The 63,862-nt window shown below is 48.9% G+C and overlaps 4 protein-coding genes across 7 annotated transcripts; 2 read left to right on the top strand and 2 right to left on the bottom strand.

The window, feature by feature from the left end:
• The first annotated feature begins 2,612 nt into the window (after positions 1-2,612).
• On the top strand, positions 2,613-8,043 carry LOC107318483 (dual oxidase maturation factor 1-like). Of its 2 annotated transcripts, XM_015872336.2 has the most exons (7): positions 2,613-2,839; positions 3,270-3,423; positions 4,178-4,235; positions 4,927-5,061; positions 5,195-5,408; positions 6,065-6,279; positions 6,915-8,043. In XM_015872336.2, exons 2-7 carry the CDS (start codon positions 3,277-3,279, stop codon positions 7,127-7,129), a joined length of 984 nt encoding a protein of 327 aa, XP_015727822.1. In that variant the 5' UTR covers positions 2,613-2,839; positions 3,270-3,276; the 3' UTR covers positions 7,130-8,043. The 2 variants fall into 2 exon arrangements, with proteins under 2 accessions (XP_015727822.1, XP_032302724.1); XM_032446833.1 differs by lacking the exon at positions 3,270-3,423 and having other exon boundaries at positions 2,615-2,839; positions 4,178-5,061.
• Positions 8,044-9,118: 1,075 nt separating this feature from the next.
• On the bottom strand, positions 9,119-17,581 carry LOC107318485 (dual oxidase maturation factor 1). The gene is made up of 7 exons (XM_015872337.2): positions 17,502-17,581; positions 14,737-15,062; positions 14,540-14,597; positions 11,936-12,070; positions 11,546-11,759; positions 10,806-11,020; positions 9,119-10,351 (listed from the first exon to the last, which is right to left on the bottom strand). Exons 2-7 carry the CDS (start codon positions 14,881-14,883, stop codon positions 10,146-10,148), a joined length of 975 nt encoding a protein of 324 aa, XP_015727823.1. The 5' UTR covers positions 14,884-15,062; positions 17,502-17,581; the 3' UTR covers positions 9,119-10,145.
• DUOX2 (dual oxidase 2) lies at positions 12,222-38,826 on the top strand. 2 transcript variants are annotated; one of them, XM_015872314.2, is made up of 34 exons: positions 12,222-12,432; positions 21,294-21,385; positions 21,996-22,079; positions 22,511-22,675; positions 23,522-23,709; positions 24,679-24,880; positions 25,342-25,508; positions 25,581-25,641; positions 25,747-25,843; positions 25,977-26,064; positions 26,756-26,855; positions 27,567-27,730; positions 27,948-28,111; positions 28,299-28,417; positions 29,132-29,269; positions 29,371-29,484; positions 30,314-30,516; positions 30,631-30,816; positions 31,176-31,401; positions 31,868-31,961; positions 32,190-32,365; positions 32,527-32,593; positions 32,910-33,002; positions 33,845-34,023; positions 34,745-34,975; positions 35,162-35,261; positions 35,388-35,437; positions 35,518-35,645; positions 35,823-35,976; positions 36,561-36,793; positions 37,152-37,310; positions 37,472-37,627; positions 37,709-37,837; positions 38,084-38,826. In XM_015872314.2, exons 2-34 carry the CDS (start codon positions 21,322-21,324, stop codon positions 38,204-38,206), a joined length of 4,602 nt encoding a protein of 1,533 aa, XP_015727800.1. In that variant the 5' UTR covers positions 12,222-12,432; positions 21,294-21,321; the 3' UTR covers positions 38,207-38,826. The 2 variants fall into 2 exon arrangements, with proteins under 2 accessions (XP_015727800.1, XP_015727798.1); XM_015872312.2 differs by lacking the exon at positions 12,222-12,432 and adding an exon at positions 17,529-17,640 and having other exon boundaries at positions 38,084-38,825.
• Positions 38,827-39,218: 392 nt separating this feature from the next.
• Positions 39,219-52,564, bottom strand: SORD (sorbitol dehydrogenase). 2 transcript variants are annotated; one of them, XM_015872333.2, is made up of 11 exons: positions 52,429-52,531; positions 50,733-50,847; positions 50,471-50,606; positions 49,971-50,004; positions 49,169-49,333; positions 47,510-47,669; positions 45,590-45,708; positions 45,090-45,155; positions 41,327-41,502; positions 40,410-40,531; positions 39,219-40,043 (listed from the first exon to the last, which is right to left on the bottom strand). In XM_015872333.2, exons 2-11 carry the CDS (start codon positions 50,774-50,776, stop codon positions 39,878-39,880), a joined length of 1,188 nt encoding a protein of 395 aa, XP_015727819.1. In that variant the 5' UTR covers positions 50,777-50,847; positions 52,429-52,531; the 3' UTR covers positions 39,219-39,877. The 2 variants fall into 2 exon arrangements, with proteins under 2 accessions (XP_015727819.1, XP_015727820.1); XM_015872334.2 differs by lacking the exons at positions 50,471-50,606; positions 50,733-50,847 and having other exon boundaries at positions 52,429-52,564.
• Positions 52,565-63,862: the final 11,298 nt, after the last annotated feature.

Consider the following 63,862-nt stretch of genomic DNA (forward strand, 5'->3'; position numbering starts at 1 on the left):
TGATGATCAGGTGACGATGTAGAGAGAGCAGAGGTCTGACACGACGTCACTTCCATTTTTTATGTGCTCATGACACACTTAACCTCCATATGGTGGTAAGAATCAAGAAGGGTAATAAAATATTCAGGGATGAATTGGTGCTTCAAGCTTGTTTATAAAACACTGTGGGTAGGATAAATGTGATGTAGCAGATGAGAACTGCTTTGTACAGCACTGGGAACAGCTCCACTGTTGCCTTCATTCAGCTGCTGCTGACCCCACCACCTGATGCTGAGACCTTACTGGGAGCTGTAGAGCTGGCCAAGTTACTGCTTAATTGATGCTTTTTATAACATGTATGTCTTTTATAAAATGTATTTATCCCACTTCTACAACAACGAGGTATTTTCCCAGTGCAGGAAGCCAATCAAAGCAATAGTTCAGAACTGCTTCTTCCTCAAGCAACGGGCAGAGGCACATAGAGTAAGATCCCTCCTGAAAGTGAATTGAGGACATTCCTTTCTCTTGATAAGGAGTCAAACAAAACTCCCAGTGGAGCAGCCCTCAGGACTTTCCACAGCTTTGGAGAGAGATGTGTGTTTCCCTATTACATCACGTGCTATTGGCCTTCATCAGAAGAGAGACCTTCATCCAAGGTTGGGTAGCACAGCTCTGTGCGTTAATTTCAAGGATGATGTGGAGATGTTAGACACAGGACCTCTATGGAGAAATGGGCATTGCTTTAATCAGGCCTCTAAAATCAGGGATGAAGAGAGAAAGCTTATCTCTAAATTGCAGCCTGGGACTGTTAATTATCATGCAGTACATAATTAACAAGACCTAGAAAAGCTTGAGAAGAGTCAACTCCCTCTTCTGATGTCAAACTGAATCCCTGGAAGGGACTCTCCAAGCTGAGACAGTAAAATCTATTTCAAGGCAACCCTTTACTCAATATGAGCGCTGTTTGCAGCTCCTATGGGGTAAGACATAGAGTCTGTGGGTAAGAATAGAGATGGCGGACTTTCTGGCACGCACCTCTAAAGGTCCCATTGGTCGCCTATTCCTCTTCTACATAGCTTAATGACCCTTGGAAGGAGAAGAGTGCTGGATACTCAACACAATTTCTGGATGAAGTATTCCTGATAGCATAGTTGAAGTCCCTCCTGTTTCAGTTCTCACTAGGAGGATTGTGGCACCCTATGGCAATACTACTCAGTGATAGCCTTCTCCTTTCCTATCCCACCCCTCACACAACTTGCTAACCTTGATGCTTTCCTCAATTCATGTTCAGTGCTCTTTGGAGCAAAGTAATTGTTCAGGAAGACTTTGGTGCAGTGGTTGACTTTTCCCAGGCCGAGGACACACACCTGAGCATTTGTACCTGCTCTGCTACTGGCCCTGCACAGGATAATGCTTTGGCTTCCAGAGTTTTGCACTAAGATGAACAATCAAACAACCCAACTTGGCTTGATTTACTGTTGACATTCTGGGCATTCCCAGCTCGTGGGCCAGTAGGAAATGAGCCTAGTTTATCAGACTCCTGAATGTGGAATGTAATCACAGAGATAAAGTGAAGCCCTCAAGTAATGTATTTAATTGAGGCATTTCTCCTCTCCCTGGCCAATGACCCAAACCAGGCAGTGGGCAGACCTGGCAGGAGCTGCGAATGGTGGAAGAGGTGGGTGTTTACTCAAAGCTGCTCCCTATGTCTTCAGGATTGACCCCTCCAGAAGTGGGTCGAGAGGGATATGACCTGTAGGATGACACAAGTTGCGGGTATGATCGCTCTGTTCCTCAAACCAGGCTACTGGACAGTTCTGGGATAAATCTGCTGAGGATGGAGGCCCGTCAGGAACTGAGCCAGGCAGCAGTCACAGGGAGGGGAGAGAAGTCATGCTGTGCCCTATTCTCTCAGCCAAACTTGTTTTACAGGTCTCACATACTGAGATGTCAGGTCTTTTCCCCCATCTTTGGATCTACAGTGTCTTTGGATCCCCATCAATTTCAGTGCCCTGTGGCAGATGCACTTTTTCTCATCTGGTGAGCACCCCATGGTGGGAAAATCTCATTAGGGTTTCACATGGGCTGGACAATGGGAAGCCTTTTCCTCTGCCACCCAGACCTTTTCCAGTGACAGGATGTTGGGTGGGGGGACATTGGTTGTCTCCACCTCAAAGAGCCCTAGCTTAATGCCAGATCTATGCTCAAGAACACAACTGAGGGGCAATGGGAACAACCAGTGGGGCAGAGGGACTCCTGAACACTTAACTACATCGTTGGCACCAAGGGGATGGATGTAAATTCCTATTGGAGGTCTTCTGGGCTCTGCTGATCCCCTGTCCTACTTCTATGTCACTGTCACCTTGCCTAGTAACCAAGGGTTTGGATGGGACCTTACTGGGAAAATTCCCCTGGAGATGGACTCTGGTGGATGGTCAATGGTGGTGGGCATTCGAGCCAGGGTGCTCTACTGGATCATGCATTTTATGGGCACAATGGCACTTATGGGGACTTTGAAGATCTTTGCTGCCTTCCCAGGGAGCTTGGCAGCCCTGCTGTCTTCCTGCCATTAAAATAAATAAATTAAATAAAATAAAAGAAGGCAAAGCCTCTCAGGACCTCTCACTTCTGCAGCTTCATGACATGCCACGCCATCCCTTCTCCCCTTGCATTCTGCCTGTCCTGGGGTTGGCAGCAGTGTTGGAGGAGGCGGGACACATCGTACAAGTTCAGGAAGAAACACGCCAGGCTGGCTGCTCTCCCATCGCCCTGGAGGTAGCGTGGGAAAGTAAAGGCAGCAGCTCAGAGCAGGCGCTGGCCCAGGGTATCGGTGGGTGCTCCGTCACTGGCCACAGCAGAGGTAGGTACTGCATTGGGTGCGGGGGTTTCTGCTAGACTGGTCACTCACAGACAGGGGTGTTGTTGGGCAGCATCTTGGCCAAATCGAACCTGAGGGCATGCTGAGGCATCGCAACAGAGATACCTGCGGTTTGGACATTGGGCAGAAGGGAGGGCTCCCAGGGGCCCTTCAGCTCGCAGTGGTGATGCTAATAGAGAGGGATCGAGGCGCTTGCCCCTGTACAGACACAGAGGGAGGGATAGCCATTCAGAAGAACTGGCACAAACCACTGAACCCCCTCCCTGGAGGTGTGCACTGGGGGTGGTGCCCAACACCCTGGGACAGGAGATGGCTCTGTGGGGCAGACTGGGGCAGAGGAAGTACAGGCAGATGACGTATCCATCAGTAGTGTGCTCCTGGGGGCTCTCAGTACTGACTTCCATCCCTGAAGCAACAGGATGACCCTTTGGGATGGCTCCTTCCCCTTCTACCCTGGCATCAATGCTTGCTTCCCCTTCGATACCACCTGGGCCATCATTGCCTCCGTCTTTCTCTCTGCACTGGTCACTTCCATCATCATCCTGCCAGGAATCCGGGGAAAAGGGGTAAGTGGAGGAACTCAGCCCTGTGTTGGGTAGAGCCTGACTGCCACCTCCTTCCCTGCATCTACAGCAGGCCTGTGGACTAAATGTGTCTATGGAGCAGGGACCTGATAATGGCTGGGGCTGAGGGATCTCAGACACAGGGATGAGCTGCAGCCTCTGGGGAGGCCAGACTTCACCATCCCAAATTTACAGTCGGCTCAGATCTGAGCTTGGCAAGCTCTTGGCTAGATTAGCCTGAATGATTTCACTGGGTGAGGCACAAAGGGCAGCTCCACCTTTCTGAATCCCCAAAAAAACAGATGGTATGAAGTGTGCATGCCTCAGCACCACTCACTGAGCCCCCTGGGGATGCCTGGCAAACTCACCTAGCCCCAACACCACCACTCTGCCAGGAGTGCCAGGATGCCAGGAGCCTGCTGGAGAGACATTTCCCACATAAGGTTTGGATAAGTGTGGAAACTTCAACTCAGGACTATTAAAAGGAGTGTCTATATTATTCCCAGAAAGGGGATGGGCAAAGTTTTCTCAGATGGGTCGGTCTGACCTTCTTGCTCTGCCTCAGCCTCCATGCTGGCCATAACACAGAAATGATGCCCAAGCCACAGTATAGTCCTTCCCCTGTCCTACTCACCTGTGGAGCCCATGGCGTTGCTCCCCAAGTGCAGGAGGGGTCTATTGCTGGTGGGATTTAATAAAAGCCAAGTGCCCTGTCACAAAATCCAAGTGTGTTTCCAACTCTGCTTTCCACTTGCAGAGGCTCTTCTGGCTCCTGCGGGTGGTGACAAGCCTCTTCATTGGAGCAGTGGTCCTCAGTGAGTATGGGGGTCTCAGTGTGTTCAGAGACAGATGGGAAGGTGCAAGGACGGACAAGGAGAGCATGGAGGAGTAAGGTGGGAAGATGAACAGAACAGCTGAGTCCATCTTGCAAGATGAGCTCACAGGGAAGGCCAAACCTCTTCTGTGCCCAGGATCTGAGCCCAGCAGGACAATCATAGAATCACAGAACATCCCAAGTTGGAAGGGACATGCAAGGGTCATCTAGTCCAACTCCCAGCTCCACACAGGAACTACCTGAAATTCAAATCTTATATCTAAAGGCTTCTTGGATTAGCAAAGATAGGAACCACAGACACTAAGACACTTCCCTTCCAAAAGTTGGTGGACCAAATCTGGTTTCCTATCTGCCAGGAGACCCAGACAAACTGGCTGCAGTTAGAGGAAGATCGGTGCCTGGATGGCACTCACACACAAGCCATTGCCTCTAGGGCTGGGGACTGAGCTGAGCATGTGGAGAAAGAATCCCCAATGGGGCTTCTGGGGAAGTGGGTAGGTGTTCGGGGAGGTTTGTGGACCATGCTTCTCTGCTCATAATCCTGCTTATAAACCAGGCCTTGCCTTTGGAATGTTGTTTGTGCCATGGCGACACTCATAGTATGTCTTTCCAGTGTACATTGTCCCTAAGATGTCTGGCCACCAGGACAAAGCTATCCCTCATCTTTACAGCCATGCAGTTCACGAGGGACTGGGAGAGTGGCTGGGTGACAGCAAACACCTCCTACAAATCCTTCAGCCATGTCATGGTGAATGCAGATATTGGGCTGCACATCGGCCTGGCAGGGGTGAACATCACACTGGTGGGTGAGTGTGTATTGCAACCCAAAGGGACTGGACACAAGTTTGGCCACTGTCCACCCAGGCAGTGGGCATGTGTACTGAGAAACCTTGGAGTTGCCTTCAAGGCTGGGAGACCTTAGTCCTCTTCCTCTGGCAGGAAACCCGGTGAATCAGGTCAACGAGACCATCAACTACAATGAGCACTTTGCCTGGAGCTTCGATGCAGACTACGACCACAGCTATAGTGAAGGCCTGGAGAAGGGACTGCCCAGCCCCATCCTCTACGTGGCGGAGAAGTTCACCACACACAGCCCCTGCAACGTGCACAGGCAGTATCGCATCTCCAGCTGCTATGCATCCATTATGCTGTGGTAAGCTGGAGCAAGAGGTAAGTTCTGCTCAGCTGTAGGTGGAAAGGTGTCTGAGCATCTCTAAAAGTCTCAGAAGTCATGGGAAAAATGCTGCAGAGAAGAGTGGTTTGGCATTCCTCACAGGTGTGTCAGTAGCCAGGCCCAGCCCACGGCTCCTTCACACTCAAGAAAAATAACTGGCCATGCCCAAAAATCCCTGTCGTCGAGAAGCTGGTTATCTCAAGGCAAGGATGTTGATTTAAAATGATTCTGCCTCATCGTTCTTGGATTCAGAACAATTTCTTATACTCACCTCCCCAGAAAGCTAAACCCAAGCACTATGCAGCTGGGCTCACTCCAGCTGCTGAATCAGATGTGGGCAGGGCTCATGGTATGAATCTTCTGACAGAGGTCTCCTTGGCTGTCCTTTTCCCCTTGAATAGACAGGAAACACCTGGGGCTGGCCAGTTATGAAGGACCACAGGGTCAGAGAAAGATACAATCTGATGGGGGCCTCTGGAGGTCTCCACTTGAGCCCCCTGCCCAGAATGAACATATCAGAGTCTCACGTAGTTCAGTGCTGAATGTCCCCGGGTATGAAGCACTCTCTTCACCACTGCAGGAACTGACATGCCCACATACAATGCTATCAGCTCAGTTTTGTGATCCTTTCCTAGGATGGCCTTATGCACCTGGCTCATTTCTATCCTGCTCTTCTCCATGCCCGTCCTCCTTTATGGCGGCTACATGCTCCTGCTCACTGCCGTGCTGATGCTTTTCTCACTGCTCTTCTTCATCACGGTGAGGAACATCCCAAAGTGCCCCATCCAGTTTGGGCCAGCCTCCCTGAAAACAGATTACGGCAAATCTTTTTGGCTGACATTCACAACAGGTGAGTGTTTAACTGGGGTTTTTGGTCTCCATTCCTGCAGTAATAATCTCAATGGTACTTCATCCACACTCATATGAGTGACCAAAATCATCTCTGTCCTGAGACATAAATCAGGAAAAGACTTGGCCTAGAAGAACCTTCTGGAATCTCTCATGAAGCAGAGTCAATGTCAAGGCCTCAGCAGGTTTTCCAGAGCCTTGTTCAGGTTTCTAGTTGATGTCCCCATGCATCAACCCTCTGCCTTTCAGGACAATGGATGATCTTCTTCACCTCTCAGGGTCTGTCGCGCAGCTTTTCCACTCACTGGCATAAGGTGGCAATTAGGTCCCTTTGAAGGCTTCTCCTTTCCCGGCAAAACAAACTTACCTCCTCCAACAATTCCCCATACATGGTGGGCTTTAGACTTAACTGTCTGGGCCCTCTGCCACAGCTTTTTGTACGGGAGAGCCTAGTTGTGTCCAGATGTGGAGCTGCTGTAGGAAACTGGGAACAGAAATAATCCTTTCACTTGACCTTACATGTGATGCCACATCCCATTGGCCTCTATCCCCTCTAGTCTTTGTCCCTAGGTCTGTGGCTGGATGGGCCCGGAGTGCACTTGGGGCCAATGCATCTCTCCATGCTGTGTATTTCAGGGCTGCTCTGCCTGCTTCTGGGGCTGGGTGTGATTGTTCTCAACTCCGTGCACCCACAGAAATTGAAGCTTGTCTTCAACCTGGACAAGGGAATGAGAGAAGAAGTAGATGGGTGGGACAAGTCCCACCTGCCAGCAGAGTCCAGCTCCTCTGAGCAGGATGTACTGATGGTGTCCCTGGATGAGCTCTGTGAGGTGACAGCCACTAAACTGTAAGACAAAAACAACATAGTCTTGGAGGTCTCCTTGATATGGAAGCGAAACCAAAAGAAACTGGAGAGGAATCAAATCTATATAATAAACATATAAGTATGAACCAAAGGAGAAGCAACCCCTACACACATCCCAATAGCACACTCACCCAAAAGGTCTGCAAGAAGCCCACTCTGCCCAACAGTGCTCTTCCCAACAACAGGTAGAGAAGAATGAGCAGAGCTATGGGCACTAAAATACCCTCATATTCAGCATCTGCTCTTGGTCTGGAGTGAAGGAGGGGTTGGCAAGGAATCCCACAAATTAGCAGGATGTTGTTTGTACCAAACTTTGGAAATTTCTTCTGTGTTGGAAGCGCCAAACCTTGGAGGCATCCTAAATGTTGGAGGTACCAAGTCTTGCAGAATTCTTGCATGTCAGAGACACCAAACCCTAGAGACCTCCTGGATATCAGAAATACTAAATCTTGGAGGCTCCCTGGATGTCAAAGATACATATCAGATGTCAAATGCAGAAACATCAGTGATGATCACAAAATGTGACTTACCAAGACTCTTATGGCCTTCTGCAAGGAAGACAATCTGTTTTGGTGGGTGGGAAGGAAGGAATGGAAGTGCATTCCCAGTGCCCCAGTCAGTGTCTGTAAACAATTTGCAGGAGGAGGGTACCTAGAAGGTTTGGTTTCATGCTGCTTACTTGCCCACTTGTTATGGGGTGTGCAAAGATGTAATCCTACAGACCCTCAATGGACGTGGCCAACCACTCCTGGCTGCTGGCAGCTAGCAGGTACCTTGGTCATGCAGGATGTGTATTTCAGGTTTGCATCCCTTTAACTCTGTGCAGACTTTGCAACACCATTTCTCTGTTTTGTACTCACTTACTGTCCCTTCCGTCTCAATAAAGTAATCTGGACCCAGTTCTTTCTCTTGTATGTCAGTAAAAGAATCCCTCTGAGTGCTGATAGGCTGGGGATATGCTGATCCTTTGACATGATCACAGGAAAGGGAAGAAGTGACCCCACATTGTGGCCCCACGTGGGACATTTGACAGTGGCTAATTAGTTCAGGGCAATAGGGACAAATGGTAAGTAGAGTATCAGAGAATCCCCAAGCAAATAATCAAGTAGGATATGAGAAGGTTTGAGTGACCCTGAACATGAGGAGGTCTTGTTGAGTGCAATCCCCAGACCAGCACGGGGAAGGCCATTGTGCAGAGCCCTTGGGGATGGGGTACTTAGGCATGGCAACTTGTCCCATCCCTCTCTAGATGGAAAGTCCTTTGACAAGGACCTCAAGGCATTTAGAAATAGGTCAGAAGGGAGCTCCTTGGGTTTTCAAAACCTCAGCTAGGACATTCCCTATGGCACCTATTAGGAGATGCTTCAGCCTAAAGATCTGAGGTGAAACAAGAAGCCTTTTAAACATAGAATAGAATTTCAGCCCTTGTAAACCTCTGCCTTTACCAGTATGTCTCCACTTGCAGCCCATCCTGCCAGCAGGGCAGCGGGCAACTCTGGTACCTGCTAGGTGGTGTGATGGCTGCATGTCCCAGGGCACCGCATGCCTTCAGGCATGAAGACCATGATCCTCCCAGAGCCCCAGGGATACTTTGTGGTGTTTACTCCATATGCTGGCACAGACTGTCTGGCCAGATTCCCTGTGTCCAACAGGCCAGGTCTGCGTAGTGTGGGACCAGAAAAACCTGGGCTTTGATGGCAATTACTTCATGTCTCATTGTCCAACAGCATCTTGGCTCAGCCAGGAAACTGGGATCTGCAGTGGGTGGAAGAGGCAGAACCTGCAGCAGTACAGCCCAGGAGCCACACAACACCAAAGTTTATCAAAGGCATCTTTAACCATGCTGAATCTCATCCTTTCTGGGGGTGCCTCCATCAGGACAGCCATCCCATGGAAGGATGCTAGTGGTGGGTACTCACAGGCATTTGCCTGCAGACAAGCCCCACATCTCCTACTGAAGAAACCAGCCACAAAATGTTTCCAAGAAGTAGTTTTCAGTAAAAAATCATTAAAACCAATAATTCTTGCCAGCAACAAATCACTCCAAAGCGACACAGATATCACATGACAGGAGAAAGTAACCTAATGAAGCAGTAAGAGTCCTTCTTCAGCATCCAGAGATGACTACCTCCTTGCACATGCCAACGGAAGTCTCACAGGGCCGGTGGGTTCAGTGCCAGAGCTCATCTTTTGTTTGCAATCATGTAACTTGATGCACTCAGTTTCTTACCTTGATACAGGCAGGCTGGGGCTGACTCAGGGCTGCATTTTGTGATAAGCCCAGCCAGTCCAAGTGTGCTCCACCTGGATGGAGCCCATCCAAGAGAATGGGTGTAATTACACTCTCCTCTCTCCCATCTTCCCAATGGCATCTTTTTGGTCCGTGTTGGGCTACTATTCTTATCTAATAAAACCCAAGTCTGAAAGTGAAAACAATCACATCACCACATTCCCACTGGCAAGCTCCTTAGAATGTTTGCTCAGTCTTTAATTCTGTAACTATCTTTTATACCCTGGCTCACACAGCATCCATCCTGGGGGAGTTTGGACCTGTGCCTGGCTTTACTAGGAACATCTAGAGGTCTACACTAGATGTCAGTGCTTGGGAAATACTGTGTTTGGTTGCTGGCTGTTGGAGTAGTGGGCACCCTCAAAGACAAATCTTACCAGTATGGGAAATCTCACCCACTGGTATGGGAACTGGCCATCAGAAACTCCCTGCACCAAGCTGTGGCAGGGCATAGAGCAGGAACAGGAGTTATTCCTCAGACAAGGATCTCCAGGTGAGTTTGCAGCTCAGGTTGCAGGTCTGAGCTATACTGCCTGTAGCCTGCAGAGGACAATCAGGGATTGCATAGGCAGTTCTGAGCAAGTCCTCATCCTAACATGGACTTGTGCACTCTTCCAAGGCAACTAGGTGGATAGATGAGTCTCAGAAGACATCAAGAAGTGTCTGTGCTCTGCACTCTTAGGCCCGCTTTCAGGTAACAAGTAGGAAAACTCTACTTTCTGATGTCATGAAGGGTAAGTTCGGAGGGTTGAGGAGGAGACAGTGTACTGTTCATGAACCGAAGGTTGACATACACTTCAGTCATCTCTTGATAGTCCTCTGCTTTGTCTTCACGGAGATCAAAGAAAGTTTTCAGTAGGTGAGAGTTGAAGTAGTGCAGTGCAACAACAGTGATTCCAGCCACAAAACAGATCAAGCCTGGAAAACAAAATGCTCTCCATGAGCAATCCTGTAAACATCAGTACATTTCCCAGCCCATATCCCTACTTCAATGGCACCCAACCAAGGGACACCTTCTCTTAAAGAAGATGGCCTTCCACTCCATGAGGTGGTTTCAGCTGCTTGTGCTGACCACCACAAAATCCCAGAACTTAAGTCTTAAAACCCAGACAATTGATCCCCAATTCTTTGCACTGCTGCAACTCAGGAGCTAAAAATCTCTTCACCACCGTCAAGACAGTGATGCTTCTCCCAGTTCTGCCAGCCCTCTGTGTAACTCTGCTGGGAGCTGTTGCATCAAGACACAGGGTAAGCCTAAACTGGGCTGCAATCTCAAGCTCCCTCACTTCCACTGGAGAGGAGAAAGCCCTGGGGTTCTTGCACACCCAGAGGGCACATGGTGGTGGGACCTAATGTAGCTTGATGTACTTACCTACTGCTAGTGTGAGCCAGAAAGATCCCCCATAGCCTATCTGCAGGGATGTGGTCCCAAATTGGATTGGGCACACAAGGGAGTTCCTCACAGTGGAGAAGGAGAGCAGTGCAAAAATCATAAAGGCCCCTGTGACCAGGATCATGTAGCCTCCATAGACTATGACGGGTGTGGAGAAGAGCATATTGGAGATGAGCCAAGTGCAAAAGGCCACCCTAGAGACAAGAGAAGACCAATGAACTATATGTACAAGTGCCACTGACTAGGATGCTCTACCTAAGGACTTCCAGGAGGGAGATCTGGGGTTTTGGTTGCACTGCATGAGGTCAAGAAGCTCTGTGGGCAGGCTGGGGTGATCCCTGGTCTCCCAGACTGAGCTGGGAGATATGTAATGCTCACACTGCCATGTCCAGAAAGCAAAAGCACAGATAGCATATCTACACCACCTCATCTCCCTAAGTGCAGTGCAGGGTAGACCACAGAGAGCAGCACATGGGACTGAGACACCTGTAGAAGTAGGTATGAGCTGTTTGCAGTATCTCTGAACTTGGTAGGTTACAAGGGAAGCCTTCAGCTGTGGTCCAGGAGCTTCTTGCACTGGGCCAGTAGTCTGAAAGCAGACCGCAGAGAGCCCCCTCCACACACATGGCTCTCCTTATAGCAACTTGCAATTGCCACCCACCACTCACCACCCTGACAGTCCTAGGAACAAGGCCACATCATTGCAGAGAAGGGCTCACCAGAGACTGGCTGATGTGTAGTGGCTGGAGATGCGGTACTGCCTGTGCACGTTGCAGGGGCTGTGTGTGGTGAACTTCTCCGCCACGTAGAGGATGGGGCTAGGCAGTCCCTTCTCCAGGCCTCCGCTATAGCTGTGGTCGTAGTCTGCATCGAAGCTCCAGGCAAAGTGCTCGTTGTAGTTGATGGTCTCATTGACCTGATTCACTGGGTTTCCTGCCAGAGGAAGAGGATTAAGGTCCTGCTGTGGCCCAGTAGAATGGGTACTGACAGCCAAGAGGTTGCCCAAGATCGTCTAGTAAAACCAAGGCTATCAAAAAAGCTCTCGGAGACCTCCTATGGCCGTGGTCTCAACAGAGCTGTGATTGAAGAGAAAGGGAAATAGCACTCACCCACCAGTGTGATGTTTACCCCTGCCAGGCCGATGTGCAGCCCGATGTCCACATTGACCATGGCGTGGCTGAAGGATTTGTAGGAGGTGTTTGCTGTCACCCAGCCGCTCTCCCAGTCCCCCGTGAACTGGACAACTGCCAGAAAGAGTTCCATTAGGGTTAAAGAGGGTTTGCTCCAGGGCTTTACTAAGCTCAGGGCAAGCACAAGCTGCTGCACTCCCACTGCAGCACTGCAAGGGAGTGTAAGAAGGGCAGGAGAGATGACTCAGCCAAAACGACATGCCACAACCAGCCTCCCACGCCCTGGCACAGCTCTTGTCCTCTCGCTCAGCATCCACTCCCTCGGTCCTGCAGGCGGGGAGAGCTGATCCCCACAACCTGAACCCACTTTGACCATCCTCTTCGGCACTTCCCCACACGCTCCCCACCATGGCAAGCACCGCATCCCTGGGGGACCAGGCTCAGAAATGAGCTCATTCCTCAGCCTCAGCAGCAGGGTGAGTTTCACTGCCATTATTAAGCTCTCTGATCACGCTGTTAGTGAATAATAAAAAGTCACTGGAGTTTTTGTCAAATAGAAATGGTGGAGAGGGGTGGTCAGTGCTGCCATTTCATCTGGGAGAGAAGGAACAACTGGAATCCTTTCCTATGTTTTTATGTGTTTTAAGTTTCTTTTCTGAAACACTTTCACTTTGCGATGGACTTAATTTTCTAGCAGTTATAATTAAGGGTGAGGACTGAACCTCAGGCTGCACAAGACCTTTCAAACCTGCCTGAGGGTAAGCTGGGTCAACTTGTGAGAGCACTGATCCAGCAGCAGCTCTGTATCTTGGCTGCAGCACTGAGTGTGCCTTGCTGCCTCTGGACAGAAATCCTGACTCTGGCTTTAAAACAATCAATTCTTCGTGCGTGCCCAAGCAGCACCTGGCTGCATCCCTGTCCAGAGAGCAGCGCTGGATGGCTCTCCAGGGCTGAGCGATGGCTGAACTGGTTCAGGCTGTGGAGCAAGCTGCTGTCCCCACCCCTCCACCAGCTGCAGCCCAGCATTTCTGGGAGCATCTCCCAGAGCCTGGACATTTCCAAGCAGAGGGTCACTGCAGGCAGACCAGGCCCTGCAACCCACATGTCAGAAAGCAGAGTGCTGTGGCCACTCACATTCTGGCTATGTTCTTCTATCCTCGAGTTGACCTAGGGCATATTTAGGTTGTGCCTCATCGTCTTGCTCCAAGAAGCTTTTTGCTATCTGCCCCGGCCTTTAATGCCTTTCCTTGGAGGGCTCCTGGACAGTTACCTTGATTTAGGGTCATGTTGCACTTCTCACCCATCATCCTCCCTCCCCTCCCTTCAGCTGCTGCTCATACACCCCACAGCTCTGTCCAAATCTGAGATGCCCACAGTCTGGACCCTGCTGCTTCCAAGTATCAGTCCCATTAATTACAGAAGATTTCTTGCTCTCTGCCCAATCAAATTCTCTCCTGCCTTGCTCCTTAGAAAGCCTCTACCCCCTACTTCCATCCTGACTCTATTTTGTTTTCTCTTGCTCACTCTACATCACTGCAAGGCTCCAAATTTTCTGGTTGCAGTCCAAGCTCCTTATCCACGCTCTTCTTGGCACTAGGCTGTGCAGCTGGAGGAACATGGAGCTCCTCAGTGACATTAGAACAGCCAAAGACTCAGAAGTGCACACGAGCACACCAAGTGCTCACAGCCCCTGTGCTGGGGTCAGTATTGGGACCAGCCCTGTTTTACATCTTTATTGGTGATTTGGGTGATGGGACTGAGTGCACCCTCAGTAAGTCTGCAGATGACACCAAGTTGGGAGGAAGTGCTGATCTGCATGAGAGCAGGAAGGCCCTACAGAGGGATCCAGACAGGCTGCATTGATGGGCTGAGGCCAATGGGATGAGCTTCAACACGACCAAGGGCCTGATCCTGTGTTTGGCCATAACAACCCCAAGCATTGCTACAGGTCTGGGGCAGAGTGGGTGGCAATCTGTGAGAGGAAAAGGATCCAGGGCTATTGTTCAGCACTCAGCTGAACTTGAGCCAGCAGCATGCCCAGGTAGCCAAGAAGTCCATCAGCATTCTGGCTTGTGTCAGAAACAGTGCAGCCAGCAAGAGCATGAAGGTGACCATCTCCTATAGTCAGCACTGTTGAGACTGCACCTCCAGAGCTGTGCTCAGTGTTGGGCCCCTCACTGTCAGCAAGACACAGAGGCCCTGGAATGTGTCCAGAGAAGGGCAACAGAGCTGTGAGAGCAGTGCTGCACTGTACCATGCTGCCCAGGGAGGTGGTGGAGTCACCATCCCTGGAGGTGTTCAAGAACCATGGAGATATGACAGTGAGGGACATGGTTAGTGGGCATGGCGGGGATGGGTTGACGGTTGGATGAGATGAGCCTAGTGATCCTTCCAACCGTAATGATTTTATGATTCAATGGTCCAAATGGTAAGGAAGCCCACCTGAGAGCTGCATTGCTGTTTTGTGCAGCAGGGGTAGGGGAACCAGCTCCTGCCAAGCCACCAATCATGCTGGACCCAGACTCTGCCCCAGGGCAAAATCTTACTCTCAGAACTGCCCTTGGAGGGGTGTGCAGCACTTACCAACAATCACTGCTCCCACCATCAGGCTGAAGAGAACACGAACCATCCAGTACAGTCTCTGTGTGGAGAGAGATGGGATGTCAGGCATGGAGAACAGCCCCTGGCTTTCCTCCTGCCTCACCCTGAGCCAGCCGGAGTCACCCTGGCATCCAAAACGAGGAGAGTGGATGCTTATCCCTGGGAGAAGGGTCACGCACCGCCCGTCCACGGATGCCTGGGATGATGAGCAGGAAGGTGGAAGCCAGTGTCAGGAAGATGATAACCACAATGATGGTGCTGACATCGAACACAAAACTCTTCCTCTGCTGTGTGTAGAAGGGGTAGATGCCATCAAAGAGAGTCATTTTGCACCTCCAGGAGATGGTGGGAGAGGTGGTCACAGCACAGGCCTCAGGCTGCCTCGTTGGCTTCTCCAGTCTGTGGTCACCAGTTCCAGTCTGTGGTCACCAGCTCAGCTCTGGAAGAACCAGCTGTGAAAGGATGGCCTCAATTTCTTGTTCCAGAGGGACAAGAAAATGTAACGCTGCAAGGAAATAAGCCCAGTGAAATACTGCCCAGCAGAGGAGTACCCAAAGCCCTCAGGGGTGGAGAGGAGGCGCCTGGCTCAGTGCTTAGCCAGGGCTCATGGCAGTGTGAGGAACCACAACCGTAGTTGTGGGGAGCAGCCCAAGCCCAGAAACCTGCTGAGCGGCTCCTCCCCAGGCAGAGCTGGGTATCCCCTTCCAGCTGATGTGACCAGAGCCTTCCACTTTGTGGAGTGCCCTTCCAGGAAGTCTGCAAGCCAGCAGGCACTGCTCCTCTGAGCTGGAACATGCAGCATTCATCCAAAATGACAAGGAATCACTGAGAATGTTAACTTCACAGAAGCAGAATTATCCCAGCCAGGGGCACCAACACCAAGCAGAGCATACCCACCACCTCCATTTCTACTCTCACTCCTCAGAGGCTTTTCCCGGGAACTGCAAAGTACAGTCTTGGGATATGGGTCCAAGAACACAAGGCACTGGAGCATGTAAGCATCAGGAACAAACATCGAGGTGTAGCAGACTGAGCTACATGAGACCAAGCAGCAGACGACCTGTGCAATTCCCATTGATTACTTTCAACTCCCACTAACGCTTCAGTCCTAGCAATTACAGATCTTCCATTTCTGGATTAGATCTTTTCCACTAAAACCAATTACATGCTTTGTCCTTTCATTTTCCTTATTTAATAGCATCTCTGTATGCAACTACCCTGGGAAGTCTTCAGAAGTCAGGGAATGCCAGAGCTAATATGACTCATGATCAAATATAATTTCATTCTGTCCCTGCATGGAGGAGTTTATTTTATTCTTACTTTCTGAAAACAATAATAATCATATTTTTAGGTAAGATCCAACCCAAAGCAATTCAGCCACAAAAGTGTGAGTCTCAAATCCCCTGAAGTGGGAGGGAATTGCACTAAGAGTCTTAAATCAGTTTCTTGGGGGCAGCAATACTTTGTTTCAGAATACCTCTCCATCAAGAAACAGAGACCATTATAGCAAACAATTTAACAGACACTTGGTTTTGCAAGGAAATTGCCTGGCTCACATCTGCTCCAGCTCTCATCTGGACACTCAGTTCCAGAGTAACAGAGCCACCAAGCATACTTACAGAGCTCAGCTTGCATTGTTTGGCTGTAACTGTTCCAACATATTTCCCTGGACAGCTAAGCACAGAGATGGCCAGCCTTGCAGAACCATTGCCACTTGGATTACCTGACAAGAAGGAGCTGTAACTGAGTTCCAATATTAGGTTGAATAATACCCTCCAGTCAGAGGGTTCCATCAAACATGCACACAGAGTCTATAGTCTGAGATAGGAGTCTATAAGAGCAGAAATAAACAACTCATTTAGACTACAGCTAGTCAAATCCTGATGGCTTGAATGTCACTCTTCCCACTACATCTTTGGCCTGACTTCAAAAAGTGCCTGAAGGAAAGGAATGCTTTCCCTAACTGCATCCACCAAAACGCAACCCTTTGCCAATTAAAATAAACCACAAGCAGCAAGTAAGAACTGAAAACACAGCACATAATGTGGAAAATGTTTCCATTTTGATCTAACTTTAACCTTCAGACAGTATCAAAGGATGCCTGCATTTCTTCTACACTTCTGAGAGCAGTTTTGGGGGGAGTTTTCAGGGAAATGGTGCTTTCTGTTGCTGCCAGCCCAACCATGCTCACTTGAATTCCTGCAAAGACGACCAATTCCCTGGTATTTTCACATCTTTTAAGTGGAAAACTGGGACCTGCAGCTCAGAAGAAATGGAAGTTTCTGCACCTTGGAAAGCATCATCCAATGCAGAAGCACACATGCAGCCCCAGAGCCCCTGCCATCTCCTCTGTTTGTGTGCAGAGGTTAAAAGATGAAAGATTTCTTCAAGGAAGAGTTCAGTCATTTAGTAGAAATTGACATTTTAAAAAACAAGTTTATCTTCTGTCTGTACTGGCAAGGGTGAAGGGCCAGGGAGGAAGAATGTTGGAACCTTAGCAGTTTCCACTGACAGAAATCATATTTCCCTGCCATAGAATGTGTCAAGCTGCAAGTCCAGTCCAAACTTTGCAGCAGAGTCAACAGCAATCCTAGATTGTGTTGCTGAGAGCTGCAGATTGGTATTTCCCACTAAAACTTCCAGGGCCATTCCTCACCCTTGGAAACTGAGCAATGCTGCAGTTCAGGGATGGAGATATTTATTTTCCCACCCTTGGAAGAGGGTCAAAACGAGATAAGGAATAACTGAATTTAGGGCAGCGATTCGTCCTTTCCTCCCCACGCTCACCTAGCCGGGAGCCGTATAACCGCGCGGGGGGCTCCCGCTCCCCGGAGCTCGAGAAGGGCTGCGGGCGGATCGGGGCGCCCCATGGGAGCGGCGGTGGCGGGCAGCGGGACTTGGGCGGGGCGGCGCGGGGCGCGGCAGCCGTTCTGCAGCTACTTACCTGCTGGCGGCGGCAGTAGCGGCGGCTCTTGGGTGGCACCGTCCCGCGCACGGTTCTTATAGGCGGCGGCGGGCGCGGAGCGCTATGTAAATGCCGGCACGGCCCGCCCCGCCGCACTGCCGTGTGCACCGCCGGACAGGTGAGTGCCCCGAGTCCTGTCCTCCCCTGCGTGGGGGAAAAGGGGGTGTTGGGGGTCGCTGCCTGCGCGGAGGGCAGAGAATCGGTTCCACGCGTGACTCACGTGCGCGGGGGGTTGGATGGTGCTGGACATCTGTGTCCAATGTGGAGTCTGAGGGATCGGAGCTCTGCTTATCCTTGCCTGCGTGGGGTCTGAGAGATCCGGGATGCTCCTGTCCCCTCTGCATGGGGGGAGATAAGGTTTGTGGCTGTCTGTAGGGAGTGGCGAGGTCAAAGGGTTGTGCTACTCCTTGCTCTTCTTGCATTGAGGACACTGCGTGAAGGGGACTATGCATGTCCCTGCTTGTGTAGTGAATGGAAGGGGTTGGGCCACACATTTTGTGCCAACTTGATGGACAGGGTGGGATGGGGACATGGCTCCCCACCTTGTTGAGCTCCTAGTGGCTAGGCCACTGGTGTCATTTCCTGCTTAGGGAATGGTGAAATGGGCCTATATGTCCCTTTCTGCATGGGGACTAAGGGATGTGGGCTAATGCCCTGGTCTGCTTGGAGCACTCACCTGTATGGGGCACTGGGGAGGTTGGTCCCTGCCTGCATGGAGGACTTGGGATGTTAGTGTTGTGGGTGTCCATACCTGTGTGAGGGCAGAGTGGGATGGGGTCAGGCATGTCTCCCTCCTGTCTCCTGTGTGATGCAATGGAGCCACGCGTATCCCTGTATGTGAGGGTTTGCAGCTATAGAATAGGGTACGCACAGGACATGGAGTTTGGGTTATGCATGTCTGTGTCTTGTGTGGGCACAGGGCACTATGTGGGCAGGTAGGAACCCCAAGGGATTTATGTCTCACCTGAGGAGGGAATGTCTAATGTACACCGTGGTGGCACTGGAGCATGTGGTCCCAAGAGTGTTCCCAGGTGGGACCAATCCCTGTGTGAATGTCATCCACAGTGTGTTCCCAGCTTTGTTGTTTTCAGGATAACATCCAAGGCCAGAGAGATGCAGCCTGACCCCAAACCCCAGTGCTGGCTGGCTAAGTGTCAGTCCCTCAGTCTGTCCCACCAGCATGGCAGGGGAACCAAGAAAAGAATCTGTGACTAACTGGGACCATAGGGATCAGGCTCCAGGCTTCACAGGTGCCTTGAATTTGCTCTTTTCTACCTACATGATAACACTTAGCCGTGCCACAGGGCTGCCACTTCTCCAAGATGCTGATGGGCCTCATAGTCCTGGCAGACACATGGCTCTGGAAAGGCCTCCGGGGATGTTTAGAGGATCTGACTTGGGGGGAGCCAAATCTGCTGAGATCAGGTGGAGCTGGATTCCCAGCTGTGGGAGGAAGCCGCATGCTTGTGTTATCTGCATCAGGGTTTCAACATACTCAGAGGGATGTAGAAGTTCAGTTTTAGGCCACAGGTTTCCTCTCTGATGGGAGAAGACTGGACTGAGGAAGCTGATCTTTGCTTCCATCGGGTGCAGATAGAGGGAGTAGTTTTCCCAAGGCAGCACAGGGTATCTGTGGAACAGCAAAGCCTGGAGGGCTCATCAGACCTTGAAAACCTTCTGGTATGTTTTACAAGTCTTTGGAACCAAACCTGGAAATCTTTCAATCAACAAACTGCTCCATGGGCTTCCAAGGCTGCTCTCAATTTCATTATGTCAGAGAAACCACTGGGTAGTTTGGGAGGCTTGGAGGCACTTGTGAAAAGAGGAGGATCTTTCTGGAGAAGCCAGGCAACTGGTCCTCAACTCATGGAAATCATCCCAGGAAAGAGTGGGGAAGGAGAACTGGGGACAGCTGAGTACTGCTCTTGGGAGATCCATCTTCCTTGGACATGGGGTACCGAGCTTAGATGTGTGTCTTCCCCTTTTTGAGGATATTCTGTAAGGATTGATGTCACTCAGCCTTGCCTTTGAAGGGGTTCCCAGCAATGGCTGGAGAAAGACAGACAGGAGGCACATGTCAGTGCCCCCCATGCCCACACAGTCCAAGTTCTGCTGTGAAGAAATGTTCCTAGGAAAGAGAGATTGCACTTGAGGATTGGCTGGGAGAGATACACTCTAGATATGATAATAATTCATGGGAAAGCGCAGAGGTAATGGAAAGGCATGACAGGGAAGTTTCACACTGATGGAAAAGAGTGCATGGTCCAGGATTCTATCAGCCAACCTACTGCTTGGATCAAGGCAGACACATTGATTGTATCATACTGGCCTTGACTCCGTCTGCCCAGGGCTGGAAGTTCTTCAAGGCCTCCCCAGAGTCTGGGATGGACTGGGTGATAAGAGATAAGAAGTACACGAGAGCGAGCCTCTTGTCTCTTGTCTGAATCAAGAGTAATTCCCTTAGCTGAGAAAATGAGAGGTATGCTCAGAGACGGAAGGGATTCTCAAAATTATTTTCTCTCGCGCTCAGTGTGAACAAGCAAGGGGAAAGGAACAGGTGCTGTGCTGTACCTACGGTGTTGTGCTTTGGGTCATGGCTTCATGCCACATTTTCTGACTTTGGTAGATCTTCACTTTCAGGCCTCAGCTGTAGATGAGGGTTGTGACTCTGTAAACTGTGGGTAAGCAGGAGAGAAATCTAGCAGGAGACAAATCACGTGGTGATGGTGAATGGGTTCTGCCGCTCCTGGCACTCCAGAGATCTCTGATGGCAGTGCATTAATTCAGGTTTCTATGCCGCGTTCACAACCTGGAAATAAGTATCCAACTTCACAAGTGCAATTAACAACAAATGGTAAATCTCAGCCCACTTCATCAGGCATGTTGATAATATGCTTACTGACGTAGGCATTATAATTGTGCCACAGATAATAATCGGAGTCGTATCCAAGTTTGGTATTCCTGTGCGTGGAAAACTGGTGGCAGCATTATATCATTTGTGATTTTAAAAAAGGATAATTTTTGCTGTTTATGGCTAGGAATCCCTCTGTACAGTCAGATGTTGGCCAAGAATTTGAAGGTTCATGTCCCGTTGGTGACATTTGCTCTGGTTTCAGGGTCTTTGTGGGAATTAACATAGTAAGGCGTCACAAGAAAGACTGGTCCCAAGGGTGTCTTCAAGCATTTGTAAGAAGATAAACTGAGAAGTGACACAGAGTTACCTGCAAATTTAGCACATTTTGAGGCACCTGACTGCATGCTGTAGTTGTTCCATTGTGTCCACAGCTTAGTTTTGTTTGGATAAAACAATGTGAGTGCAGAGAAACCAGTGGTTTAAATGTCTGTTTCTGTAAGGATGAGCTTATTTGTATTAACTGAGTTGGCAGAGCTTAAGACCGTGGATAATGAACTTATAACCTACAGTTGGGGCTACCTGGTCCTGCTTCAGCAGAAGGACCATCTCAGGCCAGGTTGATAGGCACCCTGCTTCCTTCCTACAGCCCAAATTGGGTAGTACTGATGATGGATGGCAGTAGTAAACACTACAAGAGGGAGTCATACAGACAGTATGGTCTGTAGATCATAGGATCCCAGAATTACTTAGATTGGAGAAAACCTCTAAGGTGGTCAAGTCCATCTATTAATTTAGCATGGCCAAGTCTGCCACTAAGCCATGTCCCTGAGCACTATATCTGCGCATCTTTTAAATACTTCCAAGGATGGTGCCTCCTGGAGAAGCCAGCTCTAGCTCATTTCTCATCCTATTTGCAGATTGCTTCTTCAGGGGACCCAGAGGCAGATGCAGCACACAGAGATGATGCTGAGTTTGACAGTGGTTCTACTGATGTCGTGGACCTTGGGTGGTAAGAACAGTTTCTGGGAAGGGTGTCCAAGGGCAGAGCCTGGATACAGCAGAGTTTCAGGTGTTACTTTATCGGAGGGAAGATGATTCATTTTGTGAGGAGCTAAGAAAATGGAGCAAGATCCTGAGTATGTGGAGCCAGCAGTCTTGGAGACTCCTCTATTGCTCTGTGTGAGTGCACAGCTTGTAACCAGGAAAAGGAGCTTCTTCCTAGTGTGATGAACATTAACAGAGGTAAAACAAGGCGCATGCTTATTGGTATAGGTTGATAGTTAATACACAGTGCAAAGAGGAGAGCGTAACCCCAGGTGGTGAGAAGTAAGAGAGGATTTTTGGCATGGAGAGGAGAAAATGAAGATCATTTGAGAGCAGAGTGGTGGGAGCCAGAAATCATATGCATTGATTTAGAAATATCAGGATCCCAACCATTAATTTCTGCTTCATACATAGATAATTCCTCAGAAGAGGGCAAAACTTCTCAAAATACCTGTTTGTACAGAAGGTTTCAGAAAGAATATGGGGAAAATATAACAGCATAATATGATTTTATAGTGGAAACGCTCTTTCCATGCATTATTTTGCTGCTCACCATGTAGGTTTGTCTCTTCCAGGAGCCCAGAAGAACATCCCCTGGGAGGTGCAGCGCTATGATGGCTGGTACAACAACCTGCAGCACCACAGCCGCGGCTCAGTGGGTGTGTGCCAGGGCTGGGGATGGCAGTGGAGGGTCTTTTCAAACCCTTTGGTGTGAAGTCAGGGTGTTTCTCAGCCCCTCTGGCTGTTCCCTCCTGATTTCTGCAGTGCAAGCAATAGCTGTGCTTACACATGATTGCATAGTCAAGGCAGGCAGCTCAGTATCACTCCAGTTACTACATGCAGCACACCACTAAGCTCTCACATAAAGCAAAGGGATTGCAGAGGGAGAGGAGAAGGACAACAGGAAGGGAACATGCCCACACAGGATCTCTCTTCATTTTATAAGGACTCCCAGTGTTGCAAGAAACACTGGGAGTAGGCCTTGGTACCAAAACTGTCTGTGTCCTTCTATCTCTTTCTTCTTGTACCTTCACACACATGGGTGTACCCTGCTTCTGGGTGCTGTTGGACCCATGCTCTGGTGTCACAGGTTCCCGGTTTCTGCGTCTCCTGCCGGCCAACTATGCAGACGGTGTCTACCAGGCCCTTCAGGAGCCCCATGTACCCAATGCTCGCCAACTCAGCAACACGGTGGCACAGGGACCTTCTGGGCTGCCCTCCAAGAGAAACACAACTGTGCTGGCTGTATTCTTTGGTAAGAGCTGGGAACTGCCAAGGAGGGGAAGACATTTGTTTCTCATGCCCCCAGATGGTACATCAGAGCTCTCCTCATACCCGCTGCTTCAGTTCAAGCCCACATCCTAAAGGCAGAACCTTGCTTGTTGCCCTACCAAAATGCTGTCCATGTGTCATACAACAGGCATGAAGTTTTGGTGACCTTTGACAAATACCGATATTTGTCACTTAGAAACTTCCTCATTTGTTTTAGCAGTAGAGTTATCTGATTGTAAAACAACTGACAGATCTGATAAGAGCCGCATGGTGTGTGGTTGCTGGGCAGAAGTGCTACAAGCCAGAGCAGTTTCTGCTGTTGCTCCAGAGGGGTCTGGAGTCCCTGGGAGCTGCTGGCTCACTGAGGAACAGGCTGAAATTGTCAGAGATGTGGAGACAAATCAGATTCACGCAGCTCAAAGTTCTTATAGGTCCCCAGATGGCTTCATGGGGGTGCTCAATGCTGAGATGAGCCATTGGAGGGGTAGACATTGGTGTGGTACCATTTAGCTTCTCCTTGGAGGCACATTTTCCCATTCCACTAAAGCTCAAACAGGCCAAGAGTCACTGAGCTCAACCTCAGAAGCAACCACTGGTCTTTTGAAGGACATCAGCGAGGGGGAGTTCAGGGAAGTAATGGCTGAGCATTGCTCCTGGAAAAACAGTGGCCTGCAGATGGTCTCTGAACTTCTGTCTGAGTTCCTCCACCCCAGTCCATGAATACACTTTCCTTACTCATGAGGTCTAACCAGGAGTACCTGGAGCATCATCTATTCCAGGTGCTGGTGACCGTCATCCCAACAACTGCCCATGTTTGGTTCTCTGGCAGGTTTCCACGTGCTTTCAGACATCCTGGGGACAGAGAAACCTGGCTGTCCTGCGGAGTTTCTGAACATCCACATCCCAGAGGGGGACCCTGTGTTTGACCCTGCAGGCACTGGAGATGTTGTCCTGCCCTTCCAGCGTATCCACTGGGCACTGGAGACTGGGCAGAGCCCCAATAGCCCCCGAGAACAGGTAGGAGATTGCATTTCCTTTTCCCTTCATTTTTCAGCTAAATTCATCTTTATCTGGAGTTTGAGTTTATGGCGTTTCCAAAGAAAAGGGCAGCACTTTCTCAGGTGTCTGAAACTGCAATTGTGAAACCCAAAGCACAACCTGCAAGGTGCTGGTTTTCATGGAGCGATAACTGTGGTTACTCAAGATTAGTGCTTTTTTGGCCAGAAGAAAACTTGGTTACTCTAGATCTGTCTAACTTTAATGCACATTTAAGTGTCTTGTATGCTTTAGAGAGAGCAGAAGAGAAAGTATAAAGGAGCAGTTCTCAATCTTCCTTGTCTATTGGAGTTTTTGTTGCATCAAAATAAGCGTAGATAAGTCTGCTGGTACTGAATAAGAGTGGTCTCTAGCTGGTGAAACAAATGATAACCAGGACCTTTTAATGATAAAGAATTTCAGTACCAGATTTCTACACTCAGACCACTGTAGGTAATTAGTAATTAAGACATGTAATTTAGGTAACTCTTCAATAAAGTATCATGAAAATGAGTACTGTCATAAGGCTGTAAAGCTTCTGGGTTTCCATGAATGTCTCCATGTTCTGCAGAGCTGGATACATTCCAGTCAGTGTGCTGTGGGTTTCTTTTTTTTTCATTCTGGAGTGTTTCCCAACAAAAATTGCTGAAGCAAAACTGCCCTGCCCTACCTAAACCTTTCTCATGACAAAGCATGATGAGACCAGATTAGCAGGTCACATTTTAAGCAGTTTCAGGCCTTAGAAGAATGAAAACTTCTGCATGCTTTCAAAAGATAAAGCATTCCTGCAGGAATTAGTCCATCAGATTGCACAGGAATTGGCTGTGATTGTATTTGTACCCTGGTTATTCTTGCTAAAACAGGGGATGGGGTGTCTTGCAAGACCAGACAGGTCAGGATGTGACTTTTCAGATGTCTTGCACCTTATGACACCCACTGTTCTCACCCTAGACCAATGAGGTGACAGGCTGGCTGGATGGCAGCTCCATCTATGGCCCTTCACATTCCTGGAGTGATGCCCTGCGGAACTTCTCAAATGGACAGTTGGCATCGGGACCAGGAGGGCACGTCCCCAGGGAGACAGATGGGAAGGTCCCCATGTGGAAAGCTCTGGATCCGTCCACCGGACAGGGTGGCCCTCGTGGAATCTACGGTAAGGGACAATCTGCAGCTTCCTCAGTGGTTGTCTCATGGTCACCCCAGCTGTGGGAGAGAAGGTAGCGTCCTAGACTGAGGGGGAGAAAGATGAGCTGTGAACTGAAGGTACTGTGTCCCCTTTGGGTCATTTCCCATAGACTGGCAGGTGCTCATGCCTCAGATTTGAAACCATCCCCTGTTGGGAAAGGGGATACAGACAATAAAAACAGTCTCAGCTTGCCTTGAATTCCGTACTCGCCTTATCCCTGCTCTGTGCTTCAGGCCCATGCTGCCCACTTGCTCACATCCACAGGGAGAAACAGTGAGGGGAAAAGAGCAGGGGGCAAGGGAGGCTGGGATTCAGCCATGGGGCTGGGGGCTTCTTAACCATGGATATGGTAAGCCCCTGGATGGTGAGCAGGAGGTGAAGGTGTGAGTCTCTCCATCCCACTCTGATGTCTCTGGTGGCTCTTGCAGACCTGGGGAATGCCTGGGGAAACGAGAACCTCTTCCTGCAGGCCATGAGCATTGCTTGGTTTCGATACCACAACTACCTGGCTTCAGAGCTGGCCAAGAATCACCCTAGCTGGTCTGATGAGGATATCTTCCAGCACGCTCGCAAGAGGGTCATTGCCACCTTCCAGGTGAGGGACAGGACCTTGTGGTCCCTAGTGTTTTCCTTGATCTTGTCTCTGACCTGGCTCCCTGTGCCCTAGAGCATTGTGCTGTATGAGTGGCTGCCAGCGCTGCTGGGGACACCTGTTCAAGACTACACAGGTAAGAGTCACAGTGGGCAATGGGGCAAGGGAGCTTGGGGTCAGGGCTCCATCTCCTTTCCCTCCATCTTGGGTGCTGGATCCATCCATTACTGCCTCCCTGCAGGCTACCAGCAGCATATGGACCCCAGCCTCTCACCAGAATTTGTGGCAGCAGCAAGGATCTTCCTTGCCACCATGGTGCCACCAGGTGCCTACAAGAGGTAGGAAAAGCATGAAGGCCAGAAAAGGGAACACCCAAGCTTGAGTCATGTCTGGGGAGAATCCCTGCCTGGCCCCAGCCTGGGGACATCACTGGCCAGGGTCTAAGTCTCCAGCCCTTCTCTGATGTCTTAGGGACCCCAAATGCCATTTACGAAATGTGTCCAACTCCGGTGGTCCATTTCCAGTGGTGCGGCTCTGCAACAGCTACTGGAGCAGAGAGGTATGGAGAAGGATTCCAAGCATGTGTTAGAAGTTCTGTTTCCCCATGGACTGTCTTTTCCTTGGGAGGAGTCATTTCCCACAAAGGGAAGGGACCTATTGTCCCTTCAGCTGATGAGGTCAGGGATGTGAGGACAGAATCTGTTCTGGGCACAGAGTCAGAACAGTCTGCAGAGTGGTTACTGTTGTGAGAGTGCTGGACTGAAGCTGCTCTGCCTCTTATCCCCTTCTTTGGGCTTATTTTCTAGCTTGATCTGTTCTGATTCCTGTTCAGCTCTGGTGGTGGTGGCAGGATCACTTTCATGCTAACTGCTACTGGTCTGATTGTGCCCCAAGGCTCTGCAGGAGGACACGTGCCATAGCCAGGAAAATCCACTAGTTGCTTGGGTTGGTGGTGGGCTTACCCTAGGCTTCATTCAGTGCTTTATATTATGGAGGACTGCACAGGGGGTGAAAGGGAAACTGGGCACAGTGTATGATAGAGTAAGCAAGGAGTGTGAGATCCTCCTCATCCAGACATACCCAGATGCCTTCTTCAGGTTCAGCAGGCTTAGATCTCAAGGTTAAAGTGATGCAGGGGAGATGAACCTGGAAGACCCATAGGTTCCCTTTGTCCTTCGGGTGCTGGGTTCAGGGATGTGGGGCTTCTCTACGTCCTTTGATCTGAGAGGAATCACCTAATCTTCCCTCAGAGCACTGGGATGCAGCAGGAAGATGTGGATGACCTCCTGCTGGGGATGAGCTCGCAGATTGCGGAACGGGAGGACAGCATTGTGGTGGAAGATCTCCAAGGTCTGCACTCCCATACACCCAGGTGGCACGTTGTGGGGCTGTGTGTGGGCTGAGGTGGGGAGGATGATCCCATCACGCGCAGACCAGATTCAGCCCTGTGCAGGGCATGCTGACCACAGCACTCTGGCCTTCTTCACAAGAGCATGGTGCTGGTCCCCATGTTCATTTCCAGGGAAGGATGTTGAAGGGTCTGGAGCACAAATCCTGTGAGGAGAGGCTGAAGGAGCTGGGATTGTTAAGTCTGGAGAAGAGGAGGGTCAGGGGAGACCTCATTGCACTCTACAACTTCCAGAAGGGAGGTTGTGATGAGGAGGGGTTTGGCCTCTTCTCCCAGGCAACAAACAGGACCTGAGGAAATGGCCACAAGTTGTTCCAGAAGAGGTTTAGATTAAACATAAGGCAAAGCTTTTTCTCTCAGACAGTGGTCAGGCACTGGAATGGCTGCCCAGGGAGGTGGTGGAGTCGCCATGCCTGGCAGTGTTCAAGAGGTGTCTGGATGAGGAGCTATGAGAGCTGGTTTAGTGGCTTTTGGTAGCGATGGTAATGGAAGGATAGTTAGACTAGATGATCTTGTAGGTCCTTTCCAACCTTGTGATTCTATGATTCAGCATGGCCTATGGCAGAGAGACGAGGCCTGCCAGGTGCCCAGTACAGCTGAGGTTGCCACATTAGCTCTGCCATAGCATCACACTGATTTGATTCCACCTGTAGATTACTGGTATGGCCCTCTGAAGTACTCCCGTACTGACTACGTGGCCAGCTGGCTGCAGCGTGGGCGAGACCTCGGCCTGCCCACCTACAACCAGGCTCGGGAGCGGTTTGGGTTGAAGCCTCTGCAGGACTGGACAAAACTTGACCCACACTCTCAGCAAAAGGTAACGGGAAGCTGGTTTGGATGCAGAAGCCATGTGTGTTGGAGCACCTCGGGGCCTTCTAAGCTGTAGGTGGCTTCTCCAGCAGTGTAGGGAGGGGTTCATAGTGCCTGGCTGAGCACCCTCCCAGCCAACTTCCCTCCCTCTTCTGGGGGCTCACAGGATTTTCTGGTGAAGTTTTCCCTCTGCTCATCTGTGCACGGTGGGGGTTTCTGGCCAGGTCCTGGAGGTTGCTGCCTTGTATGCTAACAACACGGCCCGGCTGGAGCTGATCCCTGGAGGCATGCTGGAAGATGACAGTCCCCTCTTCAGAACCATCATCCTGGACCAGTTTGTGCGCCTGCGTGATGGAGACAGGTTCTGGTTTGAGAACATCAAAAATGGGTAAATGCCTCTTCCTCCTCTGTGTGCAGAGCCCTTGTAAAGTACAGCAGAGATGGAGAAACTGCCCTCTGTCTCCCTTTGCTCCTAAAACAGCATGGGGAGCAAGCCCCAGCTGCTACTGGTGAGGCCTGTGGGGCTGAGCAGTGGCACCCCAGGGTCACCACTTGGCTTCACATCATTTCACCAGGCTGTTCACAGCAAAGGAGGTTGAGGAGATCCGTAACACCACATTTCGCGATGTCCTGGCTGCAGTTACCTATTCACAGCAGGCAGAGCTGCAGAACAGTGTATTTGTCTGGAGCAATGGTGAGTGCTCCATCTTGCAACAAGCTGAGACATGGGAGAGAGATGCAGAACACGTGAAATGCAGTGGTTCTTTGTAAATAAGGCAGGCAGCACTGATGTTGAAAATGGACTGAAGCCACAGCATGAGCGCTGCATGACTCCTGCAAGGATTCTCAGGCACAAAAAATGTTCTTGATGCCCTGAAGTGTTCTGGGGTTAAGGCTTGGCCTCTGCCTACCCTGCATTGTGTCACTCTCCTCACTAGCATGTCTTTTATTTGCTTTTATATGCAAACACACACGGGTTGGTAGAATAAATGTGAAAGACCTGAAAGCATTTTATCTGGCACATGTTCTAGCCCTTGCAAGATGTTTTGGTTCCTTTGGCATGCACTTCTTGCAATTGCTCCCTGGGTTTACAGCCTGGTCAAGCAGAGGCTATCAACCTCAGCTTGCAAAGGGTTCTTCCTCAGCCCATCCCATGGGACAGGTGGTAGTGCTGAACTCCCCAGAGCATATGAGTCCAGTTCTGCTCATGGTATGATGTGATGTGCCAAGGGTCAGCCTTGAAAACAAAGCTTGTTGCTTAAGATCTCAAGCATTCCAGTTTAGCATTGCTCCCTGGGTTACTTAGCAATGAATCCCAAGCAGCATCTCATCTGGAGGTTCATGGAGATGATGGAAGATGGAAAGGTAAAAGCCCCATGACTCTCACAGCCTGTCTTCTCTGATGCAGGAGACCCATGCCCCCAGCCTCAGCAGCTGACAGCTCAACTCCTGGCCAACTGCACACCCATGACTGTGCTGGATTACTTCGAAGGCAGTGGTGCAGGCTTTGGCATCATCATCATTGTCCTCTGCTGCTTGCCTTTAGGTTTGCCACTCCAATTCCTAACCCATCTCCTCTTCTACAAAAGAAAGCCCAGGAAAAAAGCTTTGCGGTACCTCATGCCACTCTCTCCCATGTGTCCCCAGTGAGTCTCTTTGTTGCTTGGATCATTGCCATTCTCCGTGAGAGAGATTTCAAGAAGCTTCAGAAGCAGAAGAAAGCCAGTGTGCGGAGGGAGGTGACCGGCGAGGCAATACAAGGTGAAGTAGCATTTCTGATCCTTTGTTGGTGCCTGGTGATGCTGCTGAAATCAGGACACATCACCAGGCAGCACTGGAGGTCACACTTGTCAGGATTGGAGCTAATATCCAAACTGAATATAAGAAGAAAATGTTTCCCTGGGATGAAAGGGTGCAGCCTCCATGCTGCCTGAGATCTGACTGGATACAGCTTTGAGCAGACTGGTTATAACCGATGGTCCTACTTTGGGCAACATGAGGTTCCTTCCAACCCAAGTCATCCTGTGAGCAAGATAATACCTTACCAGAAAACCTATGTAAAGCAATTGCACTCATAGGACAGGGACTTTACCTCCTTGCTCTGGATACTGGAAAAATCCTGTCTCCTAGCTCTGTGATCTGTATTCTTGCATAACTGTGTACTTGAGCTCTGTGGTTGGGAGATAATTCTTTCCTTAATATGTTTGGTCTCTTGGCAGTTGTGCTGCCAGCAGTTAGAGAATATCATCGAGCCTGAATAAAATGCAAGTCTAGATTGAATTTCAGAAATTGGATGGTAAAGGGAGAGCTTAACTCTGGCACAGCTAAGACTCAGGCACACTTGTACTATTGCAGAAATGATGGCACAGTTATTGCAGCAAAGTCAGGCTATGCAATAGAAAACTCCAGTGACCCAGGTGACCTGTGTTTTCTGTGCCCCATCTGCATTGTGCAGCATCAGCAGGGAAAGAATGAAGGCATTCCATCCCTTGTTGCAAACCCAATGCAGTCACTCCCAGGGGTGAAGGAGGTGCTGGGTTAGAAGCACAGGTACACATTTCCAACTGAGTGCTATGCTATTTCCCATCAGCCATGGAGTGGCACGGTCCCAAGACAGACAGCTCCCTTGTCTACATCCAGCTCCAAGCTGACAAAGTGCTCAAAGTGCTGGATGGGAGAGGTTTGGTGCTCCGGTGTGTCAGCCTGAAAGCCCAGCAGAAGGTGGAGGTGATCCTCTCCAGCAACAAAGGGAACAAAGCTCTGCTGTTGAAGAGCCCCAAGGAATATGACCTGGTGAGTATGATGATGCCTGGAGAGGCCTCCTCTAGGCCTTCCAACATCCTTGCATACACACTGCACCATTTGGAGCCTGTGCCACTCACAGCCATTTAATGGGATCTTCTGCAGGTGCTGTTTTTCAGTGAGGAGGCAGAGAGGAGCAGCTTCTTTGGAAAGCTCCAAGATTACTTGAAAACAAACTGCCTTGAGCTGCATGTGTCTGAGATGAAAGAGCAAAGCCTGCTGAAACGGGCAGTCACCCAGGAGCAGAGGAGACGAATTCTGGAGACTTTCTTCAGGCACCTGTTTGCTCAGGTATGTAGAGGTGTGGCAGGCTCTGATGCATCAGGGAAGGTATTTCTGTATTGACTGAGCAATGAATGATGCTGCTGTTGGCCTCTGTAGCAGCTGATAAGCCACGCACAAGGAAGCTGCCAATAATTTGAGGTCCAAGGGACTTTTTCCCTTGTAGAAAACAAAGGGAGTTTGTAATGGTGATACAAATGTTTCAAGTTGCAAAGAAATGTTTGGATGATGGAACTGTCGTTTCCATCACGTGGGGGAGAAGCATGGGGCGTCCTATACTGAGAGCCAGCTATCTCTGTACAAGGTGAGCACCAGCCTTCTGCTCCAGAGGCACTCATGAGTTTTCTTTTGTGGGACACAACTTGTAGATGCTGGACATTGACAAGACTGATGCTGGAGAGCTCAACTTTGAGTCTTCACAGAAAGCAAAGGAGTCCCTGACATGCGAGCTGAGCAGGGCTGAGTTTGCTGAGGCCCTTGGGCTCAAAGCCAACTCCATGTTTGTGGACTCCATGTTCTCCCTGGCTGACAAGGATGGCAATGGCTACATCTCCTTCAGGGAGTTCCTGGACATCTTGGTGGTCTTCATGAAAGGTGGGAGCTGGTCGTGGTTGGTGTCTTCATCTGTTGCCCAAAGTCCTATTTCTGGACTCAGTAATAAACAGGATCCATCCAACAGGTCAACCTGTCGACACTTCAGAAATTCACTTATGACAGCTCAGCTTGAGTTGCGTAGCAATGACAATGTAGTGATATTTTCTGTGAGGCTGTTCATGAGGGGAGCTATCTTAGAGTAGCAACTTGCTGATCTGTCACCTCCAGTATACAACTATTGTTTGGTACCCATTTTTTCAACGCACCCTTGAGAAAGTCAAACAGAAGTGCAGCACAAGGGTCTGGAGATGAGTTCAATTACCATTCAGACTGAGCATCAGTGTGAGTTCACTCTCTTCAGGGCTGGATGAGACTTCACTGGTGCATGTTCAGACTCTTGAAGACAATGTCTGAAATGTGCTGGTGAAAGTAGATCTTGCTCTTACTTCCTCTTTTGTGCCACCAGGGTCCTCAGAGGAAAAGTCCAAGTTGATGTTCAGGATGTATGACATTGATGAGAATGGGTTCCTTTCCAAGGAAGAGTTTTTGAGGATGCTCAGGTATTTCTCCTCTGCCCGACAGACATTTTCACAGTGTCTGCATATACAGGTGTCTTCACAAGCAGCTCACTGCTTCAGCAGTTCAGTCCCCAAGGAAGCTATGTGAGAGCCCAATGGGCTCAATGCTCACAACCAGGAGCCCATTTCTACAGTGAAACTTCTCTGGGGCTCTGCTCAGTGTTATTGCAAGGACTCAAGCTATGGTCTCTTCTTTCCTTCTTGCTCCAGGTCCTTCATTGAGATCTCAAACAACTGCTTGTCAAGAGAGCAGGCGGAGCAGGTGACTGAGTCCATGTTCCAGGTTTCAGGGTTTCAGGACAGGGATGAGCTGACATGGGAGGATTTCCACTACATGCTACGGGACCATGACAACGAGCTTCGTCTCACTCAGCTCTGCATCAAGGGTCAGTAGGGGAATGGATGAGAGCTCCAGGTCACCTCTGTTGGCCTGGAGGGGATGAGTTACACTTAATTCACAGCTTCCAAATCTTGTTCCATCCCAAATCAATTTCTCCAACAACTTAGCCACTGTAAATGGCCATTTTGTTCTTTTGGCTTCTGAAAGGTGTCCCTGAGGTGTTCAAGCAAAACGTACACAACCGTGTCTCCTTCATCAAGAAAGAGCCCAGAGGGTAAGTGCTTTCTCTGGTCCTGCTGCCATTTCTTCTTCTCTTTCTGCCCCTGGGCATGTCCATCCTTCACCTCAGCTTCTCCAGCAAATGTTCCTGAAATACTTTGCTTTTGGAGTGAATCTATTTACTGTACCAAGCAGATAGAGTTCATGCAGGCAGGAGGAGTGGAATGGCTTCTCGACTGAGTCTGAGATGGAAAGTGTCCATGGGGCTGCAATGGGGAAAGTTTTGGAAGGGCCATATTTGTTGCTGACTGACCCGCAGCCTTTTCTACAAGTACAGCTCTAGCCAGTATGTCTCTCCCTCTTTCTGGCAGAACCATTTCAAACAGGGAGGACCCAAACCCAGGCATGATGGCCCCCTGCATGGATCGAGAAGGGCAAGAACTGAGGAAGAGACCAGGCAGAAAGTGAGTAAGCTCATCCCCTTGTTGGGTTTCTCGCATCTCTGCATAACATATAGATCAAGTGGTGATGCTGCAAAGAGTAGCACAACATGGGGAGGGGATGCAGGAGTAGATCTGCAGGAGATGCTCAGCCCCAGCAGGCAAACCAAGCCCTGGAGGAGCACAATGAGGGTAGTGCAGGGCTGGCTGCTTTCCTTCTGCTGGGGTTGTGTGGATGTTTCTCTGGGGAAATAAATAAATAAATAAATAATAATAATAATGCAGTGGACAAGTTTGTCGACCATGACAGTGCATTTTGGGGTGTATGTCTCACCCATGGACAGGAGCATTACACAGCAGTTCCTGTCTGTGCTCCTCTGTCCCTTGGAACTGTGCTGATTCATACATGGGTTGCCTGCAGGTGTTGCAAGAAAGGCTGCAGTCCTTACTGCTTCATCACTGGCAAATACTTCCACAAGGCAGGAGTTAAATGGCTGGTTTTTATGGCTAGGAGTAATACATTTTTCATAATATCCCAGTTTGCCTTAACAATGTCAAGGATTTTTCCTATTCTGGAATGTTTATGGAGGTTTGAATATAAAAATGTAAATGATCTTTTACAGTCCCTATCGTGGTTTTATTTATGAGTCGCATGACCCACTGAGCTGCTGTTGTCTTTCAAGTAGACCAACCAGTGACCTGAGGTCACGCACTGACAGTGCATCCCGTGGGTCACTGCAGTGATGGGTGTGCAGAGCTGTTTGCAGTGCTGTGCAGGGAGGAAGACCAAAATCTAGGCACTGCAGCTTGACACACAGACCAGGAGGATCCTGTATATTAAATCTGTTGTTCTTTTTTTACACAAGGGCAAACCAATATCAGCTGCATCTGTACACCGAGGCACAACGGAAGAAGTACCAGCAGAACAGAGTTCAGCAGAAGATCCAGGAGTTCAAGCGTTTCATTGAGAATTACCGGCGTCACATCGTCTGCGTGGTCCTGTTCTCTGCCATCACCACTGGCTTGTTCGTGGAGAGAGCATACTGTGAGTGGCTCCATTTGAGGAGCTGCCCATTGTTCGGGGCATGCTGCTAAAGGACAAGGACAGTGGCACTAGTCCTTGTGAGGAATAACCATAGAATCACTGAGGTCAGATGAGAGCTCTGCAGGGTCAGAGCAAGAGCAGTTTCAAAGCTGAAGGTCCTATCTTGAGAAGGCCTGAAGAGCTCTGAAGTTGGGAATGGCACCACCTCACTGAGCCTGGGACAATGTTTGTGGCCGTCTTCCTTGTGAAGTGTTCTTGTTTTATATCCAACTTGAATATCCATTCATGGAAGTCATGCAGTTGTTTCTCTCCCTTTCACTGTGCAGCTCTGAAAAAGAATTTGGTTCTGTCCTGTCTATAAAGCCCACCAATTTCCCCTACCCTCCCCCTGCGTAACATATCCCAATTCACACCCATCCTGGTGGATTTTGCTGGACTTGGTCTAGTTGGTGCCTCTTTTATGTTGGGATGTCCAACGCTAGAAATAAGGTGCAGATTCTCAGTGTCCTACAGCGAGCAAATGCCTCCCTTGAGCTCCAAGGACACCCTGGAGTGTATGCAGCAGCAGCAGCATACACAGCAAATCATGCCTCTGTCCCCGTGCAGCCCCATCTGGATGACATTTCCTTGGCCACACAAGTGGCTGTCCCTGTGGGGCAGAAAGGGACATGGTCTCTATCACCAGGCACATGATGCCCACTCTGCTTTCTCCCCCTAACAGACTATGCCTTCGCATCCCCCAGCACTGGAATTACACAGACCACCTTTGTGGGGATCATCATCTCGCGGGGATCAGCTGCCTGCATCTCCTTCATGTACTCCTACATCCTGCTCACCATGTGCCGCAACCTCATCACCATCCTGAGGGAGACGTTCCTCAATTGCTACATCCCCTTTGATGCCGCTGTGGATTTCCATCGCTGGATTGCCATGGCAGCCCTGGTTTTCTCAGGTAGGTGGACTGCTGGGGTGTGGGGCAGGAGGATCAGGCAGCCATGGCATGGAAGGACAAGGTGAGAAGCTTGAAGACACCAGAGAAGATGAGGAATCACCATGTCTTTGGTCACAATGGTGAGGTCTGTCACATCTCCATCCACAGCAGTGGTGATGCTTTTCTCTCCCCATTTTTCTCCTACAGTGCTCCACACCGCAGGACATTTAGTGAACGTCTACATCTTCTCAGTTACACCTCTCAGTGTGTTGTCCTGCCTCTTTTCCAGTGTCTTTATGAATGATGGGTAGGTGAAATTTAACATATAGTCCAGGCAGAGCATCCTGGACATAGAAAGGAATGGAAATGGAAGCCGGGAGTTTGGTTTCTCCCAGTGCTGGCTAGGCCATGGGTCAATTTCTTGTTCCTCTAGGTCACAGCTCCCTCAGAAGTATTACTGGTGGTTCTTCCAGACCATTCCAGGTGAGAAAACACAGTAGGGCCCAGCCCAATGGAGTCCCAATGGGGCAGGCTTGATCCCATCCCAATCCTTCCTTTCACAGGCATGACAGGAGTGCTGCTGCTCATCCTTCTGGCTGTGATGTATGTCTTTGCTACCCACCATTTCCGCCGTGTTAGCTTCCAGGCCTTCTGGATCACTCACCATCTCTATGTGCTGCTCTATGTGCTGGTAGAGGTCATGGGATGGGAGAGGGGGGATGATGCTTGTGGACTGCAACCACATGAGAGGGCCCTGGGGACCTGGTGGCCTCAGTTCCAGCTCCCTGCTGCTGCTAAGCTGCCACCAACCCAGTAATGTGTGTGCTGAGTGTTGTGCTGATGGAAGTCATCCCCTGTCCTTGTCTAGGTTATCATCCATGGCAGCTACGCTCTGATCCAGCAGCCCCGCTTCCACATCTACTTCATCATCCCAGCTCTCATCTATGGTGCAGACAAGCTGCTCAGCCTGAGCAGGAAGAAAGTGGAGATCAGCGTGTTGAAAGCTGAGCTCCTGCCATCAGGTACCGCATCTCTCTGGTTGTGCAGTGCCAGGTCAGCTCAGGCCCTTTACAAGAGGATGGAGGCTGCAGGGGTGGAGGAAACGCATCTTCCCCAGGGCTGGATTTTATAGGGTGGTTTCATAGTAGCAGTTTCCAACCCAGGTGGTATGCAGGTACCTGTGGCCCCAGAAATTGGCTTGCTGGTGGCCCCAGCACCTCCAGCAGGGAGCCATGCTCCATTGCACACGATCCTCTGCATCTTTTGCAGCACACTGTATGGTAAGGATCTCCTGTGCTTCCCTCACAACTAGGGAAACTGAGGCAGAGAACTCAGGCCATCACACCCATGCCCCAGCATAGCCCCTCCAGTTTGTTTTCAAGCTGTCTCACCTACCATTAGCAAAGCTCAAATGCTCTTTCTTTCCTTAAGCCTTTCTACCAAATGACTTACTCACTTTAACAAAGGAAAAAATGAAGTCCTAGAATGATAGACTTGTTTGAGTTGGAAGGGTCCCTTGAAGGCCATCAGTCCAACTCCCTGCACTGAACAGGGACGCCTACAGCTCCATCAGGTGCTCAGAGCTAGGTCTCCTTCCCCTCCCCAGGTGTCACTCACCTCCGGTTCCAGCGGCCACAGGACTTTGACTATAAGTCTGGGCAGTGGGTGCGCATTGCCTGCATGGCCCTGGGCACCTCTGAGTACCACCCCTTCACGCTGACCTCAGCCCCTCATGAGGACACGCTGAGCCTGCACATCCGTGCCGTGGGGCCCTGGACTACCCGCCTGCGGGAGCTCTACTCCCCTGAGAGCCTGGCCCTTATAGGCAAGCTGCCCAAGGTGAGGTGTTCCTCCAGGGATGAAATTAACAAAGCCGAGAGCACCTCAGTGCTGGAAGGGGAGAATTAGGCTGGGTGTTAGGAAAAAGTTCTGTACCAAGGGGTGGTGGGCTTAGAATGGGCTGCCCAGGGCACTGACATGGCCCTGAGCTGCTGGAGCTCTGAAAGCATTTGGACAGTGATTTCATACTTAGGTTTGGGTTTTGGGTGGTCCTGTGCAGAGCCAGAAGTAGGGCTTCGTGATCCTTGTGGGTCCCTTCCAACTGGGGATATTCTGTTATTCTATGAGCCCTGAAGGTGACCAGTCCTGGGGCAAGTGGAGGATATAGATGCTGTACTGATGGCTGGCTCCTTTCTAGCTCTATTTGGATGGACCCTTTGGGGAGGGCCACCAGGAGTGGCACAAGTTTGAGGTGTCGGTGCTGGTGGGAGGAGGTATTGGGGTGACACCTTTTGCATCCATCCTCAAAGACCTGGTCTTCAAGTCATCCATCAACTCCAAGCTGATGTGTAAGAAGGTAAGATGAAACACCCAGAGGGTAAGAGCCCTCCTGAGATACCTTCACCTGGTGTTGGCATCTTTGGGGATAAAATGCCCCACAGCCCTACTGGGAAGAGCCCTATGAAATGTGTGCAGAGTTCCCAGTCCCAAGCTGAGCCTCATCCCCGACTTCCACAGATCTATTTCATATGGGTGACGCGCACGCAGCGGCAGTTCGAGTGGCTGGCAGACATCATCCGCGAGGTGGAGGAGGCGGACAGGAATGAGCTGGTGTCTGTGCACATCTACATCACACAGCTGGCTGAGAAGTTCGACCTGCGCACCACCATGCTGGTGAGTCCCATGCCGGGAGCAGCTGTGGGGTGGATGCCATGCCATGGTGGGCTGTCTGACATGCAAAGGTCTGTCTTGCAGTACATCTGTGAGCGGCACTTCCAGAAGGTGCTGAACAAGAGTCTGTTCACTGGGCTGCGCTCCATCACCCATTTTGGCCGCCCCCCGTTCGTACCCTTCTTCGATTCACTGCAGGAGGTGCACCCTGAGGTTAGTGCCACTGAGATGCTTGGGGACAGGATGGGGACACCCACCTTCGAGCTTGAGTGACATCCCCATCCCCAGCCTTTCCCCAAGGTCTTGGAGACCTTGGTGGCGTAAGAGGAGAGCAGGAAGGGCATAAACTCCCACACTGCTGTAGCTGCTCACAGAGATGATAACCTCAGGCCCATGTCCATGAGCATGTGGGCTGGGGGGAAGCTGCTGCTGACCCTTTTGGCCGCCCTTCTTCCCCAGGTGCACAAGATCGGGGTGTTCAGCTGTGGCCCTCCTGGGATGACAAAGAGCGTGGAAAAGGCTTGTCAGCAACTGAACAAGAAGGACCAGGCCTACTTTGCACATCACTATGAGAATTTCTGACCCTGCTCCCCTGCCATTTTAGTCCTGTGTGCTGCGGTCTTTGTGGGAAAGGTATATTGAACCCCAGCATCCATGCAAGCCAGGCCTTGGCTGGTCATGGTCCCATGCTCCCACCCACTGCTATTCCTAGAAGAAATGCACCTGTGACTGTGAGCCCAGCACTCAGAGCACCACATTCCCAGTACGCCCTGTCTGTCCTGGTGCAGGAAACCCAGTGCTGGATTCAAACCTGGCTCTGCAGCTTTAATCCTGCACCTCAGGGGTTGGCTCTGAACAGCTTTTGGAACGTGGCACAACCCAAATTCACAGCACTTTGCCTACATACCCAAGTAGCAGGTCATGTGGAGGCAGTGAGCTCCCTTCTCCTGCAAATGGGCTCAGCTTCTCTAACGCACTCATTCTTGCCTGCTCATTAGTGCTCTGAGCCTCCCCCAGGTCTGTTTACAGCCTGTGTTTGCACTGGCTTCTTTCAGCAGCATCACCATCCTCTGATCAGGGATTATTTATGCCTTTTTAACTAATGCCCGGCTATGCATTGCTGGGCTGTTGCTCTCCTGGGCTATGAAAGAGCAATAGGATTTTATCTTTGCTTAAATAAAGCTGACTAAAGTTCAAATCATTTTACTGCCTTCTGTGATGAGTCTTAGTCACCTGCAGACTTGCAGTACTTGTTGCATCATGCTGCTGTTGCTCCCATTAGAGTATCTGCACCATCCCACCTAGAAATATTCAACAGGAGTGAATTTCCCCTCCACTCAGCATACAGAAGAACTGAGGGCAGGAAGGACAAGGATGTAAGACTGGGCACAGCCCCCTAACCTGCCCTGTGGTGCCCCTGCAGTGCTTCCCTGAAAGACCTTGTCTAGGGGGCACCCACAGAGGCTGAGCCTTGGAGAAAAGTCTCATTGGGTCACTGAGCTCCCATAGGCTGGTGAGGACCAGAAGCACAAAAGCCCAGAAGACAGCACAGTCCAATAGTCACAGACCCCTTCAAACCATCAGAGGACACAGACACCAGGAAGGTAGCATTTATTGTGGGAAGGCCAGTGCTGGCCCAAGAAAGGGATCTCAGAGTGATCTCCTATTATTAAAATTAACACAACCGTAATCTAAGATTAGATTATCTTCAACCTGCTCCTTGGCAAGTACTTCATTCATGGCTCACTGACTCAGCAGGAAGGGCTGATATCCCAAAGAAGTTACAATTCATTCACAGTGGTATTATCTTAGTGATGCTGCTCCCCTGCTATGCTTTCCCCATGCTGTGCTCCCCACCAGCAGCCCCATAAAGACCAGGATCTGCTTTCCCAGCCAGAGACAAGGCAGCTTCCAAGCCCAGCTTCACCAAAACAGTACTGGGCTTTCAGGACCTGCAGTTTGCCGTCTGAGGAGCATGGGGTGAACAATCTGTACATTCAGATGCTCCCTGGTCAGGTTTTGTTCCACAGGCTGTTATAGTCCCTGAGCACCCCCAAGGGGATGTGCAAAATCATGTATCCCTCAGTGCCATTCACCTTCATTATCATTTGATTTCTTAGCTCTATTACAAAACACTGCCTGCATAAGGTGACTGTGTAAACATGCAACAGCCGTACATCGGCCTCTCGTGGCTTCATGCTTTGCATCTCAGGCAGGCGGTGCAAGAGGGAGAGGGCCGGGCTCTGCAGCACCTCATGGGTTCTGGTTAGTGGGATCACATTTCAGCATGACTTTTACCCCTTCTCCCCTCTTTGTGGTCTCAAATGCCTCAAGAGCCTTTTCCAGGGGGAAGCGGTGTGTAACCAAGGGCTTGATGTTGATCCGCTTGGATGCGAGCAAGGAAATGGCCACAGGCCACCTGTAAGGGAAACAGCAAGAATCACAGAATCACAGAATTATCAAGGTTGGAAAAGACCTAGAAGATCATCCAGTCCAACCATCACCAATACTTCCCAGCTAAATCATATCCCTCAACACAACATCCAAACTTGGAGCCTCAAGGAAAAGGCAAAGAGGAACCTGGCTTCATTACAGTAACTTGTTCAGCCCAGGCAACCAAGGGAATTCTGCCCACAATCTTCCATGTAATGGTTAGGAAGGCAAATGCAGCCAGCTTTTCACACAGCTGCTTAGGATCTCCCAGCACAAAGGGCCAAGAGCAAGTATAAACCTTCTCAAGGATGTCGGGAAGGAAAGACATGGAGACACCAGTGGTGAGACTCACGTGTTGCAGTAGCGGAATATCCCGCGGATATCGACCTCCCGCACTGCAGCATTCACAATGGGCACGGTCACCATCTCAGGGCCCAGCCCCACCAGCACCAGTGTCCCTCCAGAACGAGTGGCCTGGAGAAAAGACACACTAATATATTGTATGTTGCCATCAGTCTAAAAATAAAGGTGCTCTTTGTGGCTGTGATGGATGGCCTGGGGCACGGTGGAAGAGCTGGGAGAGGCAGGATGCTGCCAGGAGACCCCGAGTGTGAAACACATGATAAACATGGCAATCTTTCAAAAAGCCCTGAGGGATTTTGTCATCTAAACCTCATTCTGTATAATGACTGGCGCTCAGGAGTACAGAAGTTACTTATGGATCTCAGTAGGAAACATTTAAAACATCTACAAGACCGATGCTCTCTTGGAATTTCTTTCTGCAGCTCATCCCATTTGTCTCCTGTCCTTTCATTGCCAACCTCAGAGAAGTGTCTACTTTACATCCTACCATTACAAGGTTCACAAGAGCAAAATATCCCCTCCACAGCTGCTTTTCTTCACCTCCTTTTAATTTTCTTAATTATCCTCTTTACTGGGACTTAATGAAAGATTCTGTTCTATTTGTACCAGCTACCTGACGCTGCTGTGTAGCCACACCTGGGTTTCACAGTGCTCCTTTAGTCTCTGTGTTAAGCACATCTAGCATCAAATCAGTTATTTCAGTGTTGTCTGAAAAGACTGACTTTTAAATCATCCCTCGGTGGATAATTAGTCTCCAGTTTGTGGTTTTCCACTCATCTTCTCTCCCCTGTGCTAAGCCCGCTGAAATTGAGGGAATGGTACTGAAAGAACTGTCTCCATCACCAGGTCTCAGAAAGGGAAAGCAAAACCCAGTACTGTTCTATCCCAGGGACAACTGGTACTCACATAAATGCTGGCCTGGATACAGGCTTGGACTCCGGTGCACTCCAGAGTTATGTCAGGCATGCAGCCAAGCAGACTTTCCACTTTGGCAGCCACCTCCTGCGGGGTCTCATTCTTTACCTGAATGGTATAATCTGCCCCCACCTCCTTGGCAGTCTGCAGGCGAGGGGCAGATAAATCTGTGGAAGGACATAACGTGTCAACAGCAGTTCAACACACAAATCAGAGGGGGAGCAAGAACCTGAGCCTGCAGTCTGCTTCCTACCCCCATCTGACATGCAGAACCATCCTGTTCAGTGCCCAGCTCTTACTACCTCAAGATGAGTCCCATGAATTTCTGTAGCCCACCCAGGCCAAAGGGTTGCCCAGCCTTGATGCAAGCAGATGACTGCCATCAAGGAGCCTGATGGAAGCACATGTGGTTGAGGCCTGAATATGATCAAGAAGGCAGTGTGGTTGGACTTGGTGATCTTTAAGGTCTTGTCCAACCTCAGCGATTTCATGATCTCCAGTTAGAAATCATCTCTTTGCCTGCCAAAGCCATGATCTGCAGAGGCCCATGTGTTTGCATTGGAAAAGAAGTCTGAATCAAAGGCAGAGAACAGGAGTGAGGATTGGTGAGTCCGGTGCTCTGATGTGAGCTGCTATGAGTCAGCCCCAGTGCTGGAAGGATGCGAGGCCAGAGAACGTGCCCTGCCCATCATGCAGGAAACATAACCTTACTGCCAGGATAGGTGATGGACATGTCCCTGCTGGCAGTGAGAAGGCTCCTGGCCAGGTGCAGGCACACCCAGAGATGAGCACCCAGAAAAGCTTGGGGGAAGTTTCAAGAAGGAAGAACAAAGGGTTATAAAACACTGGAAAATTATGAAAAGCCAAGGCTGGAAACTCAGTGCTGGAAGCCCCAAAAGATGAGGCTGCAGGAGATATGAATCACCTCTACCCTTCCCAAGCTCTGAGCACTATGGGCAGGGTGTACAGTTACACTTAGCACCAAGCTGCACTCAGAGACTTCCCAAACAACAAAAGCTGCTGGTTTTCAGGCACTTCGACAGCTAAGCAGCACTTCTGCCTGGCATGGCTGGTGTGTCTCTCAAATCTCAGTGTATGGGAGCAAAGCCCAAGGAAAAAACCACACACTTCTCCTGCAGCTGGTGTCAGCTTCCTCATCTGCTCATCAAGGGAAGTCCTTGCACAGGAGAGGAATGCAGGAAGAGAAGCAATACCATCAGTCAGGCCTCTGGTAACATCTTAGTGCACTTGGCCTGTGTGAATCACTGTTAAACATTCACTAAAGCTGCCAGAACTGCAGGTTCTCCAATCCAAAGGCTACTATTCTGTCCAGCACTTGTCAGTGTGTAGGACCAAGATGTTTAGATTTTAAACCTCATTGTGGCTAAACCCCACATAACTCCTGGGGGTAAATCCTCACTTAAAGAATTACAGGGCTGCCTCTTGCCTTTAGGCAGAAATTAATGTTCACTTCCCAGCCAGAGATAATCACTGTTCTCACTGCCATTCTAAGTAGCCCAGTCTTGCATTTCTAATCCCACAGAAGTTATCAAATCACACTTTAAGCCACTTTAACTGGGAAATATTCTTGAAGCTCTCACATGTTCTGTGTTGATCGACCTTCATAAAGGAGATGAACCTGGTCTAGTTATTCACCTTCCCTGACACCAAATTCCAGGGTTTCCAGAGGCACCAGTACTCAGGACTTGAGATTTAAACAGCACAAGGAGAAGAATATCCCCTAGGCAGGAAATACCAAGTGCATTTTAAATGATAGAAAAAGGCAAGACAGTCCAACACTCTCATAGAAATACCTGACCACTGCTTCATTTGCTTGGGGTATAGGGCTGCTCTTCTACACGTCTTTAAGGACAGCAGGTTATCAGAAGCACCAGTATTTTGTACCAGGTAAGGTGCAATAGTTGGTAGGAAAGCAAAGCTCTGGTGTACACAAGGAAGGGTAGAGCTGAGTGTCAGGCTCTAGCTACAGTGCTGGAGTTCCTTCAGAAGATTTCCAACACCTGCTGGCTCCAGCTCTGACAGCAGCCATAAGAGCTGAGTTCTGCCAACACTCAGGGAAAGCTCTGCTAGCAAGTTATACACTCGTGCATAGTCTTCCAAAACAAACATTTAAAGCAATGAGCTTCCAGTGTGCTGTGCAGACAAAGTTCTCCATGGACAAATATAAAACTTGTGTGCGATGAGCTGAATGAATTTGGTGGCAGACAACAGAAAGGACTTGTTGGTCAGTCACCTCACAGGTATCGGTTCCTAAACCTGACACCAAAAGCAGTTCCTTGAGAAGAACAGCAAAACCCCCGGCAACAACAAGGCAAATGGAACCCTTTGCTCAGCTCAAGTCACGTACAAATATTTGACAACAAGGCAAATGGAACCCTTTGCTCAGCTCATGTTGTGCACAAATATTTGACTAGAGGCGGCACCTGCGTGGGTATCTCAGAGTATCTCAGCCCCAGGTGGGCCATGTGCAGATATGTATAGGGCAGGATCGTTACCCAGACCTCACTCACCCTACAAAGTGGGTACAAAGAACTCCCTACGGTCACTTGGGACACATGTTGTAGTGTCATGACCACTCATCAGCCTCTTCCCCACCCATGGACTGGGTCACCCACCAACCTCTGCGGTAGCTCAGATCATGCGGCAAGGGTATGATACAAGAGATCAAGCTGATCTTCCTGTTATGGCAACCATCATCCTTGGATGACGACACTTAGCAAAATCTAAGGCCTGAATTGATTACATCCAGCAAGCACACCCTGCAGGGTGGGGCCAGCAGAGCAAAATATGCCCTTGACTTGGCAGAATGAGCATTTTGGGAGGAGAAGGCAATAAGCAGCCTCTGGTTTTGATGCAATCTATTACTGAAGGATCCTTCCGGAAAAGCAAAAGGGTGGAATTTTGTCTCTCAACTTGAAGACTGAAAAACAGTAACCAAGAAGTCAAAAGAAGCTGGTCCAAAGCGGGGAGATGAAGCAACAGCCTTCTGAAAGAACCGTGCTGGGGCTTCGGCCCAGAACACTTCAGCTTTCTGCTTAGTGAGATCTCCATGCTCAAAGGTTTTCCAGACCCAAACAAACACATGTTCAACCTACAAGATCATCCCATTCAACTGTCCATCGCCAATAGTTCTCACTAAACGATGGCCACCAACACAATGTCTAAATGCTCCCTGAATACTTCCAGGGTCGGTGACTCCACCACCTCCCTGGGCAGCCCATTCCACTGCCTGACCACTCTTTTAGAGCAGCAGTATTTCCTAACATCCATTCTGAACCTCCCCTGGCGCAACTTGAGGCCATTCTCATTTGTCTTATCACTACTTACACAAGAGAAGCTGACGCCCAGCTCTCTACAACCTCTCTTCAGGTAGTTATAGAGAGTGATAAGGTCTGCTGGCTCATGTTCAGCAGAGCACCCATCAATACCCCCAGGTCCATTTCCTCTACACAGTTCTCCAGCCACTCCGCCCTAAGCCTGTAGTGTTGCCTGGGGTTGTTGCGGCCAAAGTGCAGGACCCGGCACATGGTCCTGTAGAACCTCATCCCATTGGCTTCAGCCCAGCAATCCAGCCTGTCTGTCTTGGAAAATGAGATGTTTATTAAGATACCCTCCAAAAAAGCACACTACTAGTACATTCACAGACAGGCATGATGTGTCCAAGCAGCTACCCTGAAGTAATAGCAAGGTATCACGTGAAAGAAGCATGCTTCTAAGGATTGAAAGGACTTACCTGTAACTACCACTTCTGTTGCACCCATCATCTTGGCTACAATCACATTAACAAGGCCAATTGGTCCTGGATACCAAGAGCAGAAAAAGTACATTTACAACTGTCAGACAACACCGGCTGCAAAATTTTAATGTGCCCAGAGCTGGGTTCTGCCTGTGCTTCCAGGTGGGCACAGAATCAACACAATCTTAGCACAGTGAGAACAGATGTGGAGAGCAGCTACTGGTAAAGGAGGGACTCTGAAATGAAAACATCACCTGGTCCTCCGCTACCTTGAGCTGACTGGCACAGCTTGCCTTGTACTTTGCATTCCGGCTTCTCGGAGTGCAGCTCTGCAGTGCAGCATGGGCAAGGACAGCCTCAAGGTCTCCCCTGGCACTGCCAACACTGTCCCATGACCCACACTTACATCTGAGTCTAGAAGCATAGCCTGCACCCTGTCCATCCCCCTCTGTGCCACTGCTGGCAAAGAACACAGGGACTGAGGACTTCTACCATACCTGAGCCACTTACGAAGACTCTGCTTCCCAGAGTGACTCCTGCTCTTTTGCAGGCATGGATTCCCACTGAAAGTGGCTCAACAAGGGCCCCTTCTTCAAAGGTAACATTATCTGGAAGCCTGCAAGAGTCAGACACGGCAAAAGTCACCAAGGAGGTTTTTAAGAGTGAGGAGAAAAGCAGTGATACTTGAAGATTAAACAATGAGTCTAATTAACCACTGCAAAATACATTCTTACCTGAGAAATGTACAACTGGAAGGCATTTCAAGAGGTTGCATTGCCTAAGTACCCAACACAGAGACCCACAAACTTCTCCACACTATCTGTAGGTTGCCCTACAGCTGCGACCCATCAGTGAAACCCCAGAGCCCTCATTTAGGTAGAGCCTCGTAGCTCCATAGAATCATGGTATCTTCTAAGATGACAGGGACCTTTAAAGATCATCTAGTCCAGCTCCTCCATGCTTCAGTAAACACCTTGCTACCTAGCACAAGCCAATGGTGATCACAGAATCACAGAATGACCCGGGTTGGAAGGGACCTCAAGGATCATGAAGCTCCAACCCCCCTGCCTGGCAGGGCCTCCAAATTTCCATGTTTACTAGATCAGGTTGCCCAGGGCCCCGTCCAACCTGGCCTTGAACACCTCCATGGATGGGGCATCCACAACCTCCCTGGGCAGCCTGTTCCAGGGCCTAACCACTCTCCTAGTGAAGAACTTCCCCCTAACATCCAACCTAAATCTTCCCTCTTTCAACTTAAATCCATTTCCCCTTGTGATGCCACATAAACCAAAGGCAGCCAGAAGCAGGTCTCCTCATCGTGCCCTAGACATGATGCACAAAGTGTTTCAACCAGTGGACTGGTCCCTGAAGACATCACAGATGCATACAAAGGGTATCAAACATCTTTTGGACAGAAACAGAAGCATAAAGCAGATAGCAAAACTGTTGGGAAAAAAGCAGAGGAAGGGTGAATCCCTTCTGCGCTGCTAATGGAAATAAATCCCAGACTTTCAGAAAGCCACCAGTGTGGCTGCACAGCGGGTGCTGGGACAGCATTGGGAAGCTCAAGGTCAGAGCTCAGCCAGGCCACCACAAATACAAAGCAATGGAAATGACAGTTGTGGGAAGGCAGCTGTAGTACATCTCTATGAAAGAAAAGCTCCAGATAGACACCTGTCTCAAGGGACCAGAATCTTACCCTATTTCTACCTTCCTGTGTAAATGCACTTACACGGGTATAATACCATACAGGTTTATGCAACTTTTAGCGTAGTAATTTGCTGGAGTACTTAAACACGGGTTTGCTCTTAAGCAAACATGTCGATCCTGCCACAATTAAGAGCACACTCAAGTTTGATCAAGTGGATATGAAAACAGGTGTGTAACACTGGCAGCTCAGTGGGGCCACTCAGAGCCACATAAAAAAACCAGCTTAGTAGGGATGCTGTTTTCTCTTCCTGTTCTGCTATAACCAGAGTGACTGTTTCAAATGCCAGAGCGAAGCGTCAGCAACTGATGTGGTGCCTCCTGAAAAGCAGCAATAATACTGGAATCAAAGACCTGCAGGCACTGTTCTAAGAAGGCAAGGATATAAAGACAAAAGACTCCAAGAGCAGGGACCATGCGAGAAGAGGAAATAATTACAGGGTGAACCAGCAGTGACATTGCACAAAATATGCAGGAAATGTCTGTTGATGTCTGGCACCAGAGGGGAAGGCTACACCTGCCTGATAAACACTTTGCAAAGTGGCTGCCGTCCCAGCCTTTACATGTCATTCATGGATCAGAAAGCAACAAAACCTGTTGCGTTCAATTACAGAGCGCTCACTGTGATACTCAAAAGGGCCAAGGGTGACTGCTTCACCTAATCCCCCTGCAGGGAGTACAGGTTTCTCTGCAAAGGGTGCAGGACTGACTTGTAGCAGTAGCTGGCACTGTGCTTGTAGTAGCGGCACAGGTTCCCATCATCAGGAGGTGTTGCACAGAAGAAGATGGTTGGAGACAGGTTGTAGCGGCCAGTTTTGCAGAACTCATCTGTTTCTCTTGGGACACCAGGCTCAATGGCCACGCGGTCACCTGCCAGGGGTGAAAGCAGAGTGTGTTACTGAGAGGGAAGGTGAGCACATAGCATGGGGTAGCTCAGAACAGCATGAAACCCTGGCATGGGAGAAGCATGAAAGACATCTGTTAGCTGAGAAAGATCACACTGCTCACAGCAGGCAAGTTCCCAACACTTCCTTTACAGAGGCCTCCTCCCCAAGACCTTTGCAGTTAGATGAAAAGAACTGGGGTTTCAGAGGCACAGCCACAGAGCAGATGGAGGCTCAGTCACACACAAATCTCTCTCCAGCTGCACTCAGCCTCAATAGATGAAAGGACAGTCCTCAGCCTAAGCAATCCCGCACTGATAGATCTCATTCAAAATGTCTAACAGTCAGAGTAAGAAACAATTAAGACAAAGCAGGAAAACTCTGCTGGTCACTAAGCTGGAAAGGAACTCAAGATGCAGAGGTATCAGCAAGGACTGAGGCAGGAGATATCAGAGAACAGAAATAGCTTGATGCCAATGATAACATATTCAGGGTGGCTGGGAAGACACATGCTGCAAAACAACCAATAATAATTTAAATGTACCTATATGGTACAATAGGCTAAAGGAAAAAAATGGTGGGATCACATGATAAGTACACCAGGGACAGAAGATGGTTCCTTTTTATTTGGCAGAGAAAGCCAGTCAGTGCTAAACTCTCTCCAGCAAAAGGCTCTTAATTAGGTACAGTGACATCAAAAGGAAGGACTAAAGTAAAGATCTGCTCAAGCTCAGTATGATATATCTGTGATATGGCACATAGGGAATGCCCAGGGGAGAGTGGGACAGGACATGCTTTATGTTCTCCCAGCCTCCCATTACATTCAGTTTTGGGAATAACCAGGCTGTATCTGGGTTCTCTGCGCTTCGTAATCCGCAGCAATTTCTCTTCCTCCTTCATCTGCACTGAATTTCATCTGCATCCCAGCACCCATGCACCCTGCTACCTCCCTCTAGGCCTCCTCTCCAACTCTGCTTAACTCGCAGTCATCAGCAAATGGCAAAGTTTGCTGCTAAATCCATTTTCTAGGACATTTCTGCAAACTGCAGAGGTAACAACATGAGGCCTCATACAATTGCACCAATGGCCCTCTCCACTGCAGGAGGCCACTTGCTCCTTCATGCACACACACACTGAAGAAACATTAACAGCAGGTTGTTGGCAAGAGTAATGCGTGTGGTTTCTGAAGCTTTCTCCAGCTTTCTCAAAAGGCACCTTTTATCAGCATGCATTCTGACCTGCAATAAAAGAAAATCAAGGCAGATCAAGGTAACACAAGGTACTGAGATATCCCTAAGAAAAACACAAACCACAGCAGTCAAGTTGGGTGATACATAAGCACCGTAGCACTTTAAGAGGAGGGTCAGACTGTGTGACCCACAGCCCATAAAAGCAGATGCATCACTGCAATGGAAAAGCACAGCCTGTTATCAATTTACTCTCAGGAAAACAAAGAGCTCCAAAGACAGACTCGATTCTAATCACCTGGTTTCAGATGTGTCACTCCTGCTCCCACTTTGATGACAGTCCCAGAAGCTTCGTGCCCCAAAACCATGGGGTTCTTCACAACAAAATCTCCAATTCGACCGTGCTGCCAGTAATGAACGTCGGAACCACAGATTCCAACAGAATGCATCCGCAGGAGGACCTCTGCCAGAAGAGAGACACAGTCACTGTCCCACAACCATGGTCAAACCAGCTCTGAAATATCCAAATTGACTGGAATTAAATAGATGCACCATAACTGCACATAAACGCTTTAAGGACAGATGGCACATCCATGAGACATGCTGAAATGTCAAACCGCACACGGATTTTCATTTCAGGAAAGCTTAAAATAGGGCGAGATCCCTGTCAATAAAAGCTAATAGAAGCTAAGACGGGCATGCTGACTCCTGAAGCAAACACAAAAGAGCAAGTTTTCTCCTTCTTCTGAAGTTATAATTTCAGTCCTGGAGAGAGCAGTGGATCAAATCCCACGAGCCCACACACCTGGCCTGTTACTATTCAGCCCTTCAGTAAGATCCTCTGGTTTGTCCCAAGAGCAGCGTAATATGAAATACATGAAATAGGATGCAAACAAGGCCAGACACTTGGCTCCTTCTGAGACTGCCCCAGCTCTTCTTTTCAAAGGGAAACACAGCATCATCAGCTGCGGATTCTGTTTTTATTATTATTACTTTATACTCTCTCAGCTGTTTATAGTATCATGGAGTGACAAAAGAGAATGAGAAAAGAAAACAGAGCAGCAAAGGTGACAGGTAGAACCAACCATATCCAGACCTACCATTGGGACCCGGTTCCGGGATCGGACGGTTTTCCTGCGGACAAACAGAAAAAGACAAGAGGGACTCAGCTGCTTGTTGCCCCGAGACATGGTGGATGTCATCCAAGGCCATGCTGGACAGGGCTCTGAGCAACAAATGTAGCTGTGGATGCCCCTGTTCACTGCAGGGAGTTGGACTAGATGATCTTTAAAGGCCCCTTCCAACTCCAAGGATTCTATGATTCTGTGATCATACTACAAAGAAACTATTCTTACTACAGAGCAATAACTAAATGTCACTAGTAAATGCCACTGTAAACCATATTTAAAGTCACATATCCACCAATTTGCATGAACACCTCTTCATAGGATGAGTAATAGTTGCAGGCTTCTGAAAGTCATCACAAAGTGCTGGCTGTTGGCCACAGGTCATCCTTCCTCCCAACCTCCCAAGCTTTCTGCCTCTGCTGATCTCCCCCAGTTACTTCAAAAGAGAAAGGAAGAGTTTTGTTGGGTCTTACAACACTGAGATGGAACGATGCAGTGTTGCCCCACTGCATGTTGTGCTTCCAAACATCCCTGAAGTCTGGGGTCAAGAACACAGAAGGGGCACGTGAACATCCCACCTTTAAAGAAGCTTTGTCATACATTTCTCCTCTATGTCAAGAAAGTAAAGGGGAGAAGGTTACATTTATTTTCCTGTTAACAATAAGAAATTCACCCAAAGCCCACCTTTAGGGTCACGCTTCTAAGAAAGCCCTCACTAAAGCAGTATGCACTAACCTTGCTCTCTGCAGATCCCACTTGCTGCTCAAATTTTCATGCATCCTAGAGCCCTTTGCTCAGAGGCCAAGACTGGGCAGGTGTCCTCTCAGCAGATCTCCTGTTCTCAGAGCTCCTGTTTAAATACAGCAGCTACTAGGAAACATTTGGTGGACATCAGAGAATAGTGTGCCCACAGCAGGTGTTTGCTATTTGCAGTGCTTACCTCTGGCTGTATCTTTTTGCAAGAGTGCCTGCAGTATCTAGCTAGCAATGAAAGATATCTGAATTCAATGGAGAAAAGGAAATTTTCTGGAAAATTTCAGCAACAAAGCAGCATTTTCTTCAGTGAAATAAGATATATTAAGAGAGGAAGGATACAAACCAATATACCTTGAAGTGGCAGAAAACAGAAGGCTGCTCTAACTGTACAAGATTGAAAGAAGAATTAACAAAAATATATCAATATATTTTCACGTAACATAGATCAGAATCTGAATTCACAGCAACTGTCCCTGTGGAAGACAAGTTCAGAAGGATGTGGGTGTCATGGGAAAGACTATCTCACCTAACTTTACCCATCAGTAATGCAGACAGCAAGTTCAAAGTTTCCTATTCTATCTCTTAATATGACCAGTGGGGCACTGCAACAAGAGAATTGGGGCAAATAAACACAGAAGTCCAACCCCCCTGCAATGAACATTGATATGTACAGCTAGGTCAGGTGCTCAGAGCCCCATCCAGCCTGACCTTGAGTATCTCCAGGGACAGAGTATCCACCACCTCTGGCAGCGGGCAACCTGTTCCATCACCTCACTATACTGTACAACACGTTCTCCTTACATCCAACCTAAATCTTCTCTCTTGCGGTTTGAAACTGTTTCTCCTCAAACTATCAAAACAGACCCTGCTAAAGAGTCTGTCCCCTTCTTTCTTACAGCCCCATGAGGTACCGAAGGCCACTACCAGGTCACCTCAGAGTCTTCTCCAAGCTGAACAGCCTCAGCTCTCAACCTGTCCTCCTATGGAGGTTTTCCATCACCTGGAGCATTTTCATGGCCTTCCTCTGGATGCACTCCAGCAGCTTCGTGTCTCTCCTGCACTAAGAACTCCCCTCCTGGATGCAGCACTCCAGGTGAGGTCGCACAGCACAGAGCACAGGGGCAGATTCCCTTGCCCTGCTGGCTGTGCTGCTTCAGATGCAGTCAAGATACAGCTGGCTTTCTGAGCTGTGAAGACACACTGATGGCTTATGCCCAGTCTTCCCAGGTCCTTTTGATGCAGGATTTGAGACCAGACATACAAATGGGATGAGCCAGCATCTACCATCACAAGCCTCGAGCACCTTTCTGAATGACAGGACCTTGGGAACATGTTCTTGAACCAGAGGGACCAGCTTGTTCCTCACTCACTGTGCAGGGCCTTTCACTTCGGGCAGCAGACAGGCTGCTGCTGCATGCATTCGCAGTGAAGGCTGCAGCAGGGCCGGGCTGGAGGGAGCCACGAAGGGCTCACACACATGAGCACGGCCCGGCCTTCATTGTGAGCTCCGTGTGTTGTGCAGGGTCGGCCCTGCAGCACCCCGCCATCCCACACCAGCACCTCCCGCAGGTGCAATTGCCGTCTCTGGGAACGCCTTTTCTCTGCAGCCCCCGCCGGCTGCGCGGCCCTCCCGCCCGCCTCCCGCTCCCTCCGGCCCCGCTCCCCCGGCCCGTACCAGCCGCAGGTCCCCGGCTCGGTGCACTACCACGGCCAGGTTCTGCCCCAGCTCCGCCATGGCTCGGCTCGGCTCGGCTCGGCTCTCGGGTCCAAGGGCCGACTGCGAAGCCTCCCCCCGCCGCGGGGCCGCCCTCTGCCCCCGGCCGGTCCGGCGCCGCCCCGCAGGCCTCGCTCCCCCTGGCCCCGCAGCGGCCCGGCCTGGCCCAGCCCACCGCCTGGCAGCCCCGCTCCGCCCTCCCGGTGCCCGCGGAGCCGGTGCCTGCCGGGGGCTGCGGGCCCGGTCCCTTCTTGGCCCTGTCCCCGCTCTTCGCTCAGCCCAGCGTAAACACAGCAGCGGCAGGCCTGGGGCCTTGCAGTCACACAGCGGCTGCTCATCGTTCTCCTGCAGGGAGGTGGGCTTAGGGAATAAACCTTGAGCTTTCAGGCCCTCGAGGTGGCAGGTGTGCTTTCTGTATGAGATCCCCTGCGGACAGAGGCGTCTGAGATCTCCACATCATTCACCCCTGTGTTTCCCTGAGCAGCCCGAAGTTGAGAGTTTTCCAGCCTTTGAAAACTCTTCCTTTAAAAAACAAAACAAACCACTCAGGATGTGTCATGCAACAGTTGCCAGAATCACTTAAAAATAGCTTCAACTCTGCATGTTGCTACTTCTTCCTGCTGCATTTGTTTGCTTGTATGAATGGGAGGCCTCAACTTCCTTTTCTTTTTTTACCTTGCAGCCAGGCGTGGGCTGAGGCGTTCCTCTGCATTGGGGTCAGCTGCATCTGTTGTTCCCAGTGCTGTTTGTCGGAGGCAGGGTGGAATTGGTGACTGCAAGCTGACCTGTGGTTACCTGTGGTTACAAGGGCAGGGGAAGCTGTGACAGGAGGTGTTACTCAGTGTTTACACAGCAGTACACCTCCCTTGATGAAGCCCCAGTGTTGACACTTGTGCATATTGCAGAAGGACAGTGAGTGTCTGTCTCCTCCTGAATGTGCTGATTTGCTGGAGGCACCTGCTTGTGGCTTTCCTTTATGGGATGTGTCGCAGCCAGCCTTCAAGCTGTCCTACAGGGCAGGCCATGTGTGCTCCAGAAATGCTTAGATGTGGTACTGAGGGATGTGGGTTAGTGGGCAAATACGGGCGGTAGGTGGACAGTTGGACTGGATGATCTTGGATGTATTTTCTGATTTTGGTGATTCTGTGATTTTATCTGCTGATTTTCAAGGAAAACCCTAAGTATGCCCAGAATTAAGCCTGTCTTGGGATTCTCATGCAGCCTAAGCTGTGCTTTGAATAACCCAGCAGGCCGAAAGCTTGTTCTTCCAGCAGGAACTGGTGGTGCTGGCTCTTCTCAAGGTGCAGTAATGCCCTTGGCCAGCACAGCCACGTGGCTGGACAGCTTGTGCTCCCTGCCCCGCTGAAGGAAGGCAGTTCCTTGGCAGCATTAGTGCAGACAAACAGCTTTTTGTTGAGGCAGAACTGGTCCCTTCAGCTCTCCCACCCCTCCCTGCCATGACTGTCAGCACTCCAACCTCCTCTCCTCTTTTCAGCTTTTCTTCTGATTCCAATTCAAGTTTTCCCCCTGTATTTTCTCTGACAGAACTTGCTGTCCAGTGTGGGTCTAATCCTTAAATATCACAAGGTCTTGGCCAGCTGCTATGAAGTTCCTCTGAGACTCTGGTTTAAAAGAAGCTTTGAAGCTCGTATCATGGTCTATTTCTCATTGTTTGTCTTTCAGTGCTACCTGGCAAACACTTTTGACCACCAACCAAAGAAAGCTACAAATAAAAACTACTTAGGACCCGATTGTTTCTTTTCTGTTTCTTTTCCATGCAAGCTGGTAGGCATCAACAACTTATGACCACAAAGGGCATGCATATGTCTCTCAAGCATGGTAGTAGCAGTACTGTAAATGTCATGTCATAGTTGTTAGTTTACAGTGCAAAATAGTCAAGAATCCGGGGGACTTTCTGGTTGCAGATTATCAATACATGCAGCATTCTGTTCTGAGTCAAGACATTCATCTATCCCTGTGCCTACGTGCCACCACTCAACCTGCCTTCTCCACCTATTCCATAATCGAATTGATAAGAAATCTCCTAAGCTGGTGGCTATTTGCATAGCTTAGACTTAAAGTTTCTTCAGAATCATTCCTCAGCTGCTTGCTTTATTTTTCCTGCTCAAAGGGCATCACGCTTCAGGTCCTCCCATCAATTTGTATTTTATTTAATTTTCCCTGCAACAGTGATGTTTAGTTGACCATTCACAATCTGCTTATGAGAAAAGCACCCGGATTTCATCAGATTTTCAAGAGCATGGAGCACTTCCTCCTGTCCAGGGAGAGGTGGCTGGACCTTTCGTGTTGCTCACTGGGGCTGTCCTGTCCCTTGTTTCTATCTTTATTCTCAGAAATACAGAACTCACCACCAACCTTTCCAAGCAGCAAGATATGTTTGGTGTTGCATTTCAAAGACTCTTGTACTTCTTCTTTCCTTGCTCTGACATTGTCACATCATTCCATTCAGTAGGTATCTGACCCACTGCTCCAATTTCCTGCTTTCTGAAGTACAGTTTTACTGACTTCACAGTCTTTTTTTTTTCACACAGGGAACTGCTAAGTCTCTTCTAGCCATTGACCCCCTGCCTCAATACCATGTGTGGGCGTTAAAGGTGGGAGCCTTGTCCAGCATGTGACTCTCGGGCTGCAAGTCCAGGAGAGTCATCTGGATTAATTGGTAACGTTTAGTCCATGGTTCCTCACATGCTGTGGCCACACAATGCCCTACTGAAATTCCTGCATGAATTCAATTCTGATATTAACCCTGCAAAGTTGTGCACTCAAGTTGTTTGTACCCTGTGAACCCAGTGGCCTCTGCCCAGATCCTCCTCTCTAGTCTGCAACACATCAAAGTAATACAATGAAGCCTAGGTATCTGATTCTTTCTGAGCCTTATCCACTGAATTAAGATGAAGTAAGCAGGGCAGAGAAGTGCCATCATCAAAGGTTAGCATCATATAACGACAGATAGATGTAACCTAGTGGGAACAACTGTGAGTCTTATATCCAGCTCCTGTCCAAGGCAGGATTAACTGTGAAATTAACCTAATCAGGCTGATCAAAGCCTTATCCAGTCTGGTTGGTGATGTGCTCATGGCTGACGATCCCTTAATGTATCTTTGTGCCTGTCCCATGGCTACACTGTACATGGAGTGCACATTATTTTCCTCAAGTCCAACTGGTGTGTTTCTAGTGCAATTTGAGCAATCACTCGTTGTCTTTTCTATGGGCACCTCTGAGATGAGAAAAGTCTGATTATATCTTCTCTATATCCAGCCTCTACATAACAGAAGATAGCAATAACATTTCTTAGAAATCTTCTGTTTGCCAGGTGAAACAAGCCCAGCTGCTTCAGCATCTTTTCTTATGCCATGTTCTCCAGCCTTAACCATGTCAGTGACCCTCTGCTGGACTTTGAAGTCAACCAGTCTTTCCTCCAGAAGGATTTACTCAAAGCTTCCATGAGCACAGGCAAAATCAAGCAGTCACTGGCATTACTTCCCCTCTCTTGTGGTGTCTCTTTGTGTACCATCCTGAAGCTACATGTCTCTATAAGTATGGTTATTGTGCACCTTTCCTCTGTATTTTCTGTTCATACACCATTGGCACCTGAATGGTTTGAGACTCACCATGTGGTACTTGGAGGTATCCATAGAGAAACAGCTTGGCACAGGCTTGGCAGTACAGTCAGCAGCCTAAGTTTTGGGTTGTTTGTGTCATCATCTTTTTTGCCTAAGAAAGTACCTTTTCTAGAATGGCCTGGGTTGAAAAAGACCACAATGACCATCTAGTTTCAATCCCCCTGCTATTTTCAGGGTCATCAACCAAGCCCAAGTCCAGCCTGGCCTTGAATGCCTCCAGTCTTCTAGTGGTGGAAGGATACAGAAGATTCCTCTATGCTTTTCAGAGCTTTTCCCATACTCATGGCACAAACCTTTCTGAAATCACCATTAGGTCTTCATAGGTAGCTGGTTATGATCCATGCAGGAGAGATGAGGCTGGTTTTAGGGCAAGAACTTTCTTTTCTGGAGGACTGGCTGGTGGAGCAGGAAGCTCTAGGCAAGTGGAGTGGAGGTATCACATCAGACCACCAGATGAACATGACTTGATGAGAGATGCAGAGCTACAAGGAGGCTCTGAAGACAAGGAAGGAACCCTCAGCCATACTGTGCTGAAGACAGTTAGTGTGGTAAAGAACAGCGATGGAGCTTGGATAACGCATAAGGAAGTTAGCATACTGGGGAACCAGGCTATGCAAAAAGTCAAGCTATTTGTTGTCAGGGATCAATACCCCAAGACAGACTGTGTGTGGGAGCAGATTTTGCATGTTGTATCTTCCTCATTCTAGGCCATTGGCCACAGTGTTTCATTGCAAGAATCTGGCCTTCCTTATCACGAGTGGCACTAGACTGGAACCAGTTGTTTGCTTTGGTTTGTAGTCACCTCGGATCCGTGCCTTCACTATTTGTCATGAAGTCCGATGCCATTATGAAGAGATTCTATTTTCTTAAAAAAACACTTATTTAAACACATCTCATATAACTAAGTGCTGTGGAATGAGCTGCAAACCACACAGATGAGGAAACAGATGGGAATAAAAACACCAAGAGTATCACGGAAGGTTGGTACCAGTTTATCGCTCTGAATTAAGATTTGTCTTGAGATTTGTCTCAGAAGTGTTTTTATTTAAGTGTTGACATTACATCTTCTTATACAAAGTGAGCTGTGTGCAATGAATTCAGCCACCTGGAGTCAGAAATGAATTCTGGATCTCACAGGAGAATGAATAACTTCCTCTTCTCAAGAAGTGAAGGTCTTCTTTCTAACCTGGCATGGGGACCCATGTCCTCTGCTCTTCCAGGGAGGAAAAAGATTAACCAAATGCCACTTATGGTAACCGTCAGGGCGGGCTGCAGTGGTGGTAACCTAATCTCCAGTCAGAGGCTACACATTACTTTCATGAGAGGTATGTAGGACTTGCATACTCACCTTAATACTGTGAGAGTCTGGAATGATCTGGAGCATCATTTTTGGGCCAAACAACTGAAAGTTGGGTGTGGCTGGAAAAACAATATTGTTAGATGTTGCACCACATTTCTCTGCATGCTTTGCAACTCGTATATCTCACTTTATAGATGATTTGTGACGAAGCTTAAATTAGATAAGGACTAATACTTCTATATACTAGGATTAGCGTTTGCGCTGTATTGGGATATAGTTTTGTTAAGCATGAGGAGGGGGGGATGTTGTATTAGGCGTATGCGGGCTTTGGGTTGTGACGCATTAGGCCCTTCCCCTTGCAATAAGGACCAATGACATATGCAGCCCTGGTGGGTGTACTTGTGATAAGGACTAATGATGTGTGCAGCCCTAGTGGGCGTATTTACGTTATTGATCCATGATGTGTGTAGTTTTAGTGGACGTACACGATAAGCATAGAATATATAAGCGTGTATCAGCTTCAATAAATTCCTTTTCCCTTGAAGACTGCAGCTTGGCCAATCACTGAGGTGACACCAATGTGCTGAACAGTGAAAGGGAATTTGCATATGCTGCATATGTCATTGGTCCTTATTGCAAGAGGAAGGGCCTAACGCGTTGCAACCCGAAGCCCACATACGCCTAATGCAACAACACAGCTCATGGTCCATGTACAAATGGAATTCCTTCAGGAGTGCAGTGGAAAAGCAGCTTCTGGAGTAGAAGGCTGAGCATAGGAAAACCAGCTTGAACTGAACTGGGAAGGAAAGCCTAGCATGCTAGGATGTTAAAAGTCCCCAATGCAGAAAGCCAGAGAGGGTATGGGATGACAGGCTGGAATACACGGTAATCCTTCTGCACACATCTGAAAGCAAGTGGGACTCTAACTGATGAATGCTCAGCTTTTTGCAGTGTGTGGGCTACCAAATTCCTCTCATTGGCAGAAGACATCCATGGGTTATGACTCCTCTGCTGCTGTACAACTCCTACACGAGCAGGGTGATGCATCCTACTCCCAGCCTTGCCCTGGAGGTCAATCCAACAGCATACATCTGCAAGGCTTCCTCCAGACAAGACAGAGCACTGGGTGATTTCTTATTCTCATTTTTCACATCATGTCCTTTTTCAGTTCCAGCCTTTCTACTTTGATTCCCTTTAGTTGGACAGTGATCTCTTCTAGGTTATACATATCTTCATGGGATGCTGGGAGCTCTGAGATCCACCCCAGTGGTTTGGCTGACTCAGAATTTCAGCATGTCTTGGCAAGAAGTAGAAGCTCAGAGCCTAGAAAGAAATAGGGTGATGCTCAAGAAACCCAGCAATGAATTTGTGTGGTGGATTGATGACACGGGATGGAGGCTGCTCTTTTAACCCTTTGCAGATGGCCAACTTTTATGTCTCTGGATGGAAAGAGGCCAGAAAGATCTGGCCCTAACTTGCAAGTTGTTGGTAACTGGTTGGGCTTTAGGATACCACATATGACCTGTTCATTCCCTTCATCTTTCCAACATAGCTTATACATTAGAAGATTCCAGAATTGACTCAGTCATGTCTTTCCTTGTCTTCTAAAGCAGTGACTGAGTTGGAAGTTGCTGCTGTTTTCTACTTAAATGCTGAGCATGTCTTTTTGCAATGCTGTGGGCTGTTGTGACAGAGTCCACCTCTGCTTATCACCATCACATCTGTAACTAGCAAACTAGAAATTATTACCTCTTTCTCACAACCACACTGATGGACACGGCTGTTAAAAAGTTAATAATCACTAACAGTATGCATTGCCAACCCATTTTGGCACGGCCGTGCAACTCCTTTGCTAGAGCTGCTCATTTATGCGCTCTCACAACATTAACCATGTAGGAGAGGAAGAAAACTCTCTCTGACCATAATCTTGGGGGAAATGTATTTTTCTGACCCTTTGGCATTATGTTGTCTGTTGGTTTTCTTTTTATAGTACTGAATAAAAACGTACTTTCATGTTCTTTGGGATGAATATCGGTGGCAGAGAAAGCATAGTTTTAAACTTGAGTATAGTAGGATTAAAATCTCAGTCAAAATGAGCACATCTAGATTCATCCATCCTGCTTTGGATTCTTCATGACATTGGCAGCAGCTCCAGCTGCACAGCGCTTTTAGCAATTGGCTTCAAAAACCTGCACTGAGCCTCTGAAGGAACTGTAACTTGAGATTTATTGAGCTTTTTCTAGTGTAGGAAATTGTTTTTAATTTCCCTGCCAAGAATCCTCTTGGATTTCACACAATCATAGAATGGCTTGAGTTGAGCACAATCCAACAGTTCCACATCTCTCTTGTGCTGGGGGCCCCTGACCCAAGTGTAGCACCCTGCACATGGCCATTTGGAACCTCATTAGATTTATGTGTGACCACTTTTCAAGCCTGTCCAGGTCCCTCTAGATGATGTCCCTTCCTTGTATAGTATCAACTGCACCACTCGGCTTGGTGCCATCAGCAAACTGCTGAGGGTGCAATTAATCCCACTATCTGTGTTACTGAAGAAGATGCTGGAGAGCACTGGTCCTGAGACGGTCTCCTGGGGAACACTGTTCTTCACTGCCTCCAGCTGGACCACAATGTTCTGGCTACGACCATCCAACCAATTTCTTACCCACTGAATAGTTCCTATCTTTCCAATTTATAGATGAGGTTGTGGTGTATGGATGTGGCTTTGCACAAGGCCAGGTAGATGACATCAGTTGCCCTCCCTTTCTCCACTGATGCCATTAGTCCATCGCAGAAGGCCACTGGTTGGGTCAGGCACAATATTCCCTTGGTGAAGCTGTGCTGGCTGACTTACAACACCAATTTTTCTCACATGCGCCTTAACATGTCTTCCAGGAGGACCTATTCCATGATCTTCCCAGGCACAGAGGTGAGTGCCACTGATCTTTAGTTCCCTCAGTCTTTCTTCCTCTCTTTCTTATAAATGGAAGTAATGTTTCCCTTTTTCCAGTCACTGGGGGCTTCACCTGACAGTCTTGACTTTTCAGATCTGATGGAGAGTGGCCTGGTGACCAAATCAGTTCCTTCACATTGTCCAGCTTCATAGACTTGTACACATTCAGCCTCATAAGAAGGTCTCAATCCTGCATTTCTCTAACACTGGGAAGGATTCTGCTCCCTAAAGCCCTGTTTGAAGAGTTGGATCCTCACATACCACCAGCTGAGGGGTGGAAGAAGATTGCAACGGGACAATAAAAAAGAGTTTCACAAACAGTGAGACCTGGAATGCCACAAGACAAGCTTTGTTTTCGGTTCAAGACTTTATGCACTGATGCTTCTTGGCTAAACAGGCATATCCAGGCTTGACACAGGCATATCCAGGGCTGTGCTTCTTAGCTGTGAAGCAGCTGATGGGAAGGGGGAACCATGCGGTACTGGAGGAGCAAGGGGCAAGGTGAGGAAGGATCTCAGAATGCAAATGAGCTGCTGTGTTGGAAGAAAATGAGATCTCAGAGCCATGAATCAGCCTAGGGCCCTCCCTGCTGCTGGAACAATGCAGAAGACTTCAGCTGAGGAAGGCAAGAGGATTCTGGTCTTGCTGTGGGCAAATATGACTCAAAGGGAAAGGCATGGTGTGGCTCCATGGGTGGAGGATGGTGCTTCCCTTTCAAGATGAGAGCAGAGAGTTTGTGGTTTCTTTGTGATTTCTTTTCTTCGTGTTACTGTGAATTGGACTGAGTTGCTCCTTGTTTTTGTTGGACTGAAAATGAAAGGTGGTTTTGGGCCACAGAATCACAGAATGACCTGGGTTGGAAGGGACCTCAAGGATCATGAAGCTCAAACCCCCCTGCCTGGCTGGGCCACCAAACATACACATTTACTAGATCATGTTGCCCAGGGCCCCATCCAGCCTGGCCTTGAACACCTCCAGGGATGGGGCCACCTGAAGAGCAAAGCTATACAGAAACATGCTGAATCACCTGCAGCACTCAGAGTGCTCCTCTGGGGCAAAGGAAGCCCAGTCCTCTAGTTTCATGGGGTTTTCTACTGAAACATATCTGTAGTAGTCACTTCTGTGTGTTGAGTGTGACCTGGGTCCAATGCAATGTGCCAGGGCAACCAGTTCGGCTTCTTCTCTCTACTTGAGATCTTGGTGCAATTATTAGGAGGTATTTGATTTCAGCACACAATGAATAAAATGCATTCTGTGCTTTTGTTTTTACTTTTCTATATTTGTCTTTTTACAGGATGAGTTTAATGAGCTTATTTAGCAATGGGTTGCCCATGTAGTATTTCTCTACCTGTTTTCCTGCACAGCAACACTGATTTGTTCTTCAGCCAAGGATTTGCTCCCAGCAATCTCTGTCACAAAAGCACCAGTGCTGATATAAACTCTATATTAACAATTTCCTAAAAGAACATTGTCAAGATCATTTAAAACAACTGACATCATTTTCTCCCTGCAGAGAGTTAATTCACATTTTAACAGGGACCAGAAGCAACTTACATTATTATCCATACAAAAAGATTCTACTGGGATGACATCAGGATCCTCACGTGTGTTGCAGCTTTATTTTGATCCAATATGCCAACAAATGCTTGCAGGAGATCACCTTTCTCTTAACCACAGAATATTTCCCATGGACACCCAAGGCACTTGCCGGCTTTGGATTGGTGTGTGCATATGCAATGATCTTTTTTAAGAACACAAACAGTTTAAAAAGCTGCTAGCTTCCATTTTTCCTTCGTACAGTGCTTTCTTAAGGGCACACATGATGAGAAACAAACACTGAGAAATGAGATCTATTAAAAAGAAGTGGTATTAAGTGATAAATGGCTTCCTACTGAATGTGACCAGAGTGAACTTCTTAACCAGACGTCTTTCTTCTCCTATTCAACGTCCATATAAACTGCAAGAATCAGAAAAAATGTGAGGGCTCAAATCACCCTCCTGCTCCAAGTTATGGTGGGATGCCCAAGTGCTTCTCCAAATATGAAAGTCTTCAAGGTTGGAAATCCCTTTCTACTCCTTTGCCCCGTCCAGCAGCTCCACCACACTCAGTGTCATCTTTTTCACTTATATCCAACTGGAAATTCTCCCCTTTCTGAAGGGGGATTGGTTTTTCAGGCAACATGACCAGTTTGTTTTAAAGATATAGGTTTTCCTGTGTCTGTTTAATAAAATCAAATCCATCATGGGAACTCCTTACTTCCTCCCAAGTTATCTTCCATTATTTGGCCATGGCAAATATTGTTTTAGACGAGAAACAAGGACAATAGGCCCAGGGGTCCCTGGGATTTCCAAGTGAGCCTTTTTTAGGGGCACAAGATGTCCATGTCACAGCACTCAGCTCAAGCCAAGAGACGGCCATTGTAAGACGCAGCAGTTGAAGAATCCAGAGGTCGCATTTCAGAAAGACACCACCACACTGAGGCTGGTCTGCATGAGAGAAATAGTTTATTTTAGGTCCTCCTGTCTGCCGCAAAACCACCTTTATAAAAGAGATGTTCTTACAAGTGGTAATTTCCATGGAAAATCAGGGTTTTGTGACTGATTCCCAGCCCACCAGAGGGGTAACCCAAAAATATGGCAAAGAAATAAAATTTAATAAGGTTTTCCCTTTTTGTCAGCATTTTGATGTGCATGGGACACAAACACAAGGACTGATTCAGAAATAGGATAGTCGTGACTTGTGGTCAGTGATTTACTTGAGAATGTTTTCCATGCAGAAACGAGCTCTTGGGATTGGAGAAACTCTTGTTGATGAACATCCCCATAAAGACTCAGCTATGGGGCACAGGGTGGTGGTGGTGAGGGTGACTAATGCATTATTGAGGAATGGCTTTGTTCCATTTGTGGGTGAAGGCACTGATGTGCTTATCAGGCTGTCTATCAAACCATTAGATGCCCTATCAAACCAAGCACACTGAAGCAGTGCTTCTTGCTGTTGATTTTGGCCAAAAATGATGCCTAGAACTGCAGCACCAGAACCTGTTCCCAAAGCAAGATACTGGAATGAATCAGCTGGCATCTACCAACGGGGACCTTATACAATGCCATGTGTAGGCTGAGTGACCCCTCCTTTGCATACATCCTTGCCTTGGTTTTCACCTGAAGGGCTCTGTGAGAACAGATGAGTTTTTAGAGGGTTGTTCCTGTCATGCTTTGCCTCTGTACATTTGCAATCCAGTCAGTTGACCTACATGGTGTGGTACTCTTTGATAAATAGGTATTCTTTCAAATACAGCCTTGGCCATTCTCAAGATGTTTCCATCCCAAACCCTCTAAGCTTATTCATTCCCTTCTGCTTTCTCTTCTCTTTCTTGGGCAAGCAAGAGGGACATTTGGTTCCCAGTAGGTTTTCACTCACTCCTGGGAGCCAGAGGATACTATAAGGAGTGTGCCTATCATGGCGGCATGAAGCCTACCAGATGAAGTCCAGTGCATGAAACC

Source organism: Coturnix japonica, chromosome 10 (assembly GCF_001577835.2).
Source record: "Coturnix japonica isolate 7356 chromosome 10, Coturnix japonica 2.1, whole genome shotgun sequence".
NCBI lineage: Eukaryota > Metazoa > Chordata > Aves > Galliformes > Phasianidae > Coturnix > Coturnix japonica.

Excerpts from the sequence above, each read along its gene's own strand:
- LOC107318483 (XM_015872336.2), top strand. The coding sequence starts at position 3,277 with ATGACCCTTTGGGATGGCTCCTTCCCCTTCTACCCTGGCATCAATGCT. Across the intron at positions 5,062-5,194 it reads GGTGAACATCACACTGGTGG|GAAACCCGGTGAATCAGGTC; the intron begins GTGAGTGTGTAT and ends TTCCTCTGGCAG. Across the intron at positions 6,280-6,914 it reads TTGGCTGACATTCACAACAG|GGCTGCTCTGCCTGCTTCTG; the intron begins GTGAGTGTTTAA and ends TGTGTATTTCAG.
- LOC107318485 (XM_015872337.2), bottom strand. The coding sequence starts at position 14,883 with ATGACTCTCTTTGATGGCATCTACCCCTTCTACACACAGCAGAGGAAG. Across the intron at positions 14,598-14,736 it reads CAGGCATCCGTGGACGGGCG|AGACTGTACTGGATGGTTCG; the intron begins GTGCGTGACCCT and ends CTCTCCACACAG. Across the intron at positions 11,021-11,545 it reads TACACATCAGCCAGTCTCTG|GGTGGCCTTTTGCACTTGGC; the intron begins GTGAGCCCTTCT and ends TCTTGTCTCTAG.
- DUOX2 (XM_015872314.2), top strand. The coding sequence starts at position 21,322 with ATGCAGCACACAGAGATGATGCTGAGTTTGACAGTGGTTCTACTGATG. Across the intron at positions 26,856-27,566 it reads TGTGGTGGAAGATCTCCAAG|ATTACTGGTATGGCCCTCTG; the intron begins GTCTGCACTCCC and ends TTCCACCTGTAG. Across the intron at positions 28,112-28,298 it reads TTTGAGAACATCAAAAATGG|GCTGTTCACAGCAAAGGAGG; the intron begins GTAAATGCCTCT and ends TCATTTCACCAG.
- SORD (XM_015872333.2), bottom strand. The coding sequence starts at position 50,776 with ATGCATGAAAATTTGAGCAGCAAGTGGGATCTGCAGAGAGCAAG. Across the intron at positions 45,709-47,509 it reads AGTGCCAGCTACTGCTACAA|GCTTCCAGATAATGTTACCT; the intron begins GTCAGTCCTGCA and ends TGACTCTTGCAG. Across the intron at positions 40,532-41,326 it reads GTATCCAGGCCAGCATTTAT|GCCACTCGTTCTGGAGGGAC; the intron begins GTGAGTACCAGT and ends TCTTTTCTCCAG.